The 72,089-nt window shown below is 33.9% G+C and overlaps 1 protein-coding gene and 2 long non-coding RNA genes across 5 annotated transcripts; all 3 read left to right on the top strand.

The window, feature by feature from the left end:
• The first annotated feature begins 6,540 nt into the window (after nucleotides 1-6,540).
• Nucleotides 6,541-9,923, top strand: LOC140882247 (mechanosensitive ion channel protein 10-like). Of its 2 annotated transcripts, none has more exons than XM_073288117.1 (5): nucleotides 6,541-8,042; nucleotides 8,134-8,257; nucleotides 8,562-8,855; nucleotides 8,947-9,149; nucleotides 9,421-9,617. In XM_073288117.1, exons 1-5 carry the CDS (start codon nucleotides 6,703-6,705, stop codon nucleotides 9,479-9,481), a joined length of 2,022 nt encoding a protein of 673 aa, XP_073144218.1. In that variant the 5' UTR covers nucleotides 6,541-6,702; the 3' UTR covers nucleotides 9,482-9,617. The 2 variants fall into 2 exon arrangements, with proteins under 2 accessions (XP_073144218.1, XP_073144217.1); XM_073288116.1 differs by having other exon boundaries at nucleotides 6,542-8,042; nucleotides 9,467-9,923.
• Nucleotides 9,924-13,867: 3,944 nt separating this feature from the next.
• LOC140883720 (uncharacterized) lies at nucleotides 13,868-17,244 on the top strand. The gene is made up of 4 exons (XR_012150449.1): nucleotides 13,868-14,451; nucleotides 14,529-14,770; nucleotides 15,464-15,524; nucleotides 16,741-17,244. It is a non-coding gene; the product is annotated as an uncharacterized lncRNA (long non-coding RNA).
• A 28,520-nt stretch (nucleotides 17,245-45,764) lies between these two features.
• Nucleotides 45,765-51,002, top strand: LOC140885073 (uncharacterized). 2 transcript variants are annotated; one of them, XR_012150798.1, is made up of 6 exons: nucleotides 45,765-46,076; nucleotides 46,400-46,489; nucleotides 47,191-47,251; nucleotides 47,952-48,012; nucleotides 49,309-49,662; nucleotides 50,044-51,002. It is a non-coding gene; the product is annotated as an uncharacterized lncRNA (long non-coding RNA). The 2 variants fall into 2 exon arrangements; XR_012150797.1 differs by having other exon boundaries at nucleotides 45,765-46,084.
• The last annotated feature ends 21,087 nt before the right edge of the window (nucleotides 51,003-72,089 follow it).

Genomic DNA, 72,089 nt, shown 5'->3' with positions numbered 1-72,089 from the left:
CGCGTTGATAACGTATATTCGAGCGATTAAATCGCAAAGGCACGTTTCGAATCTATTCTTGAACATCATTTAAATCATTATACACTGATTTATGCATAAAATATTGGGTGTTTCATGTGTATGTGGTTTTAGAATAAAAATCTTCATGTTCATGCCAAGCATTCACGTTTTATTTACATGTTGGCTTATTTATGCATGATTTTGATCCATGGGCTGTTCGAGGAGCTAACCATCGGTTTAAGGTTCGAGCTAGGGTCCTTAGGGTTAGTTTTGGCTAGGTGGTTCTCGGCTGGAAGGGCTGGAGCCATGCGGGTTTTGGCCATGACAGCAGATAAGCGAGCAATGACTTCTGTCGGGTTTAGGGGCCTTGGCCGAGCCCTGCAGGGGCTTGGCTCAAGCCAGTCCTGGTCAGGGGGTTGCACCTGGACCCTGGGGTGGTCCAGTGTCGGATCTCCGGCCATTGGTGGCCGGAGCTTGTCGGATCATGCAAGGGAGCGGGGACTGCACAGGCTGCGCGGCAATTTCGGGATTCCCGGAAACGTGGTTCGCTAGGGCTGTATAGGTATCGGTTCAAAGTGAGGCATGGCTCGTTGGAACTGCCCAAACGTGGGCTACATCTGGACGGTGGAGCTCCGGCCAGTCGGAGGCCGGAACTGGCCGGCAGCAGGCCATAAAGCCTGCTGCTACATGGCCGAGAGTAAAGAATTGCATGGGGGAGTCTGTACGGGTTGGGTTGGGAAATTTTTTATTTTTTTTTAATTATTTTTTTTAATTTTTTTATTTTGGGTTATGGGTTTTTAGGTGGGCCGGGCTTGGGTCTTGGGTCCGGGTCCGGGTCATATTTTGATGGGTCAAATTAATTTTTAGTCCGGGTCTAGATTTTTATTATTTGGGCTTGGATATTTTAGTTAAGAGTTTAAGTAGTTAATTAATGGGTTGAGTTTGATTAATTAATTAATTAGACTAATTTAATGGGCTTTAATAATTATTGAGGTAAACCCACTAATTTGTCATGGGCCGTGTGATCCATGAGAATTATTGGGCCAAGTTGTGTCGGGTTGAGTAATTTTAGCGATCTAATCTATAAGTTAACGGTTAGTTAATAATTTTATTAATTTAATTTTAAGTTAAATAGTTAATGGGCCTAAATCATGATTTGTGTGAGCCCATTAGTTTTTCATGGGCCTGGGGGGCCAATAAACTTAATGGACCAGGTCAGGTTGGACTTTTGGGTTTTTGAGTCAGTCTAGTAATTTATGGGTTTAAGTTAAGTGGTCAGCAGCTCGAACAAGTTCTTGGAAAAATAAATGTCCGTAAAATGCATGCATTTTTATTAGATATATAAGTATGATTTTTTTTAAGAAAATAAATTAAATATATATTTACGGACAAATTTTCATGAAATAAAGAAATAAATGAGAATTTTCAAGTTCATGCATCATGTAAGAATTTTTTTATGATAAGTTTAAATGCATGTTAAGAAAAATATAATTTTTATGGAAGTTGAAGTGAAGGTGGAAAGTGATGTGGTTGGAGGCCGGGATACCTGGGCCCGGTGACCTTCCTAATGATGTTTATGTATGATGAGCTTATGGATCCAGCTGAGAGGGCTGGTGAAGTGGCAGCACAGAGGTGGAAATCCCACCGCCACGTACGTTGGTTTATAGATTGATCAATCGATTAGTATGATGCCACCGACATGGATACGACCTGTTGAGAATTAAGAAATTATATTAAGACATTTTATGAGATTCATTAAATATGATGTTTATGATTAGCATGATGATGAAGCATTATAATTATTTATTCATGTTTATATGCATATATTTTAAGACCATGCACATATATTTATATTCACGTATTTTATATGATGTGTGCTTGTGTGTGGTTTCATTTTGTTATGTAAGGATAGAACGTGTTGAGCCTCTAGGCTCACTAGATTTAAATGGTGCAGGTGAGCAGAATGTTAATGAAGTTAATGTGTTTCCGACTAGCGGCGAGGGCGTATGAGTATCCAGACGGCTAGAACCCGTGACCATTGCTCTATGATGATTTTTATGTTGAGATTTAGCACAATCATTTCCGCTCATGTTTTATTATTTTGGATTGTTAGTATATGCATGGATTTTAGATTTAAGTATTTATTTTCTAGGATGCATGGATTTTTGTGTAGGAAGTATAAATTAGAAATTTTATTATGATATTTTTATGAATTATTAATTAGTAATTAATTTTAAGTATTTTAATTTAATGCGTAAACTTTTATTGTATTTTTTTTTTGTATTTTAAATTAAGTAAAGTTATTTTTAAGTATGATATGTATATATATATGTATGGGCATATATATTTATATTCATTATTTTATTATCAGAGAGTTTAAAAAAAAATACAGTAGAAATTTTAGGATGTTTCATTTGTTGTAACGACCCACTATATCAAGACGGGTCTTTTCAGCGTGCTTATGTCCTCACTCACACGCACCCTGAGAAACTTCCCAGGGGGTCACCCATCCTATAATTTCCCCAAGTCAAGCACGCTTAACTTTGAAGTTCTTATATGATGAGCTCCCGAAAAAAAAATGCACCTTCTTGATATGAGTAGTACATATGAAATATTTTAAGCTCTCCTCAACTATGTAGTCTCATACCTACACAGTCTCAGAATCCCTCTCATTTCGGCAGGATCGGTTCATTCATGTCTCCCTCCGCCTAGAAGCCTGCCAGGAGCCGCTCATTGTCCGTGCAACCTCATGGCACCGGCGATCACTCCCTGCCTCCTCAGCCCCAGGCGTCACATGCCCACCAGCTTCCGCTTGGTTCGTCCCCGAACCATATCGTACTAAGAGAGGTCGGCTCTGATACCATTTGTAACGACCCACTATATCAAGACGGGTCTTTTCAGCGTGCTTATGTCCCCACTCACACGCACCCTGAGAAACTTTCCAGGGGGTCAACCATCCTATAATTTCCCTAAGTCAAGCACGCTTAACTTTGGAGTTCTTATATGATGAGCTCCCGAAAAGAAGATGCACCTTCTTGATATGAGTAGTACATATGAAATATTTTTAAGCTCTCCTCAACTATGTAGTCCCATACCTACACAGTCTCAGAATTCCTCTCATTCCGGCAGGATCGATTCATTCATGTCTCCCTCTGCCTAGAAGCCTGCCAGGAGCCGCTCATTGTCCGTGCAACCTCATGGCACCGGCGATCACTCCCCGCCTCCTCAGCCCCGGGCGTCACAAGTCGGTTCCAAGGATAAAAATCCTCGAAAAAGAAAAGGCATAGAGAAGCACGATGATCATAAAATAGAAAATGGTGTTCCAGAAGAAACACTTGATGATGAAAATGTTCTGTCAGAACCACAAACTGACGAGAATCGTGAAATCTCTATCAATTATATTAATACTGGAAAAATATGGAACCGAAAATACATAGAAGATATTGATGAGATATTTTCTTATAATGTGGCTTGTGACATCATAAATGAAAATGAGGATTATGAACCAAAATCTTTTGGTGAATGTAAAAACTCGTCATGATTGGGCCAAATGGAAAGATGTCATCCAGGTTGAATTGGTTTCGCTGAATAAACGTAACGTATTCTCCTGTTATGGATGCAATTACGTTTCGATATTTGATTAGTTTGGCAGTGTCTGAAAATCTGGAAATGTGTCTTATGGATGTTGTTACAGCTTACTTATACGGATCACTTGATAGTGATATATACATGAAAATCCCTGAAGGATTTAAGATGCCTGAAGCACAAAGTTCAAAACCCAGAGAATTTTATTCTGTAAAATTGCAAAGATCATTATATGGGTTAAAGCAATCCGGCCGAATGTGGTATAATCGGCTAAGTGAGCACTTGATGAAAAAGGGATATGTAAATGATCCAATATGTCCTTGTGTTTTCATCAAGAAAACAACATCCGGGTGTGTAATTATTGCTGTATATGTTGATGATTTAAACATCATTGGAACGAATAAAGAAATTCAAGAAGTTATGATGTACTTGAAGGAATAATTCGAAATGAAGGATCTTGGAAAAACCAAGTATTGTCTGGGTTTGCAAATCGAACAAAAGGAATGTGGAATTTTTGTTCACCAGACAAATTATACAAAAAAGATACTTAAACGTTTTAATATGGATAAATCAAATCCATTAAGTACTCCAATGGTTGTAAGATCATTAAACATAGAAAAAGATCTATTCCGTTCATGTGAAGATGATGAAGTTATTCTTGGTCCAGAAGTACCATATCTAAGTGTCATTGGTGCCCTTATGTATCTTGCAAATTGCACTAGACCTGATATATCTTTTGCTGTAAATTTATTGGCAAAATTCAGTTCATATCCAACAAAGAGGCACTTGAACGGAATTAAACATATATTCCGTTATCTACGAGGAACAACAGATTTGAGACTTTTGTACTCAAAAGACACCAATCAAAGTATTATTGGTTATGCTGATGTTGGATATTTATCTGATCCACATAAGGCACGTTCCCAAATCGGATATGTATTTACTCGTGGAGGCACCGCAATTTCTTGGCGTTCACAGAAACAAACACTCGTAACAACTTCATCAAATCACGCCGAGATTATTGCATTACATGAAGCAAGTCGTGAATGTGTATAGTTAAAGTCAATGACCAAACATATTCAAATATCGTGTGGATTGACAGTAGACAAGAAGCATGTGACACTATATGAAGATAATGATGCATATATTGCTCAAATGAAATAAGGATACATCAAAAGTGACAGAACCAAATATATTCCCCCAAAATTCTTTGCCTATACTCAAGAGCTTGAGAAGAATAAAGATATTGATATCTGTTACATTCAATCAAGTGAGAACTCATCAGATCTCTTCACAAAGGAACTTCCCATGACGATATTCAGAAAGCATATATACAACATTGGGATGCGCAATCTACGAAATATGTGAAGAATCACTCATGTTAACATGAGGGTGTGTTTACGTGGCTGCACTCTTTTTTCCTTACTATGGTTTTTATCCCACTGGGTTTTTCCTAGTAAGGTTTTTAACGAGGCAGTATAAAACACGTAATGAAGACAATCATCATATCACGATCATCATCACAAGGGGGAGTGTTGAAAATATATTATTATTATTATTATGTTGAATATTGAATATTGAATGTTGAATGCTCAATATTGAGTTGTAAAATATGAAAAATTAGTGTGTGATGATGTAGATGATGATGTATTAATTTTTGGACTAATCTCAAATGTGGATCTATAAATAGGTCTTTATTTGTGATGAAAAATACAATTGAGTTGAGAGAAAAATATTATAAAGTGTAGAGTTTGATATATTTTGAGTTTTGGAGTTTTTACTTTTTTACCATAAATTTTATTTTTTCACAACATATTTCAATTTCTCTCTCTATTTTTTTTATAAAAAAAATATATTATCGAGTTGTCGGGTATGATTCATAGATAAAATACCAAAAGTCAACTGTCCAAGCTTTGAGCCCAACACGGTTCGGACTCCGGACTAATACAGCTTGTTTCTTAGACCGGACCAGGCTCTCGATATATGTATGTATATATGGTATAAAGTATTGGGATTGGATATTTTTAATATTTTATCTTATCCATCCATTCGGCTTGTACTCCATAAATAATAATAATAATAATAATAGTACTTATTGTATATTTATATCTCCCTATATATAAAGAATCTCCCCCTTAGACACCATCTTTTAAATTGTTGAAATTGCCCTTATGTAATAAAAATATTATAATTTTATTTTTATTTGTTTTTTTTATATTTCAAATTTTCATATTTTTCTCAACTAAACATTGTAGATAAGATAAATTGATAAAAAAAAAATTAAATTTATTTTTATATTATTTTATAAATGTAAAAAAATAAATTTAAATATTATTTAAAAAATAATATTTATATATAACATACAATATTAAATATATTGCATGATTTTATATACACGCAACGTATGTGCCATTATGCTAATTATTTATTATATTTTTGTATTAACTTAATACGATAGCCCATTCGCCCACTTGTCAATTTTCACTTTTTTAACTTTCCGTCGTCAATAAAAAATAATTCCCAGACGGAGATCATTCTCATTTATTTGCCAGCACGACCAGCCCATTCTTGAATCTTTTAACAACTTTTTTACTTATTATTAAAAGACAGTTTTTTAAAAGTTGATTTAAAATTCTAAACATAGCTTAAACAAAAGATCAATCAAAATTAAAAATAAAACATTGATTTTGAAACACACAATTGACATTAAATAACATTTAAACAAATCTATGTTTAAGTATTGTCATGTATTTTGTTTGATTTTTTAGTTTACAAAGTATAAAATAAATAATTATGTCTGGTTTAAAATTGTTGAGCTTTTCTTGACTACTCTAATTTGTCAATGGCTTTGTGGCGGTGTGAGAATATTTGGAACAACTCTGCAGTCTGCAAGTCACAAGTCAAATACTTCAACCTTTATATCTTAAAATATATATATATATATATATATATATAAGGTTTAAATCGATGAAATCTTTAATGGATTGAAGTAGCGGGTGCATCATTATTCATATTATCGGTAAAATTTCCAAGCAAAAATGGATAAGAGAGGCAAATTTCGATTTTGACAACCCATCACTTTATAACCAAGATTTGTACTTTGTTCATCTGCTTTTAATGGAAAGTGGAATGGCATTGAAAGACAAGGAGAGGAATTACGATGTTGTTGTGGAGATTCAGAATCCGGGCACTGAAGAAACTTCAAGAAAAAGTACCGATTTTCGAGGAAATGGTGTTTCTGGGTCCAAGGAGGATTTGCCTGGAGTAGAAAAGAATTTAGTTAAGCCACCACTTGGACCTGTTATCAGGCAAAGATCTCTTGCAAAATCAGCTTATTCTAAGCCCAAGTCGAGAATAGTGGAGCCTCCATATCCAATCAACCCGAAGCCAGTTGAAGATACTGCTCCTCCAGCAAAGTCACCTCTCATACTTTCGCCGAAAGTTGCTTCGCCTTCTGTAAAAGTTAATCCCGGCACTCCGAAAACATCAGCTCCCATCACACCAAAAACGCCTCTAATGGCGTCCGCTGAAGGAGATGATGACGAGGATGAAGATGGTAAGGTATATGAAGTTGAAGCCTTTAAGAATCTCAAAGCTAAGCGTGGTAAGAAAGTGAAATTCTTGATTCTGATTGAGTGGATCGCTTTTGTGTCACTAGTGTCTGTTTTAGTTACGAGCTTAACCGTTGACAAGTTAAAGGGCTATGAAATCTGGGGTTTGAAATTGTGGAGATGGTGTGTTTTGGTATCGGTGATCTTTTGTGGTCGTTTGTTCACGGGCTGGGTTACCAATACTCTTGTTTTCTTGATTGAAAAGAACTTTTTGCTCAAGAAAAAGGTTCTGTACTTTGTTTTTGCCTTGAAAAAGAGTTTCCGTGTTGTGATTTGGTTGGCCTTGATTCTTTTAGCTTGGGGATTGTTGTTTAATCGCGGAGTTAAAAGATCAGATGATGCTACTAAGATTCTAAATCATATAACTAGAGGCATTGTGTCTACTCTGGTTGGGGCCGTTCTGTGGATGGGGAAGACCCTTTTTGTAAAGTTGGTGGCTTCGTCTTTTCATGTTAGAACATACTTTGATAGGATTCAAGAATCTATATTTCATCAGTACATTCTTGAGGCCCTTTCGCGTGCTCCAACAGTTGAAAGTGCTTTGAGTAATGATCATTCAAGGCTTAGCAGTCAATTGAGTTTCAACAGTGTGAAAACTGGAAAACAACAGAAGGGGGAGGTGATTAATGTGGATAAACTTTACAAGGTTAGGCGGGAGAAGGTCTCGGCTTGGACAATGGGAGGGTTGATTAATGTTATTAGGAATTCAGGATTGACAACTGTCTCTGAGGTAATTGATGACAGTGTAGATGAAGAACATGGAGAACCGAAAGAAATTACGAGTGAGGTCGAGGCAAAGGCTGCAGCTAAGCGAATATTTAGAAATGTTGCAAAACATGGCCACAAGTAAGAATTCAAGTCTTTGATTAACTTGGCTTCTTTGAATCTGATAATTTTTTTGCGCAAATGTGTGAATTAATATCGTGCTATGGTTTAGGTATATTGAACAGGATGATCTTTTACTTTTCATGCCTAAAGAAGAAGTTGACAATGCATTTCCACTCTTTGAAGGAGCTGCAGAAACAGGGAGGATTACCAAATCATCCTTCAGAAATTGGGCGGTAAGACTCTTTCTTTTATCTTTCATTCTGCATTCTTACAGAGAGAAAAATTACATTTTTTTTGGGTTTGAGTTCGCATGGAATGATCTGATTTCGGTGGACGAATTTGAAACTTAGATTTCGAATTACACCTATATTTTGCTTATTCGAAATATTCAATCTAAGTGCAACCTTTAATTAATCCCCATCAATTGGATGCTTTTGAACAACATAAGAACTCGCAACCAAAAAATACAAAATAGTTCTATGGCAGTTTCCAAGTTGGCTGGAGCTTGTTTTGAGGATTATTTTCATCTGTCTGCAGGTAAAGGCCTATAACGAACGGAAATGCTTAGCAGTCACCCTAAAGGATGCCAAAACAGCTATAGAGGAGCTTAATAAGATTGCTTCAGGAATTATACTTCTTGTGATAATCATAGTCTGGTTACTTCTGATGGAAATCACAACCAACAAAGTCTTGATCTTTATTTCATCTCAGATGTTGCTTGTTGTATTCATGTTTGGTAACACAGCTAAAATGGTTTTTGAAGCCATCATATTCGTGTTTGTGATGCACCCTTTTGATGTCGGTGATCGCTGTGTCGTTGATGGCGTGCAGGTACCTCTCTTTGGATATGTGTATACATGTAAAGACATTTCGGTCGATTTAATACCATCATATTAAATTTCTTTTCTTGAAAATTCCGCAGATGGTGGTCGATGAGATGAACATTTTGACCACGATATTTCTGAAACCTGACAATGAAAAGATATACTATCCTAATTCAGTATTGGCCACCAAACCAATCAGCAATTTTAATCGGAGTCCAGAAATGGGTGATGCAGTGGAGTTTGCTGTTGATTTTTCCACTTCAGTAGAGAAAATAGCAGATATGAAGGCTAAAGTAAAAGCGTATGTCTACTCAAATCTTTTCACCTATGTATATATGCTTCAAATGGTGCATCATGATAATGGATAAATCTGTGTTGGCTTTCTTTGAAAATTTGAGAAGGGTTTGTTTTCTCTTTAGTGAATCTAGTTTTCGAACAACATAAATTCAATTCCATAGAACATGTTACCTTATTCTTGACAAGACAATACGAGTTATACTTTCTGTTCTTCATCCTAACCATGATATTGTTTCATAATTTCTTTTGTTCCTTTTCTTGCAACGATATTACAGTTCCCCTGCGTCAGTCACCGAATTGTTTGTGGCTTTTGATCTTCAGATACCTGGAGAGTAAGCCTCAACAGTGGCGTCCCAATCACAGCGTGCAGCTTAAAGAAATTGTCGATGTTCACAAGATGAACATGGCACTATATGTTAATCATACTATGAACTTTCAGAATTCCGGAGAAAGGGGCGACCGCAAATCTGATCTCGTTTTTGAACTCAAGAGAATATTCGAGGAGGTCGGTATTACGTACAGACTTCTACCTCAGGTAGTGCAGATCAGCTATGTCTAAGCAGCAACGGCAACACTAAACATTATTTATACAGAGAGGAAATTTGATGGTTGGATGTAGAACATGGTCTTGTATATTGGTCTATTTTTTCCATTTTCTTTTCTTAATCTTCACGTTTTAACCTGTATATTTTGACTTCATGAAACATGTTTTTGCGCATATGATGTAACTGGAAAAGTAGCTAACACCAATAAATGACTGTAGTTGAGTACTATATCTTTGTGCTAATTTAATTGCATGTTATTGTTTTACATCTTGTTGATTGTAGACTTGTAGCATGTAAGGCGCCAAAACGAGAAAAATATAAAGGAAATTAAATAATGATAATAATTTTTAAATTTTAAGATTCAAAATAAAAATAATATAATAAAGAAATGCATTTAATTAAATTATTAACTAGATTGATTTTTTATTATTAAATAAATAAATAAATAACGTAAACATTTTTTTAACATACACTATATTTACTATATTCAAAATTAAATAATTTTTCTATCTTAAAAAAATGTAAATAAGTTTTAAAAAAATATTTGGATAAATTTTTTTCTTTAATTATAAAATGAAAGAATAAATTTATTAAAAAAATAAAGGATGTTTCATTATTATTTTATTTAAAAATTAATGAAGAACACTTACTTGTCGAGTTATGCATAAAATATTTGAAAATAAGTTGAGATGTTTTTAATCAATTTCGAAAGAATGGTTGCATAAAAAAATAGATTTATAATGAAGAAGGGAGAAGTCACAGTATAGCACGTGAAAAATAAAGTTATTTAATTATTTTCGATTATGTGGAGATTGAATCAAAAGTTAAAAAATGGTAGAGGGAAACATAAACTTTACTTTTCCATCGTAATCCCATAATATGCACGCTTTTAGCCCTGAATCAACTCACTTAGGAGTTAGGGATGACAACTTTCCCCGCGGGTTTGAGTACCCGCGGGAAAAACCCGAAACGGAACGGGTTTGAAAGGTGTTATCGGATTTGAGTTTGGGTTCGGGTTTGGGGATTTTTTAAAATCCCCTAAGTTGATTGGGGTGGGTATGGGGATGCTATCCCCATTCCCGAACTCTCCTCGATAGACCCGATAATAAAAATAAATTAATAATAATAATTTCAATAATATTTAAAATTTAGTTTTAAAACGAAATTATTTCTAATATTTCATTCTTTCATTTGTAATATACTAATATTTATTATTTATTTTGTATTAATTATTAGATTCTACAGTTTTCAATGATCAAATGTTTGACAATGATTCTGATATAGATGTAAGTAATAAGTTTTTTTGTCATTGTATTAAAGTATTTTAAATTTATATATATATATATATATATATATATATATTTCTCTGTCTTATAATTATTACGAGCTGGAGTCACACACTAGCAGCTAAATTGAGTGATGTGATGTGATATAATAGAGAAAAAAATAATTTTATGAAGCATTGAGTGTTGTGACATAATAGAGAAGAAAGTAATTTCATGATGGTGATGCTAGTTATGAATTTTATCTTTCCTGTTTATTGAATCATGAATTATTAATGTTATGTTTATATTGTTTAAGTAATATTAGTGTTTTTGTTATTATGTATGTCATTGAATTTTTATATCTTCAACAGTTGCATCTTTTTTTTGAACTACATGCATTGAGTTTTTTATTTTAGTGTAATATTAGTGTTTTGTTATAATTTACATTTTTTTTCTTTCTATTTTTGAGAATAATTGAAATTTGAATATTTCAAACGGGGGCGGGGACGGAGATTTAATCCCCACGACTTCGGGGATCAACCCCCATCCCCGCCCCATTTTCATCTCTATAGTGGGGATGGGGACGGGGATGTGGGTTTAATCCCCGTGGGTTTGAGTTCGGGGATTCTCCGATTACGTTGAACCGGGATAAGAACGGGATGAGGGTGTGTTTTAGTTTCGGGGACAGGGATGAGTATTTTCCCCTAATTAATTCTCCGAATTCTTCCCCAATTACTTCCCCTATTTTGGAAAGTATTTATTTATTTTTGGAATATGCCCAAATATACAATTTTTATAAAGATCTCTTGCCTTTATTGAGTAACGCTAACTCGCCAAGTAATTTAAGATAAGATATTAAGATATGTCCATACATACATATATATATATATGAGTTTATTATTGTATTTTTTTTAAAAAAAAAGGGCCCCCATTTTAGCCGGGCCTGAGGCAGCTGCATCTTGGGCCTCATAGTCCCATCTTGGTAGCAAGAATGAATTTGGAAGAAGCCCACGGCATAGGCGAGTTGGTAAGACCTGAGGTGATGCGAAAAAATTTTTTCCAGCGTTGCGGGTTCGATCCTCGTGTGGAGCATATTTCCTGCTGAAATATTGTGGGGGTATGCTCTGGGGGTTGGTCATGTTGCTCCCTCCCTCAGGTCCCTGCCGCTCGTGCACATCCCTCGATTTAACCCCCACATGAGCCAATGAGCCTCTAACTTATGTGAGCAGTGAGATGGAGTCTCCTTCGGGGTCAACCCTTTTTTAAAGAATGAATTTGGAAGAATTAAGTCGGATCCAATTAGATTCCGTAGTTTATAGTCAGAATCAAGCCCAATACACAATTATGTCGGTATACCAATTAAAACTGACCCAAAAATTTATATTAAATTTTGAAGGCCTTTGTTTCTTCTAATGTTCAATATTTTTTAAAAGCCTTTAATTTAATTTAATTATAAAACAGTAATAATTAATAAATATTAATAAACACATTTCTAATTTTCTAGCACATTTATTTTAATTTTATATCGTCTAATTTGAAAAAAAAAAGTTAATAATTATGATTTGATTCCAATTCAACTAATCCGTGATTAAATTGAAATCTTGAAGAGAATTAAGTCAAATCACAGAACATCTCTAAAGCATTGTTTAAAAACTATATTTGGAAAATATTTTTTTAAAAATATTTTACAAAAATTGTATACAAACACATATTTTAAATTTTTTACTTATAAAATGCTAAAAATATTTTAAAATCACGTGCTCACTGCTCAAACAAAACTTAAATATTTTAATTCTATCAGTTTGGACTAAATTAATTCTCATCCCGGATCAGGCTCTCAATATTATTGTGCGGTATAAAGTACTCAGAATTGGATATTTATTTTCTTATACATCCATTGTGGCCATTGGGCTTGTACTCCATAAATAATAATAAGCACTCATTATTTATTATATTTTTTTAAAGGTAAAACTTATAATATTATTATGAATGAGTTAATCGTTCATTATAAGATTGATCAACTAAAAAGAAAAATTTTCAAACTCCCACAAGAAGAGAGAGGGGGAAGAAATAGTAAAAAAAAAAAAGCGATATTATGCACAATAATATTAACCGTTCTTGTATTTTTTTTTATTATACTTAATACGATAGCACATTTACCCACTTGTCTATTTTAATTCTACGACCCTTTAATAAAAAAAATTAGCGTATTATTGCACGTTTGCATGTGAAACAATATTTTTATAACAAAATTATATTTTAATTAAAATTATCAAATAAAAAATAATATATTATATATTAAATATAAAAATTTGGATGGAAAATGGGAGAAATAACTGAATGAAAAAAAAAATGAAAAAAATGAAGATAGTTGAGGGAAGCTATTTGTGGTGTGTTTTTTAATTTATTTATATTTTTATGACATACCAAAAGATTTACTAAACATCTTTTACATAGAATACTAATAGCTAATTGCTAAGGATATCATTCTCATTTATTTGCTGACACCCATTCTCGAATCTTTTGAATATTTTTTTTAATGTATTATTAAAAGATAGTTTTTAAAAGTTGATTTATAACAACCTCTAAAAATAAGTGATTATGAAGATTGCAAACTACCTTAAAATTCTAAAGATAACTTAAACAAAAAGATCAATCAAAAGTAAAAATAAAATATTGATTTTGAAACACACAATACATTGACATTAAATAACATTTAAACAAATCTATATTTAAATATTGCCATGCATTTGCTTGATTTTTTAGTTTGCGAAGTATAAAATACTCCAAATAATTATGTCTGGTTTAAAATTGTTGAGCTTTTCTTGACCCCTCTAATTAATTTGCCAATGGTTTTGTGGCGGTGTGAGAAAATTTGGAACAACTCTGCAAGTGACAAGTCAAATATTTCAACATTTATATCTTAATATATATATATATATATATTTCAATTTAATTAGAAACACAAGTTTAAGATTTAAATCGATGGAATTTTTAATGGATTGAAGTAGCGAGGTGCATCTGGATTCATACCATCGGGAAAATTTTCAAGCAGAAATGGAGAAGATAGGCAAATTTCGATTTTGACAACCAAGATTTGTACTTCGTTCATCTGCTTTTCATGGAAAGGAAAGACAAGGAGCGGAATTACGATGTTGTTGTGGAGCTTAAGAATCCGGGCACTGAAGAAAATTCAAGAAAAAGTCCCGATTTTCGAGGAAATGGTGTTTCTGGGTTCAAGGAGGATTTGTCTGGAGTACAAAAGAATGGAGGTCCTATAGCATCGGTTTTGAAGAACCGCTTCCACTAAACATGTATAGAAGCGGTTTACCACTGATGCTAAAGGGTATTCCCGAATTAAAACGCAAGGCTCACGCATCTGATATGTTTTACAGAATCCCAAATCTTTCTCGACCCACCATCAGAGCACACTGGCGCCATTGAATCATCCAACCTCTTCTTTCATCTCAAATCACATTTTCTTTTCGTTTTGAAGGTAATTTCCTTAGTTTTTACAGGTCAAGAATCTATTGTTATGTTAATTGTGGCTCACGCATCTGATATGTTTTACAGAATCCCCCCAAATCTTTCTACACGCACCATCAGAGATCACTGCGCCCGCGCCCTAGAATCGTCCAACCTCTTCTTTCATCTCAAATCACATTTTCTTTTCGTTAATCTATTGTTATGTTAATGAGGGCTCACGCATCTGATATGTTTTGCAGAATCCCAAATCTTTCTGGACGCACGCCCACGCCCTAGAATCATCCAACCTCTTCTTTAATCTCAAATCACATTTTCTTTTCGTTTTAAAGGTAATTTCCTTAGTTTTTACTGGTCAATAATCTATTGTTTTGTTAATGATATTGAAATTCTTGCCGGTTCAGTTGTGTTGGGGCGATTGATTAGTAATGTTTTTCTATGAATCCTCTGTTTGTATTATATCATGTTCCAAGTTGAAATTTTAGAAAGAATTTGTGCTTGTATAATCTTGTTTGAAGTGCAAAATTTGAGAGTTATGATTGAAAAGTGTGGTATGTGTATTGATATGTGAGATTTAGGATATAAGTGTAAATTTATGTGATCTCTTGTAGATTTAATATTATTTTACGACCTACATATGAATACCGTGAACATAACAGCAACTTGAGAATTATGGCAGTATATTCATATTTGTTAAGATCAATAATCTTTCATCATTTGTATCGATCTGGTTTTTTGCTGGTTATCAAAGTTTCATTCTTTCTTATAGTCAATGTAGCTTTTAAATCGTACATCTATGACGTGGAAACAAACTTTGGCGAACTTGGTTAACTACTTTGTTTCTGCGTTTAATCTTTGTATTTTTTCTTGTTAAGTTATTTGTATTTTTTCCCAGTTTAAATGTTTTATTTTGTTTATTACAGTCCTCTTTGGTGATATTAAGTTTCATTTCATATCATTTTTTCCAATGCCAATGATTATTACAGTCCTCTTTACTGATTTTTTTCCCAAATTTTTCTCGACAGGGCGCTAGAATCATCCAACCTCTTCTTTTATCTCAAATCACATTTTCTTTTTGTTTTGAAGGTAATTTCCTTAGTTTTTACTGGTCAATAATCTATTATTTTGTTAATGATATTGAAATTCTTGCCGGTTCAGTTGTGTTGGGGCGATTGATTAGTAATGTTTTTCTATGAATCCTCTGTTTGTATTATATCATGTTTCCAAGTTGAAATTTGAGAAAGAATTTGTGCTTGATTAATCTTGTTTGAAGTGCAAAATTTGAGAGTTATGATTGAAAAGTGTGGTGTGTGTATTGATATGTGAGATATAGGATATAAGTGTAAATTTATGTGTTCTCTTGTATTTGTTGAATTCTAATATGCAGACGTTATTAGGTGATGTAAATAGCCTTGATGTTGAGTTGCTTAGAGACTACGTAGAGGGATCAATAATTGATGTTATTCCCATTGTTAACAATGAAACTGATGATGAAAATATTGGTTGATTTTTTTGTTTTCTTCATGGTATCGAAACTATCTTTCATGGTATTTATTTATTTAATAAATTTTTCTTGTCGATTTTACTAGTTTTCCCATTGTTATTGGTTTTTAAAATGTGAGGAACAGAGCATTTGTTTGCAGAATTGAAGTGTGCGGTGTTTGTTTTTTGCATTTTTTAGTCCTCTCTTCATGGTCTTCTGTGGGTGGGTTCTTGGCTTCTCTCTGTTACCTCCTCTTCAGTTTTACACGTGGGAAGCTTGCTAATGCATACATTGGTAATTAGAGATGGGGCAATTGTTTTCTGTATCATGTGTGCCTTGAGCTAATGGGATCCATGTTACTGATGCATTATATGAATCATTTTGAAAACAGATATTGTTTGAGCAGATTTTGTTTGAGAATATTGTAAGAATAAATTAGGTTGCGATCGATATTGTGTGAGCACATTTTGGAGATATAATGGGGAAGCAATCAGAAGCTGATATCTTTAGTTTAAAGAGAACAGTTCTGTTTTTCTGTTTTACTATTCTCTTCTCGTGAATTGCTGAAAATGAGTGTTTCTCTTCTTATTTTATTTCATCTCTTCAATTTTGTGATGAGGATCTATGAATGGTGTATGAAATCTGATTGGATTGGCTTACAAATCTTATTTTCCTGTACATTTTTATGATATCCTTGTTGCAATGTTCTCCATGTTTGGGAGGATATAAAATGGTATTCAGTGGACTTCATTAAAAAAAAACTCTATAAACAATTGACAGCCTACTATCATGATTATGTACTATATTTTTGTCTCTCAGATGTCAAACGCTATCTGCTCGTTGACCTTGAACTCTGTTAAGGAGTCGAATATTCCGAGCAAGAAAGAGATCGATGTTACCATCAATTCAAACTCTAGCGAAGAATCTCGACGGGTTGTTACTGATTTATGCCAACGCAGCACAGTCCTGAGTTTGACGAAGAAGAAAACTTCAACACCAACCTGGTCAGCTGTGCTCACCTTCTCGGTTGGATTTTTAGTCGCTTGTTGGTGTACCAGTGCTTGCGTTTCAACGCAAGAGGCTATAACAGATGCTGTTGGTGCTTGAGGCAGCAAAGTCTGTTAAAGATATGACTCTGGCTTTTACGTCAATGAGTAGATAAAATAGATAAAACAGTTGATTGCTTAATTGTTTCATCATTATGTAAAATGTTGTTATTGGAGAATACTGTTCTAAATACTGTAGTGCTTAAAGTTTTGAATGCCCTCACTTGGATTTTTAACGTTCTTTGGATTTTTTATTTTTAGTTTTTGGTGCTTTGAAAAGGTGAAACTGCTCTGTTTCGTCATTTGTTTATGAATGGGCGTGATTTGTGTGGTAACTTAATGTCACTTGAATTTTTTGGCTCTTCATTTAGATGAATAAAATGGCGCTATTGGCTAAGCCTATAAATTTTTTTGGGCCAATAACGACCCGCGATTGCGAATATTTAGCACGCTAACTCTTCATTGGTTAAAGTAAAATATTCCAACGATGAAATTGCCTACTTATAATCGATGAATTCGGGATTTATCAATGTGGAAACTCAACAGATTTTTCTACATTATATCATAAATGATAAAACAAATCAAATTACAGAACACCCAAATTACATCAACCTAACTTACCTAACAACACTTGCTGATAAATATATAAAAAAAAAATTGAGAACTAAGAGACACGAACTTTGAGCAAATGTTAAAAAAAAATCTCATAATCAATAAATATATATTGGAGTGTGAATAAATAAATAATTATCACACACACATATATGTATATATATGTTTTTTGTATAGCAATAAAATTTTAAAAATTTTGAGGTACAAACAGATCCGTCACTACTAGCGAAATCAAATTTTAACTTAATAAAAATTTATTTTTAAACCATTTTACACTTTTTAAATTTTAATTTAAAGTATAGAAAATATTGTTATTTTTACTAATTTTTGTAGATATTTTTCAATACAAAAATAATGATTGAAAATAAAATTTTAGAAATTTAGTTTTCAGTTTATGGGAGATGTTCAAGATTAATTTAAGTACAATAAGCCTATTAAATTAAGTACAATAGATCTATTAAACCATTTAAAAATAATAAATAAAATTTAAATTAAAGGATTTAAGCACAATAGACCTATTAAATTAATTAAGTAGAATAGGCCTATCAAACCATTTAAAAATAATAAATAAAATTGAAAATAAGTACAATAGGCCCATTAAAGCATTTTAAAATAATAAATAAAATTGAATATGAAGGTTGATATCAAGATTTGAAGTTTTGAACCTCAGTTCTTACAAAAAATCACCATTACCTTACTAGCTAGGATAAATCATCATACCTGCAAGTTATGTTAACTGTTTTATTTATATATATTATAAAAAAATTCATATATAATAATAAGAAATTTAAAAAATTTCGGGGGGTCATGGCCCCTTTGGTCATACTATAGATCCGCCCCTGCTGTGTTGGACGTTTTGAAGTTTGAATTTAATATCACTTATTGAATATTTGTAACCACCAAGTATGAGTAATTATGATTTTTTTAAAAAAAAAATTGTTAAGAAAAAAAATCAATTATTGTATATCTATTCTATATTATAATGCATAAGGGTGCTAGAGTAACCGTTTTTGGTCATTTTAATGTTTGTACCAAATTACCCCTATCAACATATAACTACCCACTTTCTCACATTCTTCTCCATGTTATTTTTTTAACCACCTATTTTGTAATAATAAAAAATAAATCATGATAATATATATATGTATGTAAATACATAATATTATATATTATATCACACGCAAAACGTGTGCATGGATGCTAGTTTTTAGAGATTGTAAACACTACTTCATTTTGGTTTTTTGGGACGGCGTTAGAGCTTAATGATTTTTCATAGTTAGATCTCACCTATATTTTCCAAAAAACACAAATAAAAATATCCGCATTTCTAAGCAAAATCAACAATAATAAAACTGTCCGTGGGATGATTTTGTTTGGACATCTCTAGTTTCAACCTTAGCATTGGACTTACACGATGGAGTATGAGGATAGCTTACGTTAACCATCTTTCCATGAATCTTCCAAGCTGGATCGAGGGTTTCAAGTGGAGAGGAAAATGACTCCATATACTAGAATTTAAAGGTCATCTTTAACCCATTACATTATTTTGATGTAATACTAACGTCAAAATAGCGTAATTTATGCATCAAATTCAAAACTCATATCCAATTTATTAACTCTAAATTTTACATTGAAAGGAATTTTTTCGCAATATTTTCTATTATTTTATCCACAACTAATTTATTTCACAAAAAATTATTAAACACCATAATTAAAATATCACTAGTACCTAAAATAATTCTATATAGATATTAATTAGAAATATTAGTAAATTAAAATTTTAAATTAAATCTATTTTACAAGATATTTTCTTTGAAATTTTAAATTTTAAATTATTACTTAAATACTTAAACTTATTAATTAATTGAATATTCTATATTAAATGCATAAGGGTGCTAGAGTAACCGTTTTTGGTCATTTTAATGTTTGTACCAAATTACCCATATCAACATATAACTACCCACTTTCTCACATTCTTCTCCATGTTATTTTTTTAACCACCTATTTTGAAATAATAAAAAATAAATCATGATAATATATATATGTATGTAAATACATAATATTATATATTATATCACACGCAAAGCGTGTGCATGGATGCTAGTTTTTAGAGATTGTAAACACTACTTCATTTTGGTTTTTTGGGACGGCGTTAGAGCTTGATGATTTTCCATAGTTAGATCTCACCTACATTTTCCAAAAAACACAAATAAAAATATCCGCATTTCTAAGCAAAATCAACAATAATAAAACTGTCCGTGGGATGATTTTGTTTGGACATCTCTAGTTTCAACCTTAGCATTGGACTTACACGATGGAGTATGAGGATAGCTTACGTTAACCATCTTTCCATGAATCTTCCAAGCTGGATCGAGGGTTTCAAGTGAAGAGGAAAATGACTCCATATACTAGAATTTAAAGGTCATCTTCAACCCATTACATTATTTTGATGTAATATTAACGTCAAAATAGCGTAATTTATGCACCAAATTCAAAACTCATCCAATTTATTAACTCTAAATTTTACACTGAAAGGAATTTTTTCGCAATATTTTCTATTATTTTATCCACAACTAATTTATTTCACAAAAAATTATTAAACACCATAATTAAAATATCACTAGTACCTAAAATAATTTCTATATAGATATTAATTATAAATATTAGTAAATTAAAATTTTAAATTAAATCTATTTTACAAGATATTTTCTTTGAAATTTTAAATTTTAAATTATTACTTAAATACTTAAACTTATTAATTAATTGAATGTAAATAATTAAATATTAAAAAAATTAAAATCACACATAAAGATAATCTGAATAAATCAAAACTAGTTTATTATTGAATAATTTTTTTAAAAAATAAATATGTACAAATTTACATAATAATATAATCAAATTATTAATAAAGAATCTTAATTTGTTACAAATCCCACCACCAAGAATAGCATTGGGTTGGAGCTATCATTCAGGATTTGAGAAGCCCTTGAGACATTTTCCTCTTAAGAAAAATGAACATTCACATTTTTCAGCAAGTGGTGTACAAATATACGGGAAAAAGTACATGTGTTAAAGATCTGAAATCACCAGTTATTACACCAAAATTTTCGGGTTATTTGCAATGTCACTTTCACGAGGGGTTATTTTCAACATCAAGATTTCACATACATGCATGCAATTTCCTTATATAGTGATCGAGAAGCAATTATCATACAGTAGTCAGTATGTTCTATCAAATATTGTCATGTATGAGTATTGTGCAAGGGCGTACCAAGAAAAAATAATAATAAGAAGAATTGAGACAAATATTAATGAAAATTTTAAGGTTTGAATTATATTCGATCTCGAGTTTGATACTGTAAACAAAATGAACGGAGACTTTCTTTCAAAACTTTAGATATCAGTTAGTTCAAATTTTATGAGCTTGTAAATGACAAACTTATAGGCTACATTCTGTATCCGACAAGAAGAGCCTTGCAATTGGATTTGTGAGGACACTTAATTCATTTTTTTGACAGTTGAAATCTCTTGTAATTTTATCAAGACGAAGATAGATCCTCAATTACAAGTTTAATCAACATCTATAAAAGAAAAAATACATGTACCCAAAACAAAATAAGAGGAGGATGAAAAAGCAAAAACAACAAGCGAGTGGATCATCCGATTAGTCGACATCCGAATGTGTGATAAGTGAATTAAGTCATCAGTCTCTAGAAGTTTGCAAATATCTGACGCAACTGAACCCATATAGCTAAGATTCTCTTCTGGTTTTGTGACTACTTGCATGGCGAGAAGTGAATCTATTGCAATTTGATGAATCTAGATATTGAATTTTCTTGCAGTCTACATATCAAATTGGATAGCAAGTAGATCCGCCATGAGAACAGATTGGGGTTTATCTATCAATTTATCAAAAGCCAAGACCAGTTGAAGAATCACACCTCCAACAGCACAACTAGAAGAGCTCTCCATATAAGCCGCATCGACATCCAGTCGTAGATGATGATTTACTACCGGAGGTGATCATGTCGTTGGAGAGCTATTCAAGAGAGGATCGAGGTCTTTAGCTACAGACGCACGGGCAGCGAGAAACTCACACAATAGCTGTCACACCAGTCAGAATCCAAAGCTCAAGTCTTGCCATTTGGGTTGTGCATATACCGAAGCCTCTCATTCCAAGTGGCCCAAGTGCACATAGCAAGGTTCTTAAAATCTGGTTTTGTAACGCCTGAAAATTTGCTACGTAAACCTACATGCATAACTAGGGGAATTTAATGATTTTAAAAACTAAGAATAAAGGGTTAAATGATTTTTATGTAATATTATGTGTATTATATTTTATTTGCATGTTTTAAATTTATTATAACACCTAACCCGATATTAGGAAATTTTTGAATTTTATTGAGAAACGTTATTTGGCGATCGCGTAGACGAGATTGTGGACGAATGAGATGAAAGTTTTTTATCCAAAATTTTTACGTAGTTTCTCCAGAGCCATAATTTATTATTTTAAGATTTAGATGGTAGGAAACATATATATATGTAAAGAAGATCGATTTTCACTAAAATAAGCCATTTTAGAGGCTTTTAATAAGCCTTCAAAAGCCCACAACTTGTTATTCCAAAAATTTAAAATTTATATAAGATTATTGAGTGGGCTTAAGAGTGTTTTATCTTGGCTTATTAATGTAAGTAACCCGACCCATTTTATACTCAAACAAATATCAAGTTTTGGATCATTTTCTTCTCCTACCTCACGTTCATCTCTTCAGTCGTCTACCATCAGATCTCTGTAGTAACCCGGTCCTATTTTACGAGATTAAGTTGCTAATTATGTTTGGATTTAATAAAATATGATTAAGGAATTTTATTTTGATCTAACGTACCAAGGAATTAGGCCCATAATGTTTGGAAAATGTTAAATGGGCTTATTTGGGCCTGGATGGTTCGGAGGATCCGAACTAGGATCGGAGCTTCCGATTAGATCGAAAGCAACAAAGCAGTATGAAAGAAACATGAGAGATCGGAACTTCCGATCCTGAGATCGGACGTTCCGATCTGCATCATTTGAAATGTGGCATGAGAACTTATACACGTGATGCATGCAGGAAATCAAAATCTTCGAAGTGCAGATCGGAGCTTCCGATCTAAGACGGTGGACACGTTGCATGAATGCAAAGATCGGAGTTTTCGATTGCCTTTTATAAATAGGGGTCCGAATTCCTCATTTTGAAATGCAAAATATCCTCTCCTCTCCTGTAATGGCTCTATTTTAAGGGCTTTAGGACTCTTTATTTAAGAGTTGGAGTAGGAAGTGGTATTTTTATAACGGACAATGTGAGAACTCGATTCTAATCGGCTAATATCGAATAATCCATAATTAAACATCATAAACAAAAGCCAAAAGAAAGGAAAACAAATTTTTCTTTTGAACAGTGCTGCGATCGATCGCAGCGAACTCGTGTGATCGATCGCACCTCAAAAGTGCCAAGTTTTGCCCGGGGAAAACAAGGGATGCACTCGATCGCAGCGAACTCATGTAATCGATCGCACCCAAAAATTCAAGAATGCTGCCCAGAAATCCACAGAACCGAATTTAGGCTAATCAAACTCCATTCAAATCTTCAATCTAAAACATGCATCAACACATCCAACAAGCATAATACATTAAAAGGTAGTTCTAAAGTTATACATCCAATCCAAACTAATAGAACATGCTCCAATTCTAAGTTCCATAACCGATACAAAAACGAGTTCGAATACAATCTATGTTCGATTACATATTCGACTTCTAAAACACCAAAGCCTCACGTCTATCATCTCAACCACCTAGCCATGCTGCCTCTGACTCGGTCCTGCCCCACCTGTTGCCAAGCACACATACAAAGACAAGACAATAGCCAGATAATCCGGTGAGAATAATATTCCCAGTAAAAGAGACAAACATGCAATATCAGATAAGTATCTCCAATCGAAATACATCAACTTCCATATAATCAAATAACAACCAAGCAATTCCAAGAACGTGTCTAAACTCAATTCAAATGCATAAAATGCAATGCATGTCTTTAAAATCTGGGATTATCAAGTCGGATAATCAAAAGAGTTGCTGCTTTTGCTTTTGGGATCCCGAGGATGAGATCACGTAAAAAACTCACCGACTCTCCCGATCGAGGTGGTGCTACGTATCTCCATCCTCTAGACTTTGGTGCGACTATAAGGAGTATGCTAGCACTAGGTAAAACGACTACACCCAGGCCACTCACAATATAGCCCCCAAAACGTCTATCATAAAAGGGTTGTCCTGCCCGCTGAAATCAAGTATTCTTAGCTCAAGATGAATGCAATGCAAACATAACTCAATCAACTAAATTCAAGTAAGAGCAAATAACATGCAAGTATGTGATTTTTCGGAACACTCGAATCAAGTCGGATTCGAGTCACTCGTTCCATTCCAGTCTAAGTCGTCTTATACCTCTTTTCAATAACGTCGATGCTCCAAACCTGAAAACAACAACGATTCCTCCATTCAAGATTCAATCAAACTACCTCAATCGATAATAAGAAATCGATACTATACCGGCTAATCTCCAAGTTGCACAAAGCTGCAATCTCGCAACTCCACTGGCCTCAAATCAATCTGTACAAGAAGTAATAAAGGCTCGAGATTAACATACAACTCAATCGAAGGCTTGGCTCAAACAATTCAAACCGATTGACAATTCAAAACTCAAACCGGCGGCATAACGGCTATAATATGATCAAACCGGAAATGCAGACAGCATAATATCAATCCAATAGACTCAAATCAACCAACATTACACCATAAAAATCCAATTCCAACAAATCATAAAAACTCAATTTTCGAAAATCCCTTCAAAATTCATAACAAATCCGAACGACGCTCTATTTCAAAATCGGCAGAGAATAAACGATTAAAACTCTGTCAAGAACAACATACTAGCAACTCAATCGATTCTAACGACATTCCAAAAATAGAACGAATCTGATCGGAGAAATACTTACGATATAACGAAGCTCTCACACCCGTGATCGCTAATCTGCCTTCAGAAATAAATTCCAACAGACGGATCGAGCTCGGGATAAAATCTGGAAGTTTGAAAGTGAAATGGGGCTTTCAAAAATGGTGGAGAAGGCGATGGGGGAGATATGGAGTGGAGGAGATCAATACATGCTTAAATATCTATTTAAGTCCAAATTTGCGTTTTAGTCCCTCAAAAATCCGAAATTTGCAAAAAGGACCCTGATCAAAATCAAGTCGGCTCTTGAACTCTGGAATCTTCGATTATCTCAAATAAAGTCAATTAAGATAAAATTGGGGCGTTACAATTCTCCCCCACTAAGAAGAGATTTCGTCCTCGAAATCAAACACGGTTCCAACACGAACTCTGTCTCTCAAATACTTCTTCAAGTCCGCCAATCAAAAGTCGACTCATTCTCGTCAGCATAATCCTCATCTGCTCAGTCACAATCAAATCGTCTCTGGTTTTAACTCAAGCATAACATCTAAAGTTCGACTCGTCTAATCTGGCTGTCCGTCGTTCTGAGGATATCGAACTGAAAAAGTTGAAATCAGACGACAAAATATCATCGAAATCTATGCCAAAAGAACGAGTGCATCAAGGATCTCTGTCTAAACTGACAGACTTTGGCAAAACATGAATCTGACGACCTCTGACAAGATATCAATCCTCTGGTCTTGAATGAAAGTCATTCTGTACGGAATACCATAGCAGATTCCAACAATCGCTCAATCAAATAAGATAGTAGATAAAATAAGAACACTCAAAACATCGGTTGCTGCATACAATTCCTCAGATAAAAATTCGCAGTCAGAAATCTCATACAATCTAATCCTCTTCTCTGCATTCAAATCAGTTTCGTCTGCTAAAACAATTACTCCAACTCTTAAGATTAGAACAGATCACGTGAATTTCCTCATAAGATAATAGAAAACAGATCTTCAAATCAATAAGATCGCTGCGAGCTCAAAGTCCAGATTCAGACATTGAGTCTCGAGAGTCTTCAGCTGTCTCGATGACTAGACTTAGAGTGTGATTCCTCTGAATAAGAATACATCCCAAAAATTTTGATAAGAAGAGATCGTTGATCGACAGAAATTCCATCATCAAATCATACAATCGAAGAAGACCATTCGATCCAAACAAAATTTCAGACATCGAAGAATAGTATACAACTGCTTGGTACCACAATCTGATATACGATTCTCAAAAGCTCCGAAAGATCAGTATATTCTCATTCCAAAAAGATAAGAAATCAACGATAAGAATTCATAGCATCAACTAATTCTTCTGAAAGATCCGGTTAATAGAAGTTAACAACACTACTGGAGTATTCATCAATTCGAACGATTCAATAATTTAATAGAGGAACGTTAAACATAAATAGATTCTTCAATAAGAAGGCAAGAGACTCGCCAATATCTAACAGTCCAATAAGAATGGAAAACCCAAAATCGAACGTTACCTGATATGTCATTATCGGGTGCAGCCTGAGTCTGCGGATCCTCAGACAGAGCAAAAACTCATGCCTGCTGTCTGCGAGGTTGGATTGCATACTGATTACCTTCCTGTCTATTCTGCTGCTGAGGTTGAAAAGAGTGAACAGTAGATGCTTGCTGCTGAGGCTGAGCTATCTGTCTCGAAAAACTTCCACTCTGTTCTTGGTCAGGGACACGCTGAGGACACGTTCTTGCAAAGTGCCCCGCCTGGTTACAAATATGACAGCTTCCAAAAATACCTCTACACTGATCACTGGAGTGACGACCTCCGCAATTGGCACAAGACATGCCTGACTGACCCGAACTCTGTCCCGATCCAAACTGCTTCGAGCCACTAGAGCTCGAAGAACTGGTTCCGTGCTTCTTAAACTGTTTCCCTTTCGGATGATAGTAATCCTTCTTATCACCTCCACTGCTACCACCTTCAGAATTCGGTGGTTGGTTCTGAAACTGAAAAGATTGATTCTGGTAATACGATGGTTGGTTTTGGTATTGAGAAGGTTGTGCCTGAAAATGTTTTTGCTACTGTTGCGGCACAAACTGACCTCCTCTCTGTCTCCACAAACCTGCTTCAGCTCCTTTTGCGTGATTCATGGCATCCGCAAAATTATCTGGCCTAGCAGTGTTTACCAGCGTGAAGATGTCAGGGTTTAAGCCATTAATGAAATGGTCGGCTTTAGCTTCCTCATCGCCGGCAATTAGCGGTGCAAAACGCAACAGACTATCAAACTTGGCTACATACTCCTCAATGTTCAGATTCCCTTGCCTCGGATTGGCAAACTCAGCTCCCTTATCCTTACGATACGAGATAGGGAAAAACCGCTTATAAAACTCAGATTTGAAAAGAGTCCAAGTAATTTCCATACCTCTACTCTCCATTGCTTTCTTCATCATGATCCACCAGCTCTTAGCAATACCACGAAGCTGATGAATGACTAACCTGATTCGGCGGTCATCGGTGTAATCGATGGAATCAAACAACTGATCGATATCGTCCAACCAACTCTCACAGTCAACTGGATTTTCAGTACCCAGCAACAACGGCGGATTAAATGACTGAAACCTCTTCAGCAGGGTTTCCATAGGTGTCGCTGTAGCATCCAACTGATCAACTTCATTACTAGCTTGCTCAGTCGCAGGAGTAACATGCGGTGGGTTCCTGTTAATAACTCGACGAGGACCCATCTGATAATCAAAGGTTAGGACACAAGATATCTCAATCGCTGCAATCGGTGCCCTTGCAACCTCTCAGAATTCCGAATACAGGTGAAATACAGTTCATATCTCAATTAATTCATGCTTTATAATTCAAATCACAAAATCATGTAATTCAATTAATCTTCAATTAATAAAGTATGCCCGCATGGTATTTAAATAATTCAATTTAAATAACTCAATCACATGCGAGAATTCAATTCATGCGGACTCGATCTACCCCGCTCACTTCTAAATTCAGTCCAAAAATCTTATCTCTCTGATATCACTTAATGTGAGACCTCGATTCTAATCGGCTAATATCGAATAATCCATAATTAAACATCATAAACAAAATCCAAAAGAAAGGAAAACAAATTTTTTTTTTGAACAGTGCTGCGATCGATCGCAGCGAACTCGTGCGATCGATCGCACCTCAAAAGTGCCAAGTTCTGCCCGGGGAAAACAAGGGCTGCGCTCGATCGTAGCGAACTCGTGCGATCGATCGCACCCAAAAATTCAAGAATGCTTCCCAAAAATCCACAGAACCGAATTTAGGCTAATCAAACTCCATTCAAATCTTCAATCTAAAACATGCATCAACACATCCAACAAGCATAATACATTACAAGGTAGTTCTAAAGTTATACATCCAATCCAAACTAATAGAACATGCTCCAATTATAAGTTCCATAACCGATACAAAAACGAGTTCGAATACAATCTACGTTCGATTACATATTCGACTTCTAAAACACCAAAGCCTCACGTCTATTATCTCAACTACCTAGCCATGCTGCCTCTAACTCGGTCCTGCCACACCTGTTGCCAATCACACATACAAAGACAAGACAACATCCGGATAATCCGGTGAGAATAATATTCCCAGTAAAAGAGACAAACATGCAATATCAGATAAGTATCTCCAATCGAAATACATCAACTTCCATATAATCAAATAACAAGCATGAAATTCCAAGAACGTGTCTAAACTCAATTCAAATGCATAAAATGCAATGCATGTCTTTAAAATCTGGGATTATCAAGTCGGATAATCAAAAGAGTTGCTGCTTTTGCTTTTGGGATCCCGAGGATGAGATCATGTAAACAACTCACCGACTCTCCCGATCGAGGTAGTGCTATGTATCTCCATATTCTAGACTTTGGTGCGACTATAAGGAGTATGCTAGCACTAGGTGAAATGGCTACACCCAGACCACTAACAATATAGCCCCCAAAACGTCTATCATAAAAGGGTCGTCCTGCCCGCTGAAATCAAGGATTCTTAGCTCAAGATGAATGCAATGCAAACATAACTCAATCAACTAAATTCAAATAAGAGCAAATAACATGCAAGTATGTGATTCTTCGGAACACTCGAATCAAGTCGGATTCGAGTCACTCATTCCATTCCAGTCTAAGTCGTCTTATACCTTTTTTCAATAACGTCGATGCTCCAAACCTGAAACAACAACGATTCCTCGATTCAAGATTCAATCAAACTACCTCAATCGATAATAAGAAATCGATACTATATCGGCTAATCTCCAAGTTGCACAAAGCTGCAATCTCGCAACTCCACTGGCCTCAAATCAATCTGTACAAGAAGTAATAAAGGCTCAAGATTAACATACAACTCAATCGAAGGCTTGGCTCAAACAATTCAAACCGATTGACAATCCAAAACTCAAACCGGCGGCATAACAACTATAATCTGATCAAACCGGAAATGCTGACAACATAATATCAATCCAATAGACTCAAATCAACCAACATTCCACCATAACAATCCAATTCCAACAAATCATAAAAACTCAATTTTCGAAAATCCCTTCAAAATTCATAACAAATCCAAATGACGCTCTATTTCAAAACCGACAGAGAATAAACAATTAGAACTTTGTCAAGAACAACATACTAGCAACTCAATTGATTCTAACGAAATCCCAAAAATAGAACGAATCTGATCGGAAAAATACTTACGATAGAACAAAGCTCTCACAGCCGTGATCGCTAATCTGCCTTCAGAAATAAATTCCAACGGACGGATCGAGCTCGGGATGAAATCTGGAATCTTGAAAGTGAAATGGGGCATTCAACAATGGTGGAGAAGGCGATGGGGGAGAGATGGAGTGGAGGAGAAGAGTCAATACATGCTTAAATATCTATTTAAGTTTAAATTTGCATTTTAGTCCCTCAAAAATCCAAAATTTGCAAAAAGGACCCTGATCAAAATCAAGTCGGCTCTTGAACTCTGGAATCTCCGATTATCTCAAATAAAGTCAATTAAGATAAAATCAGGGTGTTACAGAGAATGTTCGTAGTAATGGCCAAGCGGCAAAGTTCTGGCCAGGTGTCCAAGAGTCGTATCAAGGCTGTGCCCAAGCTCTGGGGCATGTGATATCAGCGGGCTGACGATAGACGAAAGTATGGCTTTGGTTCCCTATAGTAAATAAGGAGTAGGCTATAGTTTTATTAAGGCTTTTAGAGCATGTTAGGTGATGTTTATTGCTAGATAATTCATAATAATTATGTATTGTAGTGCTGCATGTAGACTTGGAGCCTAGAGAGGAGCTTCTAGGATCTGCCTTTGTAAGGTACGGAAGTATTATTTGAGATATCCAGATTGAGTATGCATGTATTATGTGATTGCATGATTATTACGATACAACATGTCACGACTGTATGTTGTATTCATGAGAATATTGAGCCTGTATTCTAGAGATATCATGTAGTAGGACGCTCACCCTACGAGTTTGCGGATGGTGGGATACGTAAGTCTTGTGTCCGGTCACCGTGATGATTTGACACTTGTACTAGTATCAAGTCACCATTATCCACCGGGTATATGAGTCACCTCCTGAGGCGACGACACAACGTGCTATATACCCTGGGCCCAGTTTATGAGCTTGTTCTTGACCTGAGTATCTTGGTACCCAGTTTCACTTGCATACATGCACGTATAATACCGTATACTCATACTCTCGTACCGAGTGTATTAGTATCACCTCCGATTGTTTTTATGTTGGCTTGGATACCCCATTCAATGGGGCAGATGCAGGTAGTTCTTCTAAGGACAGGGAGTTTAGATGGTGACCAAGGTTGGATAGCAGGGTTGACAACTGGGTTTTGCTTACCTGGTATTGGTTTATTTTAAAGTTCTGAATTTACTCTGATTAAAATTATTTAATTATTTAGTTGCATGCTTAAGTTTCTGATTAATAGGTGATCACGGTGCGGGTCACTACATCTATGGTATCAGAGCATGCAATAAAATTCTTTGGGACATAGTGTTGATTTTGGGTTATCATTTGTAGGATTCCAAGTTGGATTCAATGACAATAGTAGTATCAGAAATTGGATTAGCAAGGTATTTAGGATTTTTCAAGATTGTCATTGCCAAGGCTGACAACAGAGGTTCTTATTATGTGGATACCAACACGATGTAGCTGGAATAAAGGATCCAGTTTTCAACGCTAGACACTTATCAAGGTTGAATAGAATGTGTGACATGTAGTCACCCATTCAACTTCGACCAAAGAAGCCACCCTGGAAGATCCTTCACTAGCAGCTGGAGAGATTGTCAGAAGAATCTTTTCTCATCTACCAGATTAGGAACTCAATAATATTGGAAAGATCCGGTAGATTTGAAAGATTTAATTCTTTTAGATCTTGAGAGGAAGAAGAGGTCTGCTGACGTGCATTGATGCAGGTCATAGTAAGAGATCAGGCGGAAGTAATACCATGGAGTATGCTAGCATTTGATGCTCTTGTGTGTGACAGACGGGAAGCTTCATGTTCAAAATCAGTAAAGGAAAGGAAAAAATTCCGCAAGAATTTAAATAATGCATTCCAGTTGTAATTAGTTGAATCACATGTATTAAAAGATTTCAGAGATTTTTTTGTATTGTACATCTTTCAGGGTAATATTTTGTTTAAGCTACGTATTACATGAGATTGTAATAAACTCATTGATTATTTAATCCTTAGGAATAATGATTACACTAAGTTTGGGGGGATGAATCAGTGTCTGATCTTGTTGTTTAGTTGAATTAGTTGGTTGGTTGATAGTTGAGTAAGTTGAGTTTTATTGTGTGCTTCATAGATAAATTTTTGTTGAGTTTAGTTGTTGTGTTAGTTGAGTTGAGTTGAAAAGAAGTTGAGAAATAATTGGATGCATGGCTGATAAAAATTTTTTTGTGCTATAACTGAAATCCATGATTGTCCACCCATCTGACAAATCTTTTTGAAAAAATGGAACCAATTGAATGAACAATTTTCTATATACTCTGTGATTAATACTTGAATCTGATTTTTGAGACATACAGACATAGATATGATTGAGGCATTGTTTGAAAATTTTTGGGCCTGAATTTTATTGAAGAAATAATTTATCATTAGTTGCCCATTTGAGCCTGCACGTATATGAGTACTATGAGGTACGGGAATAATCTGAATTTCTTGTTGAAAATCATCGTTTACTGCTGATGATTAATCTTTTATGCACTGATTGATATTTGTATGAATTAATTGTGGATTGAGACTTATCTAGAACTAGTTCAAACACTCTCCGAGGAGAAATACGGGCAAAACTGTGATTAAGAATGATTTAGACAATTTTTCTGAATTCGTTTGAGCCTTTCAAGCTACCCTATTAATGCATGTTATCCTTAGTACCTTGTTTGAGTTTATTGAAAATCTAATGGCATGCGTGTAAACGTGTGATAAACCCCCAAACTTGAATAGCCTATACACTATTTCCTACCTCTAAGGGAGTAATATGAATGCTAAAATTTTATATGCTCCTAGTTTTATTTGTGAAAAATGGAATGTTGTGGTGGATGAATTGAAAATATGAAAAGAGGTGGAAGAAAACAAGAAAAAAAAATTGTGTTGAAAAAGGTTGTGAAAGATGGAGAATGAAGGAAAAAAAAATGAATGAAGTGAAGTGAAAAATAAGTGTGAAGAAAAAAAATGTGAAATTGTGAATGAAAAGGAGTTGGAATTAGAGTGTGTGCATTAAATTACTCCTTATTTTGAATTCTTATCCTTCATTTGTAGCCATAAGTCAGACCTTACATTATAAGCTGATTAAGTCCTATTGACCGAGTCTCAGTTGCCCAATATACTAGTGGAGAAGAGTTGCGAGAATTTAGCCTATGGACTGTTGATTGATGCTTTTAATGATTATGAATTTTGATCGAAACACGCACACACTTTTATTCGTTGCTTTTAACCGATTGTGAGTGTTTTTGATACATATTCCTATATTTGATCCTATGCTACCTTGAAAAGTCCTCTTGATCTATGAATGTTTGAATTGAATTTGGATAAGGGTGTTTTGAACGTGAGTTGCGGAGATTGTGAGTTTATGCGGTTATTTTGGTTATGATTAAAACTTTCAAGTGTTAGTAGGTTGGATGAGATTGGATAAGAAATTTTTGAAATCACTGCTCAGGCCATTGCTCCATAATATTTCTTGACTAGTCTTGTTGATTTTTGATGATTTGATTTTTGGAATTTATTGGTTTTGAATAGTTTTGGTCGGGACTAGCAAAAGTCTAAGTTTGGGGGTATTTGATAAGTGTATTTTATACACTTAAATTATATATGATTTTAATTGTTAATTAGTGGTTTCGAGCTGATTTATGCGCTAGTTGTGTTGTTTTTGTGCTTGCAGAGAATTATGTAAATAATGGAAAAAAGAAGAATTATTGTGGAAGAATAAGAAGTTGAGAATAGAAAAGAATAAAATGGAGACAAGAGAAATTAAAGAAGAATAAAAATAAAAAAAAAAAAGAACGATCAGACAAGAAGAGAAAAGGATTTGGGCTTTCTTAATGGGCTTTGTTGTTAGCGCGAAAAGTTAGCGCTAAAGAGGAGATTCTTAGAGCTATCGCGCTATGATCTGAAGATTTGAGAATTGGAATCCGCGAGACTGAGGCGCGCCCGCGCCTTCACTTGAGCGCCCGTCCCGATCGCTGCCGTCTCAAATTTTTATTATTTCGAGCAATTTTTAAGGGCTTGATTTTGTGGGCTTTTGTGCACGCTATAAAAAGGATTCTTTTATTAGACAAGAGGAGCCGCCGCACAACACACATACGTACAGTACATCAGAGAACAAAGAGTTTTTATCGTGAAGATTTCTGGGAAGAATATTCTGGAGCTTAATTGAAGAACGAAGACGGAGATCGATCGACCGGACACGGAGTCGACGACGGATTTGTTTTCTTTATCTTTTATTTATTTAATTCTGAATATATCTGGATTTATGAATTATTGTTTTATTCAGAATTTTATTATGAACTAAATTTTTATAGTCTAGAGGTCGGATGGAACCTGGTGTAGACACTTTCCTGAATTTTTGATTTTATTGAATTGAGTTTCTTCTAGATTAATTGTTTTTTCTAGAATTGATTGTCTTTTCAATTATCTGATCAATAATTGATTTGTTATATTTATTTGAAATCTGGCACTCGGGAGAGGAGATTCGAGAGAGGAGATTTTGAATAGGACCAATAGAAAATACACTGTTAATTATTTATATAGCTCGGGAGAGTGTATAATTTTAACAGAGCTTTTAAAAAGAACATTGTTTTGTGATAGATCACTGCAAGTAGATTCTTAATAGGGATATTGAAATTGAATTGTAGTTGATAAAAATTATTTGTTGCTCGGGAGAGGGAAATAATAAACTTAAGTGTTCTTGGCTATTAATTCCTTGAAATTCATGAAGATTAATTAATTAGTATTGATTGTTGTTGAAACCAGGTGAAATCTAAACCTCTAGACCATTTTTCTCTGATTGATATTTATCTGAAAAGTTGTGTGCGTGCTTTTAAACTCATTGATTATTTATTTTTATGCAAAATTCTCAAAGTTTGATTTTCTAGATAAAGTTTAGACTATTTTAATTACAAGCACTGATTATTTTCAAATTACTCCCTGTGGGATCGATATCTGATTTTATCACTATATTAAAACTTGACACTCGTACGCTTGCGAGGAATTTTCACAACAAGTTTTTGCATCTCAACTAACACTCCTAAACTCTTTAAAAATTTTATCTATGAAGCACACAATAAAACTCAACTAAACAACTATCAACCAACTAAATCAAACATTGATTCATCCCCCAAAAAATTTATCTATGAAGCACACAATAAAGCTCAACTTACTCAACTATCAACCAACCAATTAATTCAACTAAACAACAAGATCAGACACTGATTCACCCCCCAAAATTAGTGTAATCATTTTCCTTAATGATTAAAAATAAATAAAAAAAACAAGGGACTCATACCTTCGACACCGAGCATCAGTACCCGATGTTATCAACTCCATCTCCATACTCATGGTAAATAATTTCGCAGCCGCAATGCCATGGTTAAAATGGTTGAGAAGCACCACATGAACATCCAAATGAACTGTATAGGAAGTTGCTGGAAGTGCACTAGCGCATGGTGTAGCACGTTAGCAATATGGTGTAGCGCTATAGGTGATCGCATTAGCGAAACAGGGCGCGCTGATGGAGTGGTTGCTGCGCGATAGCACTTTAAGGGCCGCAGATGAGGAGCGCTGATGGTGGGATGAGAAGCGCGTTAGCGCTATGGGAGGCGCTAATGGGAAGGGGCGATAGCGCTTGGTTAGGTGCGCGTTTGCGCTAGTTCTGGTGCAGCTCGGAAGCGCGATAGCGCAAGGTGTAGCGTTGTTCGTGTATTAGTGAAACGAAGAGGATGCGCGGGCGCTCGAGCGGAGTGGAGCGGGCGCGCCTCAAGTTTGCAAATTTCTTCAAGTATGGCGCGGGCGCTCGAATTAATGGGGCGGGCGCGCTGCTTCCTCGAATTGAGATTTCTGTAGCCTGAAAAATTTTGAAAATTAAGAAAAATTAAGCTCAAAAATTGATAATAAAATACTAAAAAAAACTATAATTAATTAAACTAAAAATAAAAGCAAATAAACTAAAAAAAATGCTTGGGTTGCCTCCCAAATAGCGCTTGGTTTAAAGTCTACAGCCCGACTTTCACCGATATTAATTTTTCCCTTTTTCTTTCACGCGCCAAATGAATTCCACGAACCGCCTTTTAAATTTCGCTCTCTTTTTTGTGTCCTTCTTTGTTGATGAAATTGGCGCTTTATTCTTTGATTCAACCTCAATATCGGCTCTTTGACATCCCTCTAGCTTCACAGCCGGTTCAATTAAGCACAATTCTTCTATGGGTGGATTGAGTGCTTTCGTGAATAAGTTGAAAATCACTCTCTCGCCTTCCACACCCATAGATAATTCACCCTTCTTGACTTCGATCTTGGTATCTGCAGTGGCCAGGAATGGTCTCCCCAATATCAGTGACATATTTGTATCCTCCACCATATCTAGCACAACAAAATCCGCAGGAAAAATAAATTTATCTATTTTTACCAGAACATCTTCAATAATTCCAAGCGGATATGTAATCGATCTATCAGCCAACTGCAAAGCGATCATTGTGGGCTTCACCTCACCAAGTCCTAAGCTCCTGAAAACAGACAAAGGCATTAAATTAATGCTAGCTCCTAAATCGTAAAGTGCATTATAAAAATAAGATGAACCAATAGTGCAAGGAATAGTAAAACTTCCTGGATCCTTAAGTTTCTGTGGCATCTTCTTTTGTAGCACCGCACTGCACTCTTCCGTTAAATTCATCACCTCGTTCTCTAGCAGCCTCTTCTTCTTGGACATCACCTCCTTGATGAACTTCGCATAATTTGGCATTTGCTCCAAAGCTTCAACAAAGGGGATGTTGATGTGAATTTTCTTGAAAATCTCCAAGAATTTGGAGAACTGCTCATCCAACGCTTCTTGAACCTCTGCAAGTAGGGAAGTGGAGACTTGTACATCGGTTTTGGCTCAGTTTTAAGCTTCTTCTCTTCGACTTTCTTCTCAAATTTCTCCTCTTCAATAGCAGGTTCTTGGACTCCAACTTCTTTTCCACTCCTCAACTCTATGGCATTGCACTGTCCTTGGGATTTACCTCAGTGTTGCTCGGAAACTGGCCTCTATTATTATCCTTCAGTGCGTTTGCCAACTGCCCTATGCTAGTTTCCATGGATTGAAGTACGACACCCATGTTGGCTATGTGCGTCTCTAAGCTATCAAGGCGAGACTCAGTTCTCGCCATCCTCTTACCTGATTCATGCACAAAAGTACTAACCACATCTTCCAAAGAAGGCTTACCCTCATCCTTGTTTGTATTGAACCCCGGAGGATTCAACACATTGTTGTTGTTAGCATAAGAAAAATTTTCATTATTTCGCAAGCTAGGATGGTAAGTATTAGGGACAGGGTTACCTCTATAAGCTCCATAACCTCGGTAGCCATTAGGATTGATATAATTAACTTCTTCTGGGGTATATGATCCTTCAACTCCAGTTGAATCTGCAACATGAATTTTATTCAAAGAAGCTACCTGTGTAGTCAGTGCATATAATTGAGCAGTGATGGATGTGAGAGGATCCACTGCATACACTCCAGCTGGCTTCTTTACTCCCATACGCTCAGATGGCCATTGGAAACTATTGACCGTCATCTTCTCCAGCATATCATAGGCCTGCACATGGTCCTTAGAAAAAATGGTGCTGGCAAGCGTACCAGGTCAAGTAATAGTAAAGTGGACAGAGAGTCCAAGTATCGATCCTACAGGGACTGTTGTCAATTCTCAAGAATTAATTATTTTACTTAATCTAGACAAAATAATAAAAAGCAATTTGATTTAAATAAAATAAGAAAATAAAATAAAAACTGCTTAAAAAATAAGAATAAAAATAACTGAAGATAAAAATAATTAAAACAAAGACAACCAAGACACACGTAGGTACCGAACAAATCATGTAACATGTAGTTGATTCAGGACTCAGATTTAATCTTAATTCACGGGAATTCTCCTAATTTGTTCAAAGGACTATTTCTAGAACAATCAAACCTATTCAAATATTGATGAACTAATCTTTCGTAATTCTAATCAAATTTGAATGCATTAAATATTTATGAAAATTCAGTTTACACCCAAACCGCATACTGAAACCGAATTCTATTTCTAGTCGGTTTTACCATGTGTTAATTATCAGAGTGATCGAAATCAATACCTCCTCTGTCGACTTGGAATCGATTAACTTGCAAGCAAACAGTTGATCAGACTATTCACAAGACAAATATAAATCTGAAAATCAATAAAATAAAATCAACTCTGAAAAATCCCAAACAAACATCCAAGTTTTCTACATAAATTTGTTTGGCTCAATCACGTCGTCTTGGTTGAAAACAAACTACTCAATAATTAAAAACAATAATTCAAAAATAAAAATAAGAAGAAGAAAAGAAAAAAGAAATCTTCTCTTCCAAGCCTGTAGCCGCCTCTCGCCTTTGCGTTGTGCGTTCTCTGCCTGTTGGGACTTCAGAACCCTAAAAAATATGTTATATCTTGTATATATGGTCCGGAACGCCTAACAGTTAATTTCCTCTCAAAACAAGGATTTTTCGGAACACATATGACCCCGGAACATGCGCGCGCGCTCAGCACATAAAAACAGAGGTCTGGAACTCCAACTCGCACGCGCGCGAGCTTGATTCTCGCGCGCGCGCAGTTCAAAAATTCTGCTGCTAGCGACGATTTTCAAAAATTCATATCTTGAGATCTAGCCGTCGGATCGAGCTGAAATTTTGACAACAGCTTAAAAAATCTTGAACTTTAATCTGAACGGTGGAGATTGGATTTAGATCTCTCTAAAATTAAATTTGATTTTTCGAACAAAGCTGATTCGTAATTCACTCTTCAACAATTTATTTTCCTAAAAAATTAACCCGAGGAGTGAAATACACACACATGCTCTAAAACACATAAAAATACGTAAAAACAATATGAATGCTCACAAAATAGATAAAAACCTATCACAAAATAATGCACTCAAAAAACACTTATCACTTATCCTGAGTTGGAGCTTCGAAACCGAGAAAAAGTAATAGCAAAAATCGAATTGAATGGGACAATTACTCGAATCCGAGTCGATTTTTGAGTTTCCCAAGAAATAACATACTTTCATGTTATTTGAATTATTTGAATTACTTGAAATTATTTGCATGAATTATGATTACACGTGCATTTCATCTTGAACCGAATCATTTGATTTCATTTTAAATTAGACGTTCTGGGGACTATAATTGAGAGACATTGGTCGTCGAGTTACTCCAATAGCCCAAAAAATCCTTATAGTTGCTCCAGAGTTTAGAGGATTGAAATATACATCATCTTCCTCGAGCGGGAAAGTCTGTGTATCAACAACCTGAAATATTGACAATCCATCAAAGTGCAATACAATGCAATGCATGTCTTTAAAAACAAGATTATCGACTCAGATAATCAAGAAATCTGGTTTTTTCTTTTGGGATCTCGAGGTCAAGATATCACAACAACTCACCGACTCTTCCAATCGAGGTGGATGATGCATATCTCAATCATCCAGACTTTGGTGCAACTATAAAGAGCATTCAGACGCTAGGCGTGACCTCCACTAACCCAGGCCACTCAAATATAGCTCCCAAACGTCTAAATTAAAAACTGGGCAACTCGGCCCTCTCTAAATCAAGGAAAGTGGCTCAAGATGAATGCATATGAATAAATACATTTAAGAAGTCCAATTCAATGCATTTAATCAACCTAAACATGTAATCATGCATGTATGTGATTTAGGGACTCGTGGATGAATCAAAACACGAGTGTTTACCCCATTCCAATTGATATCGTCTTTTACCTTTTCTTTGATTCGACGTAGCTGCAATTCCGGACAAGCTACAAGAATAAGAATTTCCAAATCAAAATTCTATTCAATCGTAATTCAACGATTAAAGTCAACTTGTTACCGATTCTCGATCAATTCTGCGACGATTCGAATTCTGCAAATTCTGAAATCCAAGATCTTCAACCAAATTTGTACGGAGATATAAAACAATTCCAATATCAATCCATCCAATTCAAATCAAATCCCAAAACTCATACAACTCCCAAAATTCTGAAATCTCAAACCGGCATAACGACTATAATCTGATCAACCAAAAACCACAGAAGCAATAAATCCAATACAACTCCCAACATCCATAATTCATCTAAAACAAACCAATACCAACAAATATAAAAACCCCAACTCTCGAATTATGCCTATAAAATCATAACAATTCCAAACGACGTTTTTTTTCCAATCCGACTTCAAATATACGATCTATCTTAGCTCAAGAACAACATATCCGAATTTAAACAAATTCTGACAACATCCCAAAATTGAAGTATACTGGATCGAAGAAAAAATTACGGTAGAACGGAGCTCTCGTAGCCGTGATCGCGAATATGTCTTCAGATTGAAATTCTATCGGACGGATCGAGCACAAAATGAAATCTGAAAGCTTAAAGGGGCGTTAATGGAGGAATCAGCTTGGAAGTGTGGATGAGAATGAGGGAGAAGAAGAGACTTAGTCAAAAAATCCTTTAAGGGCCAATAATATATATTAAATCCCATTTTTGCACTTTGGACCCTGAATTCTTCAAAAATTGCAGTTCAGTCCCTTATTGGAAACCAATTAAATCCTCGAATTTCTTAATCTCTGATTATCTATTTTAATCTCTTAAAGTCTCGATTAGGCTAATTTTGGGGCGTTACATGTATGATAGAAGGCTTCGATTCGAAGGTGTTCCCCTCCATAGCAGGGCGAACAATGTTAGATCCATAACCTTCAGTTGTTGGACGAATAAGGTCAAGAACAGTTCTGTTGTCCGCAATTTCTTCTTCTGGTTTAGATTCTGACTCAAGCTTTAGATTTATGATTCTCCTCGCTTTTCGAATCTGCTGAGCATGCGTTCGATCTCTAAATCAAGCGGTACGAGATCCTTAGACGATAGAATGCTATGCATGCACAACAGTAAGTACCTGAGAAACACAAAGAGAAGAAAACAAAATTTCAGATTTTAATAGAACAAATAAATAAAATAAAGTCTAATCTCAAGTGAAATAAAAATTTTGATATCACAAACAATCCACGACAACGGTGCCAAAAACTTGACCGCTAAAATCGGTGTGATATAAATCTACTGGCAAGCGTACCAGGTCAAGTAATAATATATAGATTAAAATCCAAATTTCAAACCCACATGGACTATTATTTTATAATTACCAAAATATGATTATTTCTACTTAATCTAGACTAGTGAATAAAAGTGCTTTTTCAAGATTTTAACTAATAAATAAAATTACTATTAAAATCAATTAAAATAAAACACAGCAGGAATTTTAAATTGAATTCAAATATGAGAAAAATTCGATCAAGGACACACGTTGGTACCAAAAAAATCATGTAACATGTAGTCGATTCAGGATTTAGATTTAAATCTTAAATTACGGTGAATTCTCGTGACTTGGTTAAAGGTCTATTTTTAGAGCAATTAAACCTATTCAAATATTGACGGATCAATCTTTCATAATTCAAATCAAACTCGATTACTCGAATGCATTAAGAACTGTGAGAATTCAATTAACACCTAAAACCGCACGATGAAATTGAATACTATTTCTAGTCAATTTAACCTCGTGTTGATTATTAGAGTGATCGAAATCAATTTCTCCTTTGTCGACTTAGAATCGATTAACATGCAAGCAAATAATTGGTCATATTATTCACAAGATAAATATAAATCTAATAATCAATAATATTAAAACCAAATCTGATAAATCCCAAACAAAAATCAATTTTTCTACATGAACTTATTCGGCCCAATCACACAGCCTTGGTCGAAGTAAAACGACTACTCTAGATTAAACATAGTCTAGAACTTAAAGTGTTTAATTCAAAACATGAAATAAAAATCGGAAAAAAAATAAGAAAAGATGAAGAGTAGAATGCTATGGATGATGTAGCCGCCTCTTTGCCTTCAAACACACGTTCAGCCCTAAATCTGATGTTAAAATAGGCTATTTATATGCATAGAATCTACAAAAGCTGGTATCCATCTAGAACAAGATTTTCTAAAAATAAAAACTCTATACGCGCACGCCGCTCGAGCGTTATAAACCTCCCGCTCGAGCGGGAAGTCTTCTGGCCCGCAACTTCTTTTTTTCCGCTCGAGCGGACATGTTTCTGCCCAACACTTGAGTTTTCTCTCGCTCGAGCGGTAGAAATACGCATCTCGGGCGAGATTCATTATGGTCCAAATTTTCCTTAACTTGCCTTTTCCTGCACAAAAATCCGGAATAATGTTATTAGACACCATGCATGAAAAATGATCAAAACTTAAACAAAAACTTAAACAATGGCATATGAATGTATACAAAACAACATAAAAATATGCACACAAAACACAGTTATCAAAATTCTCAAGTTCAATCCACACAGCCTCAACAGATGATTCTCTCGCCACCTCTCGAAGAGGTCTATCACCCAGACAAAGAATAATCGCACTGTGTTCTTTCTTGAGTAATTCATTCTTGTTCTTTATTTCATCGGACATCTCCTCCTTCTTCTTGAGAGCTTCCATCAATCCCTGGTGTATCAGGATCGCTCGCATCTTAATTCTCCAGAGCGAGAAATCATTCTTTCCAGTAAACTTTTAAATATCAAATTTCATTGATCCTACCATATTTGCCTAGTTTCTCACGGATGGCGCCACTTGTTAGGAATCAACCAGAACAAACTTGATATACCAGAGAATTCACCACGTAAACACAGAAAAATAAGAACACAATCCAAGAATCCAGATAAAATCCAATACACGCAGATCAATCAGCAACTCAAGCAAAAGCAAGTAAACAACACAAGTATTACGTGGTTCGGCAACGAATTTTCCTACGTCCACGGGAGAGCAACATAACACTTTTGTTAATTACGAACAGAAGAAATTCAAGCTCAAACCAGAGCTTATTACAATCCAGACCAAAAAAATCTAATGATAGATACATACACAATTCAAGCTTTAAACCCTATTTTTTCCGTCACAATCTACGCCTCAGTTCTCTCTCTCTCTCTCTCTCTCTCTCTCTCTCTCTCTCTCTCTCTCTCTCTCTCTAAATTCTCTCTTAAACTCTTGTTGAAGATTGAAGAATTTGATTTTTTCTTATGTTGGTTACGGCCAGCTTCCATCTGCTTATATAGAGAAATAAATCGACGTATTTCTTGGGTTTTAGGTCAACAACTTCCTTAGGCACAATCTTAAAGTCAACATGGTCCAACCCGATAAGTCTTCTCACATCAGTCTTGATCCGCTCTCGCACTTCAATCTACCTTCAAGCTTACAGCTTTACAGATACTTCATCTGACTTCTAACCAAGTCTCAGCACTTGAGCAATCGATCTGCCTGAACTCATCCGAAGAAATCATCTGACCATCATTCGATCTGATTCCAGTATTCGATCTGACCATGAACTCATCTGATCACTGAACTCATTTGGCCACTGTACTTTCATCTGATCTTTTTTTATTCTCATTCAATCTGACAGAAGCACGCTTCAACATGTTGATTGCTTCATGTGATTGTATAGTTTTATTGGTGAACTCTGAAGGAAATAAAATTTCATTCACTTGCATTCTTTATATAAATCTCCTAAATGTAAGAGCTTTTATCATTTGAAGCACCAACACTTTTTGCACAATAGAGTATACAGAAGTGAATATTATAATAAAAATATTATACACAAGTTTGAGAATAATTTAAATAACGTAAATTTGGTTGGTAAATATGGACAAAAAATAGTTTTTCTATCGATTTAATATGCTAAGAAATGAAAATGATTTTGCAAATTTAACTAACTTAGCTTCAAACGTGAAGGATATATATAGCTTAAGAAAGTTATAATTACAAAAACACATGGTATCCAATACAAAAAATAGTGAAGTTAACATGTTAAAGATCAATTGAGAACATAATCCTATGAACCAATACAAAAATTAGTCAAACTTGTCAAATTGACAATAATTTGGACAAAAACAACTCTCGAAGTCTATTTTTGATTTAGCAAACGAGAATATCTAGCTGTAATGGACAAGATGCGAAGTACTTTACGTTTCAAAAATAATTCCTAGAATATTTAGGAATTTTCACAAAATACATCCACTATTTGAAGTTAAAACATGAAGCAAAATCCCAAAAACATGTTCTACTTGAATATCAATAATGTAAAACATTATCAAAAATCCCGACAAATGAAAATGCTCTAAAATCAATGACAATCCATCTTTCTAAAATCAAAAACTCTTCTCAAAATTCAACCCCTACCTACTTCCTGGCATCTTCATATCTCAATAACTACATTGGGATCCACAAGAGTATGTCTTCCCTTAGTAACTTGACCTCGGCATTGCAAAAGAAAGAAAAAGGGGGGGGGGGGGGGGGGGGGGGTGGGGGTGGGGTAGACTGCACAAAATAAAATAGTATTAAATATGCAAGAAATCATGCCACAAGATCAACAACAATCCCAATAAAATTTTTTATATCAATAACACATAAAATTAAATGATAAAATAAAATAAATATAGATGGTAGATATTAAAATATAATGGAACCAAGATGAAAGAAACTAACGAAGACAGAATTCAGGCTCTGGAAATGAATAAAAAATAACATTGTGGAAATTTGAAGAGGTGATAACTGATAAGCACACTGAACATGATTGATGGTGATTCAAAATGTTGACGGCATGTTGTTAGAACCAGCAATAATAATTAAAGACAATTATTAACTTTAATTTCTCAATGCAGCATTACATTTTTATAAAAATGAAACATTTATAGTACCATCTATAGATGCAAAATCTTCTTCATATGTGTTGTCATCACTATTATTATGAATATCTACAGTTGATCTGGTAAACTACACATCATAATTATAAAAATAAATAAAAATTCTTGGTTTATTTTTTTAAAAAAATCTAAACCAAACACAAATTAATCAACGCATATCCATTGTGCAAATTTGGACAATTGCGTTTGTCATATGACACACCACGAAGCCCACATCCACGACATAGCCTAATCTTTGAGATTGATTTCTCCTTTGATGATTTCATTCTCTTTTCACATCTCTTCATTCTTACTTCAGAAGGATCAATAATACCAGGAGTATCATCTATGGTTCTCTTCCTTTGATTTCCATTGTTCGATATTCTACAATTGTTCATATCTTTAATTTTCTATAGATATGATTGAATTGCTCCTCCAAGAAATTTGTCCCCTCATCAGTCAAAGATGCCTCATCAACTAATACTCATGAAGCTTTATAAGATAATCTCGAGTGTCTTGACATCAAATACTTTTCTGGATCATCGCCGATAGTTTCCTCACACATGGTATATGTTGCTCCAAATTTTGCATCTCGTGTCCATCGTTCAAGTATATATTTATCAGGAAATTGAAACACTTGGTTGACACGAAAAAAGCTAGCATATGTCAACATGGAATGCCCTCGAACTCAAATTTCATACAAATACACGATAAATGGTCCGCTTGTTTATTATGAGTGAGCACCCTTGGTATATATTTAACAGATGCGCTTCTCTTCCAAAAACTCGATTCCCGCATATGCTCATGAAATAACGCATAAGCGCTCTTTTTGTTTCTTAGTTTTCCGGACTTTGGCGTATATGCTCAAGATTTGCCCGCATATGCACCTCTTCACTTCTCAATTTGCTGGAATTATGCGCAGATGCTCAAGTTTTCCCGCAGATGCGCTGACTCTTCTTCATGATTCTGCCTTTTGCCGCATATGCACCACATTTTCCTGCATATGCGCCATACAATTTTCCAGCTGCGCAACATTTTTAAAAAATTCATATCTTACAATATAACTGTCGGATTGGGCTGAAATTTTGACAGTAGCTTCAAAACATCCTGAACTTTATTATGAACGGTGAAGATCAGATTTTAATGTCTCTAAAAAAACCCAGTAATTTTCTGAAGTTGCTGCTCCAAAATTCATTCATCCGCTTCTTCTTGTTACTTTTGCTCCAATCCTTGCAACCTACAAAAACAACACCAAATATGCATAAAATTCACTCGATACATCACAAAAGCCAAGTAAAATCATATATAAATTAAGTGCATAAATTGACTTATCAATCACATATGAATCAGGAAAGAAATATGTAGTTGAAAAACTACCAATGCGCCCTACTGAATTTTGAAAATTATTGTGTGATGATGTAGATGATGATATATTAATTTTTGGACTAATCTCAAAATGAGATCTATAAATAGGTACAATTGAATTGAGAGAGAAAAATTTATAAAATGTAGAGTTTGATATATTTTGAGTTTTGAAGTTTTTACTTTTTACCATAAATTTTAACCTTTTTCCAACAATTTCAATTTAATTAGAAACACAAGTTTAAGATTTAAATCGATGGAATTTTTAATGTATTGAAGTAACGAGGTGCATCTGGATTCATACTATCGGTAAAATTTTCAAGTAGAAATGGAAAAGTGAGGCAAATTTCGATTTTGACAACCAAGATTTGTACTTCGTTCATCTGCTTTTCATGGAAAGGAAAGACAAGGAGCGGAATTACGATGTTGTTGTGGAGATTCAAAATCCGGGCACTGAAGAAAATTCAAGAAAAAGTCTCGATTTTCGAGGAAATGGTGTTTATGGGTTCAAGGAGGATTTGTCTGGAGTACAAAATAATTTAGTTACGCCTCGAGATTTCTCTGCTAAACCACCACTTCAGTGGAGAAAATAGCAGATATGAAGGCTAAAGTAAAAGCGTATATCTACTCAAATCTTTTCACCTATGTGTATATGATTCAAAATGGTGCATCATGATAATGGATAAATCTGTATTGGCTTTCTTCGAAAATTTGAGAAGGGCTTGAGTTCGCATGGAATGATCTGATTTTGATGGGCGAATTTGAAACTTAGATTTCGAATTACACCATTAGTTTGCTTATTTCAAATATTCAATCTAAACGCAACCTATGATTAATCCCCATCAATTGGATGCTTTCATCTCAAATCACATTTTCTTTTCGTTAATCTATTGTTTTGTTAATGAGGGCTCACGCATCTGATATGTTTTGCAGAATACCAAATCTTTCTGGACGCACGCCCACGCCCTAGAATCATCCAACCTCTTTTTTAATCTCAAATCACATTTTCTTTTCGTTTTAAAGGTAATTTCCTTAGTTTTTACTGGTCAATAATCTATTGTTTTGTTAATGATATTGAAATTCTTGCCGGTTCAGTTGTGTTGGGGCGTTGGGGCGATTGATTAGTAATGTTTTTCTATGAATCCTCTGTTTGTATTATATCATGTTCCAAGTTGAAATTTTAGAAAGAATTTGTGCTTGCATAATCTTGTTTGAAGTGCAAAATTTGAGAGTTATGATTGAAAAGTGTGGTATGTGTATTGATATGTGAGATTTAGGATATAAGTGTAAATTTATGTGATCTCTTGTAGATTTAATATTATTTTACGACCTACATATGAATACCGTGAACATAACAGCAACTTGAGAATTATGGTAGTATATTCATATTTGTTAAGATCAATAATCTTTCATCATTTGTATCGATCTGGTTTTTTGCTGGTTATCAAAGTTTCATTCTTTCTTATAGTCAATGTAGCTTTTAAATCGTACATCTATGATGTGGAAACAAACTTTGGCGAACTTGGTTAACTACTTTGTTTCTGAGTTTAATCTTTGTATTTTTTTTTGTTAAGTTATTTGTACTTTTTCCCAGTTTAAATGTTTTATTTTGTTTATTACAGTCCTTTTTGGTGATATTAAGTTTCATTTCATATCATTTTTTACAATGCCAATGATTATTACAGGCCTCTTTACTGATTTTTTTCCCAAATTTTTCTCGACAGGGCGCTAGAATCATCCAACCTCTTCTTTCATCTCAAATCACATTTTCTTTTCGTTTTGAAGGTAATTTCCTTAGTTTTTACTGGTCAATAATCTATTGTTTTGTTAATGATATTGAAATTCTTGCCGGTTCAGTTGTGTTGGGGCGTTGGGGCGATTGATTAGTAATGTTTTTCTATGAATCCTCTGTTTGTATTATATCATGTTCCAAGTTGAAATTTTAGAAAGAATTTGTGCTTGCATAATCTTGTTTGAAGTGCAAAATTTGAGAGTTATGATTGAAAAGTGTGGTATGTGTATTGATATGTGAGATTTAGGATGTAAGTGTAAATTTATGTGTTCTCTTGTATATTTAATATTATTTTACGACCTACATATGAATACCGTGAACATAACAGCAACTTGAGAATTATGGCAGTATATTCATATTTGTTAAGATCAATAATCTTTCATCATTTGTATCGATCTGGTTTTTTGCTGGTTATCAAAGTTTTATTCTTTCTTATAGTCAATGTAGCTTTTAAATCGTACATCTATGACGTGGAAACAAACTTTGGCGAACTTGGTTAACTACTTTGTTTCTGCGTTTAATCTTTGTATTTTTTCTTGTTAAGTTATTTGTACTTTTTCCCAGTTTAAATGTTTTATTTTGTTTATTACAGTCCTCTTTGGTGATATTAAGTTTCATTTCATATCATTTTTTCCAATGCCAATGATTATTACAGTCCTCTTTATTGATTTTTTCCCAAATTTTTCTCGACAGGGCGCTAGAATCATCCAACCTCTTCTTTCATCTCAAATCACATTTTCTTTTCGTTTTGAAGGTAATTTCCTTAGTTTTTACAAGTCAATAATATATTGTTTTGTTAATGATATTGAAATTCTTGCCGGTTCAGTTGTGTTGGGGCGATTGATTAGTAATGTTTTTCTATGAATCCTCTGTTTGTATTATATCATGTTCCAAGTTGAAATTTGAGAAAGAATTTGTGCTTGATTAATCTTGTTTAAAGTGCAAAATTTGAGAGTTATGATTGAAAAGTGTGGTGTGTGTATTGATATGTGAGATTTAGGATATAAGTGTAAATTTATGTGTTCTCTTGTATTTGTTGAATTCTAATATGCAGACGTTATTAGGTGATGTAAATAGCCTTGATGTTGAGTTTCTTAGAGACGACGTAGAGGGATCAATAATTGATGTTATTCCCATTGTGAACAATGAAATTGATGATGAAAATATTGGTTGATTTTTGTGTTTTCTTCATGGTATCGAAACTATCTTTCATGGTATTTATTTATTTAATAAATTTTTCTTGTCGATTTTACTAGTTTTCCCATTGTTATTGGTTTTTAAAATGTGAGGAACAGAGCATTTGTTTGCAGAATTGAAGTGTGCGGTGTTTGTTTTTGCATTTTTTAGTCCTTTTTTCATGGTCTTCTGTGGGTGGGTTCTTGGCTTCTCTCTGTTACCTCCTCTTCAGTTTTACACCTGTGAAGCTTGCTAATGTATACATTGGTAATTAGAGATGGGGCAATTGTTTTCTGTATCATGTGTGCCTTGAGCTAATGGGATCCATGTTACTGATGCATTATATGAATCATTTAGAAAACAGATATTGTTTGAGCAGATTTTGTTTGAGAATATTGTAAGAATAAATTAGGTTGCGATCAATATTGTTTGAGCATATTTTGGAGATATAATGGGGAAGCAATCAGAAGCTGATATCTTTAGTTTAAAGAGAACAGTTCTGTTTTTCTGTTTTACTATTCTCTTCTCGTGAATTGCTGAAAATGAGTGTTTCTCTTCTTATTTTATTTCATCTCTTCAATTTTGTGATGAGGATCTATGAATGGTGTATGAAATCTGATTGGATTGGCTTACAAATCTTATTTTCCTGTACATTTTTATGATATCCTTGTTGCAATGTTCTCCATGGTTTGGGAGGAAGTTTCGATTGAGTTTTTACTTTTTAGCCCTTCATTTCCAGTTTTGGTGATGTATTTGTAATTTTGTCCCATTGACTGACTTTCTAATTTAGCTTAATCGGTGCATTCAATGTGTATTCTTCTGGGTGTGATTCTGGACCATAATTTTCTCAATAACGTTCAATTTTCTATTTCAGAATGGCTGATAAAAATATTTGCTACATTTTGAATGTCGAGAATGCTGATTTCACTCCTGGTGAAGCTGAGAATGATGATTATGTGGTCAAATTTACATTCACTGATTCTGTGGAACCACACTTGAGATCTGCGGTCATAGAGCTGTTTTCAGAACACGATGAGATTTAATATATTATCTACTCTAGTTGACTAAGTCTCACAACTCCATCTCCTCCTCCAAGCCGTCTCCTTCACCATTGTTGCGCCCCAAGATTTTTTCAAGCTTCCAGTTTTCTTCCCGAGCTCGATCCGTCCGTTGGAATTTAATTCTGAAGGCAGTTTAGCGATCACTGCAGCGAGAGCTCCATTATACCGTAAGTTTTTCTACGATCAGATATATTCTATTTTTTGGATGTTGTTAGATTCGATTGAGTTTCGAGTATGTTGTTCTTGGCAGAGTTCTGATCGTTTATTACCGGTCGGTTTTGAAATAGAGCGACTTTCGGAATTGTTATGATTTTTTGGATGTTTATTCGAAAATTTGGAGTTTGGGATTTGATGGGTTTGCAGTATATTTGTTGTATTAGTGTTGTGATGAGTTAGTATCGTTACACTGCTGTCTATGTTTTCGGTTCAATCAGTTATAGCCGTTATGCCGCCAGTTTGAGTTTTGGGGATTTTGAACCGTTTCGAGTTGTTGAAACTTGGCTATTGAGTTTGATCGTAGTTGTTGATCAACTTTTGTCTCCGTACAGATTTGTTTGGAGTTGTTGAGCCCGGTGTTGACAGCATTGGATCGTCGAAGAGATTGGACGAAGAACGGTAAAGAGATTACCTTGAGTTGTTGTTGTTGTTAGGTTGTATAGTTTTGATATAACCTTTTTATTGTAGCTTATCCAGAGTTGGAGCTATTGCATTGAAAGGTAAAAGCAGTCATCGTTAGCTGGATAGCATACTCGGGACAGTTGGTTCTCGAGTTTTTCCTTAAAATCACATACTTGCATCAATACTTGTTCTAGCATGTGGAACTTGTATTTTGTTGTTGATTAAGTTTTGTTATATGGCTTAATGTCTTTATGTTTTATTATGCATTCATATTGAGTCAAACCTTGATTTCAGTGGGCAGAACAACACTTTTTTTAGACGTTTTGGGGGCTATACTGTGAGTGGCCTGGGTGTAGAGGTTCACCTAGAGTCAGCATACTCCTTATAGTCGCACCAAAGTCTATGGGAGTGGGATACGTGGCACCACCTCGATTGGGAGAGTCGGTGATTCGTTACGTGATCTCATCATCGGGATCCCAAAAAGCACAGCAGCAATCCATCGTTTATCAGAATTGATATTTCGATTTAAAGACATGCATTTCATTACGTTGATATTGATTACGTTGTTGCCTTGAAAGCATGTTTGTTGTTGTATTACTTGTTATGTTGCTTTTATCGAGAATATATTTCTCACCGGAGTTATCCGGCTGTTTCTTTGTTTTGTATGTGTACTTGGCAACATGTGGGGCAGGATCAAGTCAGCGAACACCTTGTTAGCAACAAGAGGGAGAGTTAGTCGTGGGACTCGGTTTAGAAGTCGTGTCAGCATGTCTACCTAGTTATGTTGGAACATGTTTAGATATGGAACTTCATTGTCTTGTTGTATTGAATAAGTCGACTTTGGTTATCGAATATTGTTGTTTGAATGTTGTAATTTCTAATTTGAATTGTTGTTGAAGGTTGGATAATAACCTGTTCTGTTTCTGATTTTTCTGGGCAGAGGACGCGCTCGATCGCGCGAGTTCACACGATCGAGAGCGGCCCTTCAATTTGTTGAGGCAGTGGCATTGCATAAAATGGTGCGCTAGATCCCACGAGTTCATCGGATCGAGCGCAACACTTGAGATTTCTCCGGCAGTACATGAGGCATGGATGGTGCGCTCGATTGCACGAGTACATGCGATCGAGCGCAGCCCTTTAAATTTTTTTTTTTGTCTTGCCTTGACTTTTGCATTATTGTTGATGATGGTTTACATTATCTTAAGATTAGAGGATTAGAATCATGGTCTCATAGAGGTAGTAGAAAATAATAGGGATTCTTGGCTAATAAACTAGAAGAATTTAGAATTGGACAATCATTAGAAATAAATTGTGGTGGACAGTCAAGTGAACTCAAACCTCTAGCATTTATCGCTTATTGAATTTCATCTCGTGAATTCGTGGTTATTTAATTTTATTTCTTGCAAAGTTTTAGTTTTATTAAAATCAAACCATTTTCGTAGCTCTACATAGGATTAGGATTTGATTATTCTCAAATATTTAATATAATATCATTTTATTCATTCTCCGTGGGATCGACTTAGACTTAATTCCTGTATTATATATCGTGCGCTTGCGAGCGAAAAACACGCAACAGTGATAAGACACATATATTTCTGATTTTCATCATTTATTGTCTCAGTATCATACCCATGAGAATATATGTCATTAAAACTCAATAAATTTCTTTTTGATTGTGGTGAATATAAAACATCATTTATCAAAAATTTTGTACCATTAGGTAACAAAAAATGTGATTTACCACAACCTTCAATCAAGTCTACAGGACCCCGATATTGTATTCACCATTGTTTCTGTTGATTTTAAGTCCAAGAAATATTTTTCTTCTCGGAGAATAGCATGCATTGTACCATTATCTGGTATGCAAACTTTCATGGGATTATTTCCTTGTTTATCTTTGCTCATAGCATTTTCCATATCTAACTTCAAAAAAATGTAATAAAAAAATGAAGTACAATACAAATGCAAAAATAACATGTTTTATAATAATACAATAATGGATGAAAAATACAATATGTTACATTCTTGTCCCACCAATATATTAATCAATGTCCTCGAAATAATTCAAAAAATTAGCGGCATCGAAATGAGTTGAACCACTTAAATGGTCACTATTTTCAACAAAATTGGTTTCTTTTTCTTCCCATTTATCGATTCTTTATAGAGCTTACAAAGGTGCTCAGGGGCTTGGCAAGTACGTGACCAATGTTCTGGAGTGACATATCTATAACAAACACTCTCAGGTCTTTTTGAATGATTTTCATTTTCACTCATGTTTGCATGCTGCCTTTTTGGTGGATGGTTCGTGATTCTCTATTGAGATGAGTTATTGAAGTAACTATCTTGAATTTTCTTCAATGCCCGGATTCTGAATCTCCACAACAACATCGTAATTCCTCTCCTTGTCTTTACTTTCCATGAAAAGCAGATGAACGAAGTACAAATCTTGGTTGTCAAAATCGAAATTTGCCTCTCTTCTCCATTTTCTCTTGGAAATTTTGCTGATAGTATGAATCCAGATGCACCTCGCTACTTCAATCCATTAAAAATTCCGTCAATTTAAATCTTAAACATGTGTTTCTAATTAAATTGAAATTGTTGGAAAAAAGTAAAAATTTATGGTAAAAAGTAAAAACTCCAAAACTCAAAATATATCAAACTCTACACTTTATAAATTTTTCTCTCTCAATTCAATTGTAATTTCTAAACAAATTGAGAGACCTATGTATAGATCTCATTTGGAGATTAGTCCAAAAATTAATATATCATCATCTACATCATCACACACTAATTTTCAAAATTTTACAACTCAATTTTCAACATTCAACATTCAAAAACAATAATAATAATAATATGTTTTCAACACTCTCCCTTGTGATGATGATCGTGATACGATGATTTTCTTTATTAAATATTGTATACTGCCTCGTTAAAAAATTTTCTAGGAAAAAGCCATTGGGATATAAACATAATAAGAAAAAAAGAATGCAGCCACGTAAAATTCCCCTCATGTTAATACGAATGATTCTTAACATATTTCGTAGATTGCGCATCTCAATGTTATATATATTCTTTCTGAATATCGTCGTAGGAAGTGCCTTTGTGAAGAGATCTGATGAGTTCTCGCTTGATTGAATGTAACAGATATCAATATCTTTATTCTTCTCAAGCTCTTGAGTGAAAACAAAGAATTTTGGGGGAATATGTTTGGTTCTGTCACTTTTGATGTATCCTTCTTTCATTTGAGCAACACATGCAACATTATTTTCATATATTGTCACAGGCTTCTTGTCTGCTGACAATCCACACGAGGTTCACTGCTTTCTTCATGTAATGCAATAATCTCGGCGTGATTTGATTAAGTTGTTACGAGTGTTTGTTTCTGTAAATGACAAGAAATTGCAGTACCTCCACGAGTAAATACATATCCAGTTTGGGAACGTGTCTTATGTGGATCAGATAAATATCCAGTATCAACATCACCAGTGGTACTTTGATTGGTATCTTTTGAATATGAAAGTCTCAAATCTGTCGTTCCTCGTAGATAACGGAATATATGTTTAATTTCGTTTCAGTGCCTCTTTGTTGGATATGAGCTTAATCTTGCCAATAAATTTACAGCAAAAGATATATCAGGTCTAGTATAATTTGTAAGATACATAAGGTCACCAATGACACTTAGATATGATACTTCTGGACCAAGAATAACTTCATCATTTTCACATGGACGAAATGGATCTTTTTCTATGTTTAATGATCTAACAACCATTGGAGTACTTAAAGGATTTGATTTATCCATATTAAAATGGTTAAGGACCTTTTTTGTATAATTTGAATTGTGAAAAAAAATTCCACATTATTTTTGTTCGATTTGCAAACCAAGACAATACTTGGTTTTTCCAAGGTCCTTCATTTCAAATTCTTCCTTCAAGTACATCATAACTTCTTGAATTTCCTTATTCATTCCAATGATGTTTAAATCATCAACATATACAACAATAATTACACATCCGGATGTTGTTTTCTTGATGAAAACACAAGGGCATATTGGATCATTTACATATCCATTTTTCATCAAGTGTTCACTTAGCCGATTATACCACATTCGGCCGGATTGCTTCAACCCGTATAATGATCTTTGCAATTTCACAGAATAAAATTCTCTTGATTTTGAACTTTGTGCTTCAGAGATCTTAAATCCTTTAGGAATTTCATGTATATATCACTATCAAGTGGTCTGTATAAATAAACTGTAACAACATACATAAGACGCATTTCAAAATTTTTAGACACTGCCAAACTTGTGGGGACCTCAGATGCTAATCTCATATTCACAATAATTATCCAATCTCAATCTAAACAATTTAATCCAAATAAATTAGAAATATTCAATCTGAATATTAATATGCTTAATAAGAACAAAAAATTAATACAGGACATTTGGCGACGCAAAACTATACATTTGGCAACGCAAAAACATGTTGCTAAATGAATAATGTTCTGGCCGAGCTCAACCCGGCCTCGCTCGAGCGTAGGTTCATGCGCTCGAGCGAGACCTGTGCTGCCCAAAAAACCTGAACTCTTCTCTTTTGCTGCCATTTAACAACATTTTAAACTTTTTTTCAACATTTAACCGTTTCAAATCAATTCTAGGATGATCTATATACAAAATAAAAAGTAGAACATGCACCTCAAAGTATAATAATCTTATACATGTTTCCAAGGTACAATATAATAACAAGTTCAAGTCTAGTTCTAAGTTCTCAAACCAGTCTAAGACTTCAAAATTACAAATTTGACAGCAAACTCTACTTCTTAAACCGAGTCTCCACTTTTATATCTTTCATTCTTGAGCTATTCAATCCATATCTACTTGCTCATGTTCCAACCTGATGCAATGCACACATACAAACAAAAAAACAATCGGATAACTACGGTGAGAAAAATCTCCCAGTATTAACAACATAACATGAAATCTCATAAACACATGTCAAAGCATAACAATTCCATAGAAAATCTTCTATGAATAATGCCACAATGCAATGCATGTTGGAAGAAAAGACTATCAAGTATTGAATTCAAATTTGAATCTCGGCTCTTGGGATCATGAGGGAAAAGATCTCACCACATTACCACCACCACTCTCCTTCAGGTGGATGTGTAGTATCTCAACCCAGGACTCTGGCGACACTATATTGAGTTTTCTGACTATAGGTCCTAATCTGTAACCTATGCCACTCAAATATAGACTCCAAACGTCATTTTACAATTTAGGCCATTCAGCCCTCTATGCTTTTCAAGGTTTCTGGCTCAAGATGAATGCATTTAAATCAAGATGAATCAAGATATATTCATCGATTATAACTCATATTCATCGATCAATATCATAAGAAAAATAAGCAGATTAAAAAAAATCTAAAATCTTAGATGCAATCTCAATAGCATCATATAATATACAATCGATAATCATTGAAATAATCCAATAAAGCATAGATCATGTTATTCAACCAAGTGTAATCATCAATCAAAATCATATTCTTTAATTCATATCAAGAATTAATCAATTCAAGAATTAGAACATAATCATGTGTGATTTAATTGGAACCTCGAGAATATAAATCTTTCTCGAGTATTCTTTCCATCTTAACCGACGTCAATTCATAAATTTACTCTTGATTTAATGTATTGAATCTTTGCAATCTCTTGCAAATACTGATTAAAACAATCTAGCCAATCTGTCATCAAATTCTGCTCATTTCAATCTTACTCGTTCAAGCATCTAGTTGTTCTACTTATTAATTCAACTTTCGAACTCGTCGATTCGACTTCGATATCTTCAACTTCAATCTGAAATAAATTTATATAATTTCAATCATCAGCTTTATATCAGATTGCAAGTGAAAGCAAAGCTTATTCAACTTCAAGTCTTTGATCAAATGACTGAAATTCAAACCGACGGTGTAACGATTCGAAATTGATAATTCCGAAAGCATAATCATCAATATCATCACCATCTAAACGCAATATCCACATCATTTCTATCCCTAAATTTCGAAATCAACAGCCTATCATTTTCAGAATTTCCAAATATCTTCAAAAATTCATAAACATGTTCAAACGACGATCTTTTCTCGATCCGTCTTAGATATGTTATCGTCATATATACTAGAACACATTTATACTATCAAATCTTAAATCTAACAACATCTTAAAATTGAAACTTGATAAATCTTAGTTAAACTTACGTCAAAGTGTAGCACTCGAAGCCGTGATCGCAAATATACAATCAATCTGAAATTCTACCGGCCGAATAATTTTTTCTCAAAACTTGAGATGAATAAATCGGCCCCTTCTCATCTTTTTCGGTTTTGGCCTGAATATTCTACTAAGAATATGCATATACATGTATCTATGCATCTATATATCCCATGTGTCATCCACTTGCAATAGGGAAATTGCATTTTAGTCCCTGAGTTTTTTACTATTTGCAATTTAGTCCCTGCTCGAGTTTCGCATTTAAATTAAATCCTTTTTATATCCAAACACATAATTTAAATCTTAAATCTCATAAATGGTCAATTTAAATATTCTATATCTTTTAATTTAAGAATTTCAGAATTAAAATCTTAAAATCCGTAAATTCCCAAATTAAATATTTCGACCCAAAATTTAAATATATAATATCTTAAATTCTTCAATTAATATTTTCTCAAATTCAGAATTTAAATCTCAAATTCCGTAATTAATAATTGAATATTTTTTGGCCTTACAAAACTAATCAAATACCGAACGCAATTGCATCCATAACGGGAGAATACGTTTCTTCATAATCAATTCCAAGCCTTTGAGAAAAACCTTGTGCAACAAGTCGAACTTCATATCTTACTATTTTATTTTTCTCATTTTTCTGTCGAACAAAAACTCATTTGTATCCAACAGGTTTTACACCTTCAGATGTAAAGACTATAGGTCCAAAAATATTACATTTATTTAGCAACTCCAATTCAACCTGGATGGCATCTTTTCATTTTACCCAATGTTGCTGAGTTTTACATTCACCAAAATATTTTGGTTCATGATCTTCATTCTCATTTATGATGTCACATGCCACATTATAAGAAAATATCTCATCAATTTCTTTCATATCTTTTCGGTTCCATATTTTTTGAGTATTAATATAATTGATAGAGATTTCACGATTCTCGTCAGTTTGTAGCTCTGACAGAATATTTTTATCATCATGTGTTTCTTCTGAAACACCATTTTCTATTTTTCGATCATCGTGTTTCATCATCACTGGCCTTCTACGCTTCAAGCGTTTTATGCATCATTAGTGTCTTAAATTTGTTTTTTTGGCATTTCAATTCGAGTAGGGGCATTTACAGAAGGTATATATGATTTTATTACCTCTTTTGTGTTTGAAAATGCATCTAGCATTTGATTTGCTATTTTTTTCAAATGCACAATTTGCTGTACGTATTTTTCACATTGTTTGGTTCTTTGGATCCAAATGTAACAATGATGGTACATACCATGTGATTTTTTTCGATGTGTTTATTTTTTCCCCTAACATTGGGAAGATTTCTTCATTAAATAACAATCAGCAAATGTGCTGTAAATACATCACATGTCTGAGGCTCAAGATATCGATTGATTGATGGACTATCATAACCGATATAAATACAGATCTTTCTTTGAGGACTTATTTTTTATCGTCGAGGTGGTGTAATAGGCATATATACCATGCATCCAAAAATTTTCAGATGAGAAATGTCTGGTTCTTTACCAAATGCAAGCTGCAATGGGGGTCATTTATGATATGCACTTGATCTGATGCGAATTAATGCTATAGCATGTAAAATTGCATGTCCCCATATAGAAATGAGAAGTTTTGTTATCATAATCATTGGTCTAGCAATCATTTGTAGATGTTTAATCAATTCAGATAATCCATTTTGTGTATGTACATGAGCAACATGATGCTCAACGGTGATTCCCATTAACATACAATAATCATTGAAAGTCCGAGAAGTAAATTTTTCAGCATTATCAAGTCTTATTTTCTTGATTGTATAATTGGAAAATTGATTCCGAAATTTTATTATTTGAGTCATTAATCATGCAAATGCCACATTTCGAGTTGACAATAAGCATACATATGACCATCTGCTAGAGGCATCGATCAATATCATAAAATATCGAAATGTTCCACATGGTGGATGAATTGGCGCAAAAATACTTTCAAGAAATATGGGTGATTCAGTTTGGATTTTAGCTGATGATGATCTTATAATAAGTTTTCCAAGATAACATGCTTTACATTGAAACTTATTATTCTCAAAGATCTTCTAGTCTTTCGGTGGATGACCATGTGTATTTTTTTATAATTCTTCGCATCATTATTGAACCAGAATGTCCCAATCGATAATGTCAATTGGCTAATATTGATGAATTATCAACCACCATATTTGATTCGATTGGACTTATGTGTGTATAATGCAATCCAATAGGGTTCATTGGTAGTTTTTCAACTACATATTTCTTTCCTGATTTATATGTGGTAAGACACATATATTTCTGATTTCCATCAGTTATTGTCTCAGTATCACACGTGAAAATATATGTCATTAAAACTCAACAAATTTATTTTTAAATGTGGTGAATATAAAGCATCATTTATCAAAAATTTTGTACCATTAGGTAACAATAAATGTGTTTTACCACAACCTTCAATCAAGTCTACAGAACTTGATATTGTATTCACCATTGTTTTTGTTGGTTTTAATTTCAAAAAATATCTTTTATCTCAGAGAATAGTATGCACTGTACCACTATCTATTATGCAAACTTCCATAAGATTATTTCCTTGTTTATCTTTGCTCATAGAATTTTCCATATCTAACTTCAAAAAAAATATAATAAAGAAAAACTGAAGTACAGTACAAATGCAAAATATAAAATGTTTTATAATAATACAAGAATGCATGAAAAATATACAATATGTTACATTCTTGTCACACCAAAATATTAATCAATGTTCTCAAAATCATTCAAAAAATCAGCAGCATCGAAATGAGTTGAACCACTTAGATGGTCATTATTTTCAACAAAATTGGTCTCTTTCTTTCCCCTTTATCGATTCTTTATAGAGCTTACAAAGGTGCTCGGGGGCTCGGCAAGTACGTGACCAATGTCTTGGAGTGCCACATATATAGCAAACACTATCAGATCTTTTTGAGTGATTTTTCATTTTCACTCATGTTTTCATGTTGCATTTTTTGTGGGTGGTTTGTGACGATCTTTTGAGATGAGTTATTGAAGTAACTATCTCGATTATTTTCATATTCACGGCTGTGACCACGACCATGGTCATTTCTACGTCTACACTCACGCCCACACCCACACCCACACCCAAGTCCTCGACCTCGTCCACAACCAATTTTTTTTTTATTCCTTTGATTTTGGTTTTCATTTTTATTTACGACATTCACTTCTGGAAATGCCGTTGATCCATTGGGTTGGGATTGATGATTTCTCATTAACAATTTTTTGTTCTTTTCCACCACAAAAAGACATGCGATGAGTTCAGAATATCTCAAAAATCCACGCACTCTATACTGTTGTTGCAGAGTTATATTTGATGCGTGGAAAATAAAAAATATTTTTTCAAGCATTTTCATTTCAGTAACCACATGTCTACAAAATTTCAATTGCGAGACTATTCGATACATCGTAGAATTATAGTTACTGGCTTTTTTAAAGTCTTGGAGTCTCAATGTATTTCATTCATCACGGGCGGTCGAAAGTATTACTTCCCTTATATGCTCAAATCTTTCCTTCAACCATTTTCATAAAACCATTGGGTCTTTTTCTGTGAGATACCCACATTTCAATCATTTATCAAGATGTCGACGCAGAAAATCTTAGCCTTTGATTCATATTATGAGGATGATATATTATTTTTTTTGATGGTTTTACTTAGACCCAATGATTCAAGATGCATTTCTACATCGAAAGTCCATGGAATATAATTTTTTCCAGTGATATCGAGCGCAACGAATTCAAGATTTTCCAAATTTGACATGGTGTTACTAGAAAAATAACAATGCATTTTATTATTTAATTTCTATTAATATGACAATAAAAAATAATGGATAAACGACGAGTAAAATATGTTTAAAAATAGAGAAAAAATGTGTGGTAGATAATCGCCGGTGTATACAAGGCTTGTGAGGATGATAACCATAATAGTTATAAAAAATAACCTTAGAAATGATATCATCTTCTTCTTCGAAAAATCGAGGAGAATATATTTTGAGAGAAAGAGTAAGTTTGGTGCGATTGAAATGTGTTTGAGTGATCATATTTATAAGAAAAAAACTAGCTATTTATTATCATTTGTGGCCGTTGGGAGTAAGAAAAAAAATTGATTATGTGTTGAATAAAAATTTATGATAATCATGTGATGCATATAATGATAATCATAATTAAATAATTATGTATATCATATGACATTATTATAATAAGGTTTATTAACTCCTTTTATATAATATTGTGAAATTATACAAATATGGTTAGTGTATATATACACAATAGAATACATATCATATCACGTTATTATAAGGTCGGTGTCGTAGACATTCTTTTATATAATAACATGAAATTATATATTAATATAGTTAGTATATATACATGATAAATATATATCATATCACGTTATTATAAGGTCGGTTTCATAGACATCCTTTTATATAATAACATGAAATTATATATTAATATATACATATAGTAAAAATATATAAACAATAAAATAAATACTCTTACTTGTTGAATATTTTTGTCTTTTCCTTTGATTTGGAGCTTTGGAAATTATAGAAAACCTTCGAGCGATCGTGCTGATAACGTGTTGTGAAAAAGTAAAAATTTATGATAAAAAGTAAATCCTCAAAAACTCAAAATATATCAAACTCTACACTTCATATACTTTTCTCTCTCAATTCAATTGTAATTTCTACACAAATGGAGAGACCTATTTTTAGATCTCATTTGGATATTAGTCCAAAAATTAATATATCATCATCCACATCATCACACACTAATTTTTAAAATTTTACAACTCAATTTTCAACATTCAACAACAACAACAACAACAACAACAACAAAAAAAACAACAACAACAATAATAATTGTTGTGAAAAAGTAAAAATTTATAGTAAAAAGTAAATACTCCAAAACTCAAAATATATCAAAATCTACACTTTATAATATTTTTTTTCTCTCAACTCAATTGTGTTTTTCTACACAAATGGAGAGACCTATTTATAGATCTCATTTGGAGATTAGTCCAAATATTAATACATCATCATCTACATCATCACACACTAATTTTCAACATTTTACAACTCAATATTCAATATTCAATATTCAAAATAATAATAATAATAATATATTTTTCAACACTCCCCCTTGTGATGATGATCGTGATATGATGATTGTCTTCATTACGTATTTTATACTGCCTTGTTAAAAACCTTACTAGAAAAAACCCAGTGGGATAAAAACCATAGTAAGAAAAAAAGAGTGCAACCACGTAAACTCCCCCTCATGTTAACATGAGTCATTCTTCACATATTCTGTAGATTGCGCATCCCAATGTTATATATATGCTTTCTGAATATTGACGTAGGAAGTGCCTTTGTGAAGAGATCTGATGAGTTCTCACTTGATTGAATGTAACAGATATCAACATTTTTATTCTTCTCAAGCTCTTGAGTGTATGCAAATAATTTTGGGGGGATATGTTTGGTTCTGTCACTTTTGATGTATCCTTCTTTCATTTGAGCAATACATGCAGCATTATCTTCATACAACGTCACAGGCTTCTTGTCTACTGATAATCCACAAGAAGTTTGGATATCTTGTGTCATTGATTTAGCCAAACACATTCACGGCTTGCTTCATGTAGCGCAATAATCTCAGCATGATTTGATAAAGTTGTTACGAGTGTTTGTTTCTGTGAATGCCAAGAAATTGCAGTGCCTCCACGAGTAAATACATATCCGGTTTGGAAACGTGCCTTATGTGGATCAGATAAATATCCAGCATCTGCATAACCAATGATACTTTGATTGGTGTCTTTTGAGTACAAAAGTCCCAAATCTGTCGTTCCTTGTAGATATCGAAATATATGTTTAATTCCGTTCCAGTGCCTCTTTGTTGGATATGAACTGAATCTTGCCAATAAATTTACAGCAAAAGATATATCAGGTCTAGTGCAATTTTCAAGATACATAAGGGAACCAATGACACTTAGATATGGTACTTCAGGACCAATAATAACTTCATCACCTTCACATGGACGAAATGGATTTTTTTCTATGAATGATCTTACAACCATTGAAGTACTTAACGGATTTGATTTATCCATATTAAAATGTTTAAGGACCTTTTCTGTATAATTTGCCTGGTGAACAAAAATTTCACATTCTTTTTGTTCAATTTTCAAACCCAGGCAATACTTGGTTTTCCCAAGATCCTTTATTTCGAATTCTTCTTTCAAGTACATCATAACTTCTTGAATTTCCTTATTCATTCCAATGATGTTTAAATCATCAACATATACAACAATAATTACACATCCGGATGTTGTTTTCTTGATGAAAACACAAGGGAATATTGGATCATTTACATATCCCTTTTTCATCAAGTGCTCACTTAGCCGATTATACCACATTCGGCCGGATTGCTTCAATCATATAATGATCTTTGCAATTTCACAAAATAAAATTCTCTGGGTTTTGAATTTTGTGCTTCAGACATCTTAAATCTTTCAGGGATTTTCATGTATATATCACTGTCAAGTGATCCGTATAAGTAAGCTGTAACAACATCCATAAGACACATTTCCAAATTTTCAGCCACTGCCAAACTAATCAAATATCGAAACGTAATTGCATCCATAACAGGATAATACGTTTCTTCATAATCAATTCCAGGCCTTTGAGAAAAACCTTGTGCAACAAGTCTAACTTTATATCTTACTATTTCATTTTTCTCATTTCGCTTTCGAATAAAAACTCATTTGTATCCAACAGGTTTTACACCTTCAGGTGTGAGGACTATAGGTCCAAAAAAATTGCATTTTTTTAGCGAATCCAATTCAACCTGGATGACATGTTTTCATTTTGCCCAATCATGCCGAGTTTTACATTCACCAAAAGATTTTTGTTCATGATCCTCATTTTCATTTATGATATCACATGTCACATTACAAGAAAATATCTCATCAATATCTTCTATATATTTTCAGTTCCATATTTTTCCAGTATTAATATAATTGATAGAGATTTCACGATTCTCGTCAATTTGTGGTTCTGACAGAACATTTTCATCATCAGGTGTTTCTTGTGGAACACCATTTTCTATTTTATGATCATCGTGTTTCTCTATGCCTTTTCTTTTCCGAGGATTTTTATCCTTGGAACCGACTGGCCTTCCACGCTTCAAGCGTTTTATGACATCATGAGTGTCTTCAATTTGTTTCTTTGGAATTTCAATTCGAGCAGGGGCATTTACAACATGTATATATGATTTTGTTACCCCTTTTCTGTCTGCAAATGTATCTGGCATTTGATTTGCAATTCTTTGAAAGTGCACAATTTGATGTACATCTTTCTCACATTGTTTAACAATGATGGTACGTACCATATGATTTATTTTTCGATGTGTTTCTTTTCTCCCACTAACATTGGGAAGATTTTTTCATTAAAATGACAATCAACAAAATGTGCTGTAAACACATCGCATGTCTGAGGCTATAGATATCGAATGATTGATGAGCTATCATAACCGATATAAATACCGATTTTTCTTTGAGGACTAATTTTTTATCGTTGAGGTGGTGCAATAGGCACATACACTATACATCCAAAAATTCTCAGATGAGAAATATTTGGTTCTTTACCAAATGCAAGCTGCAATGGGGAGAATTTATGATATGCACTTGGTCTGATGCGAATTAATGCCGCAACATGTAAAATGCATGTTTCCATATAGAAATAGGGAGTTTTGTTCTCATAATCATTGGTCTAGCAATCAGTTGTAGACGTTTAATCAATGATTCAGCTAATCCATTCTGTGTATGAACATGAGCAACAGGATGTTCAACAGTAATTTCCATTGACATACAATAATCATTGAAAGTTTGGGAAGTAAATTATTCAGCATTATCAAGTCTTATTTTCTTGATTGTATAATCGGAAAATTGATTTCGCAATTTTATTATTTGAATCATTAATCTTGCAAATGTCACATTCTGAGTTTACAATAAGCATACATGTGACCATCTGCTAGAGGCATCGATCAATACCATAAAATATCGAAATGGTCCACATGGTGGATGAATTGGCCCACAAATATCACCCTAAATACGTTTATGAAATATGGGTGATTCATTTTGGATTTTAGCTGGCGATGGTCTTATAATAAGTTTTCCAAGAGAACATGCTTTACATTGAAACTTATTATTCTGAAAGATCTTCTGGTCTTTCAATGGATGACCATGTGTATTTTCAATAATTCTTCGCATCATTATTGAACCAGGATGTCCCAATCGATTATGCTAATTGGTTAATATTGAAGAACTATTAACCACCATATTTGATTCGATTGGCCTTATATGTGTATAATGCAATCAGTAGGGAGCATTGATAATTTTTCAACCACATATTTCTTTCCTGATTTATATGTGGTAAGACACATATATTTTTGATTTCTATCAGTTATCGTCTCAGTATCATACCCATGAGAATATATGTCATTAAAACTCAACAAATTTCTTTTTGACTCTAGTGAATATAAAGCATCATTTATAAAAAATTTTGTACCATTAGGTAACAAAAAATGTGCTTTTTCACAACCTTCAATCAAGTCTACAGGACCTGATATTGTATTCATCATTGTTTTTGTTGGTTTTAATTCCAAGAAAAATCTTTTATCTCGGAGAATAGTGTGCGTTGTACCACTATCGGGTATGCAAACTTCCATGGGATTAATTCCTTGTTTTGCTTTGCTCATACCATTTTCCATTTTGAACTTCAAAAGAAAATATGCAATAAAGAAAATTAATGACATTATATGAAAAATATAACATGTTTCATGAAAAATACAGTATGTTACATTCTAGTCTCACCAATATTAATCAATGTCCTCGAAATCATTCTAAAAATCAGCAGCATCGAAATGAGTTGAACCACTTGAATGGTTACTGTTTTCAACAAAATTGATCTCTTTTCCTTTCCCCTTTGTCGATTATTTATAGATCTTACATAGGTGCTCAGGGGTTCGACAAATATGTGACCAATGTCCTGGAGTGTCACATCTATAACAAACACTCTCAGATATTTTTGAGTGATTTTCATTTTCACTCGTTTTTTCATGCTGCCTTTTTTGTGGGTGGTTCGAGACGTTCTTTTGAGATGAGTTATTGAAATAACTATCTCGATTATTTTCATATCCACGGCCGCGATTATTTTTACGTCCACATCCATGCCCACGTCTTCGACCTCTTCCATGACAAAAATCTTGTCTATGACTTTGATTTTGGTTTTCATTTTTAATTACGACATTTGCTTCTGAAAATGCCGTTGATCCAGTGGGTCGGGATTGATGATTTCTTACTAACAATTCGTTGTTCTTTTCCGCCACAAGTAGATGCGATGAGTTCAGAATATCTCGAAAATCCACTCACTCTATATTGTTGTTGTAGAGTTATGTTCGATGCGTGGAAAGTGGAAAATATTTTTTCAAGCATTTCCATTTCAGTAACAACATGCCCACAAAATTTCAATTGCGAGATTATTCGATACATCGCAGAATTGTAATCACTGACTTTTTTAAAGTCTTGAAATCTCAACGTATTCCATTCATCACGGGCGGTTGAGAGTATAACTTCCTTTATATGCTCAAATATTTCTTTCAGCCCTTTTCATAAAATCATTGGGTCTTTTCATGTGAGATACTCACATTTCAATCCTTCATCAAGATGTCTACGTAAGAAAATCATAAACTTTGCTTTTTCTTGTGAGGATGATATATTATTTTCTTTGATGGTATCACTTAGATCCAATGACTCAAGAAGCATCTCTATATCAAGAGTCCATGGCATACAATTCTTTCCAGTGATATCGAGCGCAACGAATTCAATCTTTGCCAAATTTGACATGGTGGTACTAGAAAAATAACAATGCATTTTATTAGTTAATTTCCATTGATATGACAATAAAAAATAATGGATAAACGACGAGTACAAGTATGTTTAAAAATAGATGAAAAGTGTGCGGTGGATAATCGCCGGTGAGTACAAGACTCGTGAGCATGATGATCATAATCGTTATGAAAAATAGCCTGAGAAATGCCATCATCTTCATTTGTTGAATATTTTTGACTTCTTCTTGTATTTTGGAGCGTCGAAAATTATAGAGAATCTTCGAACGATCGTGCTGATAACGTGTTGTGAAAAAGTAAAAATTTACGGTAAAAAGTAAATACTCCAAAACTCAAAATATATAAAACTCTACACTTTATATTTTTCTCTCAACTTAATTGTGTTTTTCTATACAAATGGAGAGACCTATTTATAGATCTCATTTGGAGATTAGTCCAAATATTAATACATCATCATCTACATCATCACACACTAATTTTTAACATTTTACAACTCAATATTCAATATTCAACAGAATAATAATAATATATTTTTCAACAATAATAATATATTTTCAACAGAAATATATATATATATATATATATATATATATATATATATATATATTTAAGATATAAATGTTGAAATATTTGACTTGTCACTTGCAGAGTTGTTTCAAATTTTCTCACACCACCACCAAGCCATTGACAAATTAGAGGAGTCAAGAAAAGCTCAACAATTTTAAACCAGACATAATTATTTGAAGTATTTTATACTTCGTAAACTAAAAATCAAGAAAATGCATGGCAATATTTAAATATAGATTTGTTTAAATGTTATTTAATGTCAATATATTGTGTGTTTCAAAATCAATAATTTATTTTTACTTTTAATATCTTTAAAATTTTAAGGTATTGTTTGCAACCTCTAAAAATAAGTAATTATGAAATTCATAATCACGTATTTTTAGAGATTGATATAAATCAAATTTTTAAAACTATCTTTTAATAATACATAAAAAAAATATTCAAAAGATTCGAGAATGGGTATCGAAAAATAAATGAGAATGATATCCTTAGCAATTAGCTATTAGTATTCTATGTAAAAGATGTTTAGTAGATCTTTTGGTATGTCATACAAATATAAATAAATTAAAAAACACACCACAAATAGCTTCCCTCAACTGTCTTCATTTTTTTCTTTTTTTTTTTCATTCAATTATTTCTCCCATTTTTCTTCCTAATTTTTATATTTAATATATAATATATTATTTTTTATTTGATATTTTTAATTGAAATAAATTTTATTATAAAAATATTTTTTGACATGCAAACGTGCAATAATACGCTAGTTTTTTTTTATTAAAAGATGGTAAAATTAAAATCGACAAGTGGATGAATGTGCTATCGTATAAAGTAAATAAAAAATACAAGAACGACTAATATGGTTGTGCATAATATCATAATATTTTTTACTATTTCTCCCTCCTCTCTCCTTTTGTGGGAATTTGGGAATTTTTCTTTTTAGTTGATCAATCTGATAATAAACGATTAACTCATTCATAATAATATTATAAGTTTTACCTTTAAAAAAATATAAAAAATAATAAGTGCTTATTATTATTTATGGAGTAAAAGCCAATGGACACAATGGATGGATAAGAAAATAAATACCCAATCCCAGTATTTTATACCACACAATAATATTGAGAGCCTGGTCCGGGCTGAGAATTAATTTAGTCCAAACCGTGTAGGGCTCAAAGCTTGAACAACTGACTTTGGGTCTTTTGACTCTTTTGTCTATGGATCAGGCCCCACAACTCATAATATTTTTTTATCTAAAAAATGAGAGAAAGAAATTGAAAATATTCTTTTTTTTCCCAAACCCCATTCTATATTCAGGGGTGGGAAAATAAATCTTTTTCTATTGGCGCTAGACAAGTTATGATCAAAGCAGTCCTGCAATCAATACCTATATATGCCATGCAATGTTTCAGAATTCCCAGTACAATAAGTGAGGAAATTAAAAGAGAATGTGCTAATTTTTGGTAGGGAATGGAGAGTTGAAAGCGTTTTTATTGAAAAGTATTTCGAATTCTGAACAAGACAACAACAACAACAACAGCAACAACGAACAACTAGTTAGTCGAGGCGAGAGATTCTCTCTATCCGCAAGACTAAATTGTCCGTTACAAATGCTAAACGTTGGCGACAATCGTCTCTAAGATACAACAACTTCTGAACAAGATAGAGCAGCACAACAAATATCTCGAACTTTAACAAACGAAAATAATCAGAACTTTCTTTTTGAAAAAGTGGGAAGAATATGCAGAGTTTTCAGAAATCTGATGTTTTTACGTTATCAGATATCTGAGTTGTATTTTATTCTGCATTATAATCAGTCATATATATAGACTGAAGTCCAATGAACATGTTTTTTGGTCCAAAGATGCAACCCATGGCGAAAAAAGCCCATGAAAAGTCATAACCTTTTCGGAAAAGCAGATGTCTCGCTCGAGCGCACGAACTCATGCTCGAGGGAGAAGCACTCTGTCTCGGCGTGGCCAGACATCTCGCTCGAGCAAGAAGTTTTTTGTCCCCGAAAACTTTAGGCGTCTCGCTCGATCGAGAAGTTTTCTGTCTCGAAAACTTTGGTCTCCTATTTGTTCGCTAGAGGTGTGGTGTAACTTAATTAAATTTTGTCCAAAAAGAATAATAGGATCATAATACCCCACCCCACCTCACCACATCGCATCGCATCGAGTCGAGCCGGTTGTCCCCGCGCTCGCGCGCGTGTGTTAGTTGCATCGACTTGAGTCTTGCCCCTTTACAAAAGATCCGGTGCCCTAAGGGCCCAATCCCAAAATACAAAGTTGGATTATTGAAGTAGGGAAGCACATTGGAATTCTTCCAATGTGGGACAAGATATTTTCCCACAATTCATTCACAATTTTCCAACAATCTTCCACATGAATGAATTTTACGCACGTTAGAATTCTCACTAGAAAGTCTTTATGAGTTATTGTTAAATCAGGATAGGTAGCTTGTGGCTTTGAACCTACCTTAGCAATATACTATAGGATTTACTAGTTGCATAGGGATGCGATGTCTTGAACTTGTCAACCGTTTATGTAAACCAAGTCAATATTATTTACATAACAATACTCTAACATATTTTGTTCTCATGTTGTGTCCATTTAGGCCCTGGACCATAACTTAGATTTATAAGCATTTCAATCAAATCGACCAATTCTTTGCACTTATATAGGTGATCTCCTATCGAGAGTATCTTGCGTTACTCTATCTTATAGGTATACGAATCATTAAAAAAAAACTTAACCTCACCACATGTTGCAGGTATTTTATGCTTGAATGTTCTAGGAATGAGTGAGTAAAGATTCCAAGTATTCAAACTAATATTTATAACTTAGTGTCTCATTGAACCAAGGTTTTGGGATCTCCAATTTTTAAGGTTGGGTTACCGCTATAAATATTTTATTTTGTGGATTTTAAGCCCATTTCTCTCAGCAGTTTGTACATTTGATCTCTATTTATACTCTTTGTAAGCGGATCCGCAAGGTTTTCCTTTGACTATACATAGTCAACCGAAATAACTCCATTTGAGATCAATTGTCTTATAGTATTGTGTCTCCGACGAATGTGTCGAGTTTTACCATTGTACATACTATTTTGTGCTCTTCGTATTGCTGACTGACTGTCACAATGAATAGTAATGAAAGACACCGATTTATTCCAACAAGGAATATCTTCTAAAAAGTTGCAAAGCCATTCAGCTTCTTCTTATCTAAAGATATAAACTCGGATTCCATAGTCGACTGAGCTATACATGTTTGTTTTACAAGATCTCCATAACACTGCTCCTCCAACGATTGTGAACACATATCCACCAGTATACTTGGAGTTTTTCATGTCAGAAATCCAATTTGCATCACAAAATCTTTCTAGTACCGCAAGATATTTTGCATATACTATTCCATAACTTGAAGTGTATTTCAAATATCCAATCACTCTCATTAGTGCTTTCCAATGATCCTAACTTGGATTACTTGTGAATCGAATAAGTTTATTTACTGTATATGTAAGATCATGACGGGTACAGTTAGTTAAGTACATTAAACTTCCTATTAACCTTGCATATTCCACTTGTGAAATATGTTCTCCTCTATTTTTGGCTAAATGTGTACCCAATTCCATAGGTGTTCTAACCGGAGGACGATTTGTGACATTAAATTATTCAAGAACCTTTTCTACATAATGGGTTTGAGATAAAATAGTTCCAGTAGATGTTCTAGAGATTTTAATCCATAGGATAATATCACACAATCCCAAATCCTTCATGTCAAAATGTTGTCTCAACATTTTTTTTGTTTTCATAATCAATTCATGGTTGCTTCCCATAATTAACATGTCATCTATATAAAGGTAAACAATTACACATGCACTTGTAGTACATTTAATGTAGACACATTTATCACATTCATTGATTTTGAAACCATTTGACAACATGACATTGTCAAACTTTTGATGCCACTGTTTAGGTGCTTGTTTGAATTCATACAACGACTTAACAAGTTTACACACCTTTTGTTCTTTTTCGGGTACAATGAGCCGTTTTGGTTGTTTTATATATATTTTTTCTTCCAAATCTCCATTAAAAAATGCGTTTTTGACATCCATTTGATGAATCTCAAGATCATGCAATGCAGCAATAGCTATGAGAACACGGATGGATGTTATTCTAAAAACCGGAGAGTAGGTATCGAAGAAATCATATCATTCCTTTTGTCTAAAACTTTGAACCACTAGTCTAGTTTTATATTTATCTATAGATCCATCTTTTTTGTATTTTCTTTTAAGGATCCACTTGGACCAAAGGTTTACATCCCGGAGGGAGATCAACCAACTCCCAAGTATGATTATGCAAGATGAAATCTATTTCATTTTGTATGGATTCTTTCCAAAAAGGAGCTTTTGTATTTGATAACGCTTCTTGAAGAGTTATTGGTTTATTATCTAACATGTATGTTAGAAAATCAGGACCAGAATAGTTTTCAACTCTAGCTCGCTTGCTTCGTCTAGGTTCTTAATTGTTTTGTGGAGTTTCAGATGTATTATCATAAGTTTGATTTTTCGAACTTATTTCTTTATTTTCTTTACATCCCGAGATTAGTTAATTTTAATCCGAGAATATTTAATTTGAGAATTTTTGGAGTTTAGATTTAAATTCTAATATTTTTAAATTATTTAGGATAGAAATTGAATTAAAAAGAAGTTTCAAGGGCCAATTTGCAAATAGTGAAGAAATGAGGGGCCAAAGTGCAATTTTAACATTTTGAGTGGGACACTTGGCTTGATATAGAGATAAACGTGTATATGCATGTTTTACATCAGATTTTCATCTTCTTCAATTGAGAAAACCGAGACTTCATTTCTTTGTTGAGATTTCATCTTCAAACCAAGATATCTCAAGATCCGTCCGGCCGATTTCAATTCCGGGCATAGTTCTACGATCCTCTCGTCAAGAGCTATGAATTGATGTAAGTATTGATGATTCAGTATATTTCGAAATTATGTGTGTGAAGAACTCAGAATTTGAGTATGGATATATGTTTTTGAGATTCTATGTGTTGTATTATCGCAATCGGGTCGAAGATTGGATGCCGTTTCTATTTCTTATGAATTTTTCAGCATGTATTTCGAAATGGTAGCTGCTGATATGCTGGTATATTGATGTATTTTGGCTGGTATATCA

This window comes from Henckelia pumila, chromosome 2, assembly GCF_033568475.1.
Source record: "Henckelia pumila isolate YLH828 chromosome 2, ASM3356847v2, whole genome shotgun sequence".
Classification (NCBI taxonomy): domain Eukaryota; kingdom Viridiplantae; phylum Streptophyta; class Magnoliopsida; order Lamiales; family Gesneriaceae; genus Henckelia; species Henckelia pumila.
The sequence above is the reverse complement of the archived record's forward strand: the minus strand, read 5'-3'. Positions and strand labels throughout refer to the sequence as shown.

Bases quoted from the DNA above. Each gene is read 5' to 3' on its own strand.
- LOC140882247 (XM_073288116.1), top strand. From the start codon at position 6,703: ATGGAAAGTGGAATGGCATTGAAAGACAAGGAGAGGAATTACGATGTT. The intron at 8,856-8,946 runs GTACCTCTCTTT...AAAATTCCGCAG, and splicing joins GTGTCGTTGATGGCGTGCAG to ATGGTGGTCGATGAGATGAA. The intron at 9,150-9,466 runs GTATGTCTACTC...TTTGATCTTCAG, and splicing joins ATGAAGGCTAAAGTAAAAGC to ATACCTGGAGAGTAAGCCTC.